This window comes from Magnolia sinica, chromosome 10 (assembly GCF_029962835.1).
Source record: "Magnolia sinica isolate HGM2019 chromosome 10, MsV1, whole genome shotgun sequence".
Lineage (NCBI taxonomy): Eukaryota > Viridiplantae > Streptophyta > Magnoliopsida > Magnoliales > Magnoliaceae > Magnolia > Magnolia sinica.
In genome coordinates this window covers 420,712-481,659 of record NC_080582.1, presented here as the reverse complement: position 1 = coordinate 481,659, position 60,948 = coordinate 420,712, and the positions used below count along the sequence as shown (strand labels likewise).

At 38.9% G+C, this 60,948-nt stretch overlaps 1 protein-coding gene across 1 annotated transcript; it reads left to right on the top strand.

Annotated features, from left to right (window-relative positions):
• Window positions 1–22,834: 22,834 nt before the first annotated feature.
• LOC131257672 (peroxisome biogenesis protein 5) lies at window positions 22,835–54,547 on the top strand. The gene is made up of 14 exons (XM_058258459.1): window positions 22,835–23,108; window positions 24,437–24,749; window positions 33,114–33,307; window positions 33,506–33,760; window positions 34,984–35,106; window positions 39,136–39,297; window positions 39,750–39,943; window positions 41,529–41,775; window positions 42,508–42,592; window positions 43,438–43,547; window positions 45,481–45,705; window positions 45,822–45,887; window positions 53,814–53,908; window positions 53,996–54,547. Exons 1-14 carry the CDS (start codon window positions 22,986–22,988, stop codon window positions 54,072–54,074), a joined length of 2,271 nt encoding a protein of 756 aa, XP_058114442.1. The 5' UTR covers window positions 22,835–22,985; the 3' UTR covers window positions 54,075–54,547.
• The last annotated feature ends 6,401 nt before the right edge of the window (window positions 54,548–60,948 follow it).

Here is a 60,948-nt window from a genome sequence, read left to right as displayed (position 1 = left end):
AACCCTACTCGTCTGGGTCGTTTTCAAACAGCGCCCATTCAAAAACGAAAAGCCCCTTCCCTCTCTCTCTCTCTCTCTCTCTCCCCCAGCGACCGGCCGGCCATCCCTCTTCTTCCCTCTCTCTCTCTCTCTCACTCCTCCCCTGTCCCCTGTCTGGCCGTCCCTCTTCTTCCCTCTCTCTCTCTCTCGTCCCTGTGGCCTGTCCGGTGCCCTGCACCGCTGGTCCGCTGCACGCAAAGGGTGGAGATACTCGTCCGTCGTCCCTGCCCTGCACGCTCGTCCCTGCCCTACTCATCCGTCGTCCTTGCCCTGCACGCTCGTCCCTGCCCTACTCGTCCGCAAAGAGTATGAGTCCCTAATCCTTATCCATACTTTCTTTTTCTTTTTATTATTGTATGCCTAATGTGATTCAAATCTGCCCAATTTTTTGCCATGAGAAAGGCCCACAATCTGTCCATTTTGGACAGCGAGGATGGCCTTAAATCTGTCCAATTTTTGGACTGTTAGACGGCCCACAAATTTGTCCAAAATATGGACCTTGGATGGCCTTAAATCTGGCCAATTTCTGCTCGTACTCGAACTCGCCTCGAAAACTTGGACTCGACTCGACTCGTTATCTACTCGTACTCGGCTTGTACTCGGGCGAGTAGAGTACGAGCAGGGAGTCCATGCTCGTTGGCCGAGTAGAGTCGAGTACGAGCACGACTCGGGCATTAAGAGCCGAGTACGAGTAGTGCGATACTCGGCTCGACTCGACTCGTGTACAGCTCTAGCTACGATGTCCACGTCGCCAACGTCTAGGTGTCTCATACACGTATTTTTACCTATGAATAATTTTGTAGGTAAAAGTCTCATTCACGTTTTTTACTTACGGAAATGGTTGTAGGTAAAAGTCTCAACTAAGTTTGAAATATAAGTTAAATATTCAATTTTTACCTACGAACCATTTCATAGAGAAAAGTCTCATACACTTAGGTAAAGTCTCATATACACACGGAAGAATTATATTTTCACCTATGAAATATTTTGTTGGGAAAAGTCTCATACACATTTTTTACCTACGAAAACTTTCGTAGGCAAAAGTCTCATCTACATTTGACTCTAAGATAAATATTATATTTTTTCCTACGAACCATTTCGTAGGTAAAAGTCATGAAAAATTATATTTTTACCAATGAAACCCTTTGTAGGTAAAAGTCTCATCTACGTTTGACTTTAAGTTAAATATTATATTTTTACCTACAAACCATTTCGTAGGTAAAAGTCTTAGCTACATAAATGGTCATAGGTAAAAGTCTCATATCCGTTTAGTTTTAAAGTGAAAAATTATATTTTTACCTATAAAACCTTTCGTAGGTAAAAGTCTCATCTATGTTTGAGTTTTAAGTTAAATATTATATTTTTACCTACGAACCATTCCGTAGGTAAAAGGCTAATGCATGTTTTGTACTTACGAAACCTTTCGAAGGTAAAAGTCGCAACTACGTTTGAAATTTAAGTTAAATATTATATTTTTACCTATGAACTACTTCATAGGTAACAGTCTCATACACGTTTTTTACCTATGAAACCTTCGAAAATCATTCTTGGTTGGTCAAAAAGTCCTTTTGTACAATTCTCCATTACATCTTTTTTCAGGAAAACTCCGTCTCGTTAGACTGACCCTTTCACAATTACTAATATTTATCCTCATGGGGTCGTCGAGATAGAGAATCCAAACAATGGTAATACTTTTAAAGTAAATGAACATCGATTGAAGCAATTTGTTGAGAAAATCGATTCATAGGATATGTCCCTACCTCTGACTAATCTTGTGTACTAGGATTGATCTCCTAGTCTGATGGTGGTATAATTAGGTTTATCGCTTTCATATGATTTAAGACTATGATAGTTTGTTTTCCTCTGTTTAGGATAGTTTGCTTATATTCTATTGAGTTTTGTTTTATGCTAACCCATTTTATATTGAGATCTGTGGAAAAGCTTTAACTTTCTTCCTTCTTCCAGGTACTATCTTTCAATCTATATTCCCTTTCTTTTCATTGCCTCATATGCATTTCATGCTCACTTCTTTTACATTGAGCACAATGTAGATTTTAGGTTGGGGATGAGGAATTAGGTCAACTAATCAATGCATTCTTAGTTTTGAGCAAAATTTTTTAAAAATTTTCAATGTTTCAAGTTGGAATCTGTTTGGAAACAAAAGTTTGTGTACTTAAGAATGCTTTGAGTAGGATAATAAATTGAAGATTGGATCTTGAATTGTTGGACTTTGATCACCCGAGTAAACCATCACCTAAGATTCTTGAATGATTAAGATGAAACTTGTATATCATGTTAATTTAAATCACAAAACACGTTCAAGTTACTTCATTGGGATGTGGGATGCTAATGGTTAATATGTGAATCATTGATAAATGTTGAGAATCGAGCCTGAAGAATTTTATCCACCTTAAAAGATGAAAAACCAGTTAAAAAATAGGAGATCAACAAAAAGGCTATGAAAAGAATGAAAAATGACAACATCTATGAGGAGAATGAAAACGGTCTCTGAAAAGGATGAATTGTTCGAAAAAGAATGAATAAGAGTAGCCGTCAATATAAAATCAAAAAACTAGAAAAAGAAGAAAAAGGGAGATATATTCAGAATCAATAGTTGAGTTTTTGACTAATTTTGATATGATGAACATGGCTAACATACTGAAATAATAGTATTCCCATGAGAAGTAAGTTAACATTCACTGGAAAAACTTGGAATATGAACTTATGCTCCGAGTTAAATGATAAAGAACTTATTTGATTGATTACTTATGTGATTTGGCTCTATGTTTTTAAAATCTCACTTTTCTTATTCCCACTCATACTTGAGTGCACAAAAATTGTTTTCTCTAAAGAGGTTTTGAACATTAAGGATTGAAGATTTATTTCATGCATACTTTGCTCGGGACTAGCAAAATATTGGTTGGGCGGGATTGTGTTGAGGGTCAAATATTGCATATTATCCCCCATTTATATCTTGGTTTTATGAACATGATAATGCTTAATCTTATGTTTTATACATGTTTGTATTGCAAGGTGAACGAGAGCTTGGATTGAAAAAATGCTAAAAGCATAGATTTAATGCTTAAGAATCACCAAGGTAAAAGATGGGATATTAGGAGACTAAGAATGAAGAATTTTTATGTCAAAGATCCGAGGAAACCAAGTATAAAAGATGAAGAAAAGATCGGCAAAAGCACAAGTTAAACAAATAGAAAAACAAGACAGTTCGGTGCCACATAAAGTGCACAAAAATCTAAAGAAGAAAACCACCGAAGTCAATTTTGGTAGCAACTTGGGTAGCACATTTTGCTACCTAAGTACGCTGCACATACAATTTCAGATGCAAAAAATTTTAGATATGACTTCGGTGCTAACGAAGGCAACTTTGGTGCTACCAAAATCGCGCAGAGTTGTTGCGCAAGGCCATAGCGGATTGCGTAAATTGAGGCCTTTCGCAACTGGTTTTCAGAAATTTCAAGTTTGTGCATAAGTGGGGGATGAACAACTATAAATACAAGTAAGTCCCTAGGACGTTCCCAGGAGCATCTAGGGTTTGAGGAGTAGAGCAAAAGCGTGGAGAGCCACCGCCAAGAGTCTTTCTTCTTCTTTCTTAGTTGGTTTTTATGGTTTATTTGAGAGACTTTAGTTCAATCATGTCTATGGTTGGCTAAACCTTTTAGCTAGGGCTAAGAGGTGAAGTTTGTAGCATGATTGAGATGTTTACTTTGCTTTGATTTATGTTTATGTTTGAATTTCATTGAATTCTAATTGATTCTAATGAATATTTTTAGTTTTTAATGGTTTATTATGACTCAAATTATAATAAGTCTGCAATAGCTTTAAATATCTTCTTTTCTATTTAATATTGTGGATTTGGTAAATCCCATTATTTGCCATCGTCTCCTGGGAATGGTTGGGTAATGGAATCCCTTTCAATTCACCACAATTTTCCTCCAATGAGGCTAGATCAATGAGAAGTTCAGAGATTTGACCGTCTCTTCTTCCAACTAGATAGGATTGGACACTAATTCTAGTTGGATATCTTGAATTAAGCAAGGTAGCATCTCAATTGCTACAAGTGGATCCATGGGACCCTAGTTCCCACCTTTAAATTTACAAAGTTTCAATTACCTTATTCAAAATGACTTTCTCAAATATTTCAGATTTAGGTTTACTTCTTCTAGTTGTAGTTCTAATTACTTTCAGAAATGAACTAGATTAGTACCTGTGGATTCGACCTCGGTCTCACCGAGATTATTACTACATCGCGATCCTACACTTAGGGTTATGAAAAAACTCCTATTTATAGTTGTGAATCCCCCTCTTACGCACCGACTTAGAATTTCCACAAATCGCCTCAAATTACGAAATCCGCGTCGGCCTTGCATTACAACTCTGCGTGATTTCGATAGCACTACAAGAAAAGCCACTTTTACCAATGCAAATTTTCGTCGCTAAAAGTCTTCTTTTTCGTAGGTAAAAACTTTTACCAACGAAAATTTTCATCGGTAATTTCATCGCTAAAAGATCGAGGGGAAAAAAATTTTACCAACGCAGTTAAGACTTTTGTCGACGAAGTTTTTTGTCGATAAAACCTTTTACCAACGCTTTTTTTCGTAGGCAAAAATATTAACAAAACTTTTCCCTATGATTATTTTCATAGCTAAAAATATTTACAAAACTTTCACCTATGATATTTTCGTAGCTAAAAATATTTACACAACTTTTACTTACGAATATTTTCGTAGGAAAAGTATTACAAAACTTTTAGCTACTTTCGTAGGTAAAAAGTATTACCGACGATGATCATAACATATGCCTTCGAGTAGATTCGTAGCTAAAAACTTTTACCTACAAATTGTTTCGTAGGTAAAAATATTTTACAAAACATATACCTACGAATATTTTCGTAGGTAAAAATATTTACAAAACGTTTACCTGCGAATTTTTTCATAGGTAAAAATATTTACAAAACTTTTAACTACGAATAATTTAAAGTAGTTAAAAATATTTATAAAAGTTCTACCTATAAATATTTACGTAACTTTATTCGTAGGTAAAAACGTGGATGAGACTTTTCCTATAAAAATTTTCGTAGGGAAAAAACGTGGATGTTTCTACTTTTACCTATGAAAATTTTCGTTGGTAAAAGTATCTTTTTTTACCAATATTCCAACACAAAATTCCAGATATACACCTGTTACAATATATTTCATCATATTCTTCTTGATATACACCTGTTATGTAATATATTTCATCATATTCACATTCATTCATGCTAATGGGCTTAGCTCGTAGAAACTGAGATATTACACAACATCCTCGGGTTGCAGATCATACAATTCATGTGTTCCCGATACTGGCTAACAAGTAATGAGACTTCATGACTTACCTGTACCAGCTGCGCCCATGCTTGGTTTATTTCCACGTCCCCTACCACTGCCTCGGCCGCCTCCAAATCGGCCACCACTATCTCTACGACCTCTAACACCGCCGCTCCTGCCACCACCTTCACGGTTGTCACTTCTTGGCTCAAGGCGTAGTCCCCAAGTTCCGAACCGTTAAGTTCCAAGGCCTTGGAGAAACTATCACCATCTGTGAAATCAAGGTAAGCTGACCTGCAAACAACGGTGAGGCAAAAGTCACCTAACAAGCAACAACCAAACAGATATGGAAAATCTCCAAATTATTTGCTAAAAAAAAAAGATTAAAAGAATATGAGTAGGTATGTCAGAAGTGGCAATATTGAAAGAAATGTCATCTTCCCATTCAACACAGCAGTAGTACACATGGGGCCAATCAACACATTTCTTGGGCCGGCTTCTACAAAGCACACAACTACACTTAGCATACATCTATACACATTGGCAAAACAAAATGCAAGAGCCTTTTTTTTGAAAGGTGTAATAAAATACAATAGCTTTTCTCAAAAGATGTCAGACGCCATTATCGCGGCTCCAACGCCGTGACTTGCGCACCGAACCGATACCCAGGTCAGGAGATGTGGGCCTGCATTCATTCCGGAAAAACGCCACGCGTTGCGATTATCGAGGGAATCTCTACCACGTCCCATCAATCAATCAATCAATCAATTAATCAAGTACACTTCATACCTCAAGTACAAGCCAAGTACATGCAACTCATCTTTCTCTTTTCCATAAGTCAACTCTCTCTCTCTCTCCCTACCCATCCCTCTTTTACCAATTTTCAAACCAAACCATACCTTCCATCACCTCTCCTTATATCACCCATCACTCCATCACCTCTTATCACCCATCACTTCTCTCTCTCTCTCTCTCATTTCTCAAATCTCCCAAACAACAAATAATTTCACACGTCCAACCCCTCTCTCCCAAACCACAAGTGTGGTCCACCTTCTCATCTTCCATCTACACCCTCTCATCTTTCATCCACACCATCAATCTCCCATCAACCTCCATCAAAAATCAATCAATCAATCAAGTACACTCCATACCTCAAGTACAAGTCAAGTACATGCAACCCATCTCTCTCTTTTCCATAAGTTAACTCTCTCTCTCCCTACCTATCCCTCTTTTACCAATTTTCAAACCAAACCATACCTCCCATCACCTCTCCTTACATCACCCATCACTCCATCACCTCTTATCACCCATCACTTCTCTCATCTCACCCTCTCTCTCATTTCTCAAATCTCCCAAACAACAAAAATTGCACACGTCCTACCCCTCTCTCCCAAACCACAAGTGTGGTCCACCTTCTCATCTTCCATCTACACCCTCTTATCTTTCATCCACACCATCAATCTCCCATCAACCTCCATCAAAAGGCAAGCTAAGGAGCATTGGAGTTTAAGGGACCAAGAAGATGGAAGATAAGGTGGGTGATCTTTGAGTTTTCACCATTGATTTCATGATTTGAGGGCCCACTTGTTGGTGGGACCCATTTTGATGTATGTGATTTAATCAAGAGGGGCCCATAGTGGCGGGGTCCCTCTATCTCACCGTACATTTCTCTCTCTCTCTCTCTCTCTCTTTGTGATGGTGTGGATCCCACCAATATGTGTTATATCTACCCCGTCCATCTACATCAGACGGTGTGGCCCACCCTATTGCAGGTGATGATCCACACCATCCACTATTTGGATGGGCCCAATACATCCTTCTTTCTATATGTTATATTTTATATAATATAATATGTATTGTATATATATAATCTAAGATAAATAATATATGAATATCAGTAGGTGGGCCACGTCCACGTGGGACCCACCAACATGATGTGTTTATGGATGTCGTCCAGCGTCCCTGGACACTGGACGTTGGCGAATAGGGAAGTGTAAACTGACATGGGAGTGTACTACCGTGCTAGCCAAAGAGAAGGGAGAGGTGGGTCACTCATGCAGGCCCCATCTTGATGTTTTTATACAATCCAAGAAGACCATCCTATTTCCCAGATCATTTTAGGCGTTGAGCCGAAAAATGATCTCAATTCAAATTTATGGTGAGCCATAGCATAACAAACAAGTTTCCTACCATTGAAATATACTCTGATGTTGCTGTACATCAAAAAACCATTCAATATTGGTCTCGATAGGTTTGTATCGAGCCACAGGGGCCAATGGTTGGTGTGGATCTTGCTGATGCGGGCCCCGCCTATGAAAAACTGCAGAAAAATAATAATTTCAAACAAAAAAAAACAGTAGCAGCAACTGTTGCCGCTGATAGAAGGGCAGGCAGCACCTGCGCCGACGGATGGGACCTACCGGGCCTCATGGCTCCACTGTGGGCCCCACGTGATGCGTTTCAACATCAACACCTTACATTTGATGGGTCCCCTTTGTCAATGGGACATCTCCAAAAATTAGCCGTAAACGGAACTCAGGCGGGCCATATCATCTAAAATCATGTGAAGACATGCCTAAAACATATAAAATCATCTGGTGGGGCCTACCTGAGTTTTGGATGTTGCTGAAACTTGGTCTGGACCATCAGCTAGGTGGGACTCACATAATGGGTGGGCTGGATTTGTGAACCACATCACGGTGGGCCCTAGTTCACGTGACCTCATGAATAGATTGGATGGCAATAAATATTACCATGAGCCCATAGTCCACGTGACCCGTGAACGGTTTGGATGGCAAAAAAATATCACTATGGGCCTTACCCCCTAGTCCACGTGACCCGTGAACAGCTTGGATGGCAAACAAACATCACTGTGGGCCTTACCCTCCTCTGGTCCACGTGACCTTATGAATAGATTGAATGATAAATAAATATTACAGTGAACCCTACCCTGGATGACGTGACCTTATGAACAGTTGGTTGGAAAATAAACATTTTGTTAGGCCCTAGATTGCTTGGAAAATAAACATTATGGTAAGCCCCACATGGGACCCACTTATGTATGTATTAAAAACCACACCCTCCATTAGAGTGGGCTCCATCATGATGCATGTGTTTCATCCAACTGTCCAACCATTTTGGAGATAATTTAAGGCCCATTGTTGAGGCCTACCTTGACTTGTATGAGGCCCATATTATGAGGCCCATTGTGAAGTATGTAAGGCTCATGTGATTAGGCCCAACTTGATGTATTTATGGCCTGCCCACTAAGGCCCACTTGAGATATATGAGCCCATGGTTTGAGGCCCATTTGGTGTATTTGGGCCCTTGGGTCAAGGCCCAACAAGATCTATATAAGGCCCATTACAACGTGATTTTACCATGGTTCATGTGTTGACTATTGTAGTGGGCTATGCCTTGAGAACAATGTTGGTTTGATGTCCACATTGTAAGGATGATGTTGGTTAGATGTTCGCATTATCACTCTCCCTAAGGCCCACTAATAGGCCCATACTTGTAGTAAGTAGGCCGTCTAGGCCCATCTCCATTATACACAGAGCTCATCTCTTTATACATGTTTAGTATAGATCCATGATTCATGATCATTCGTATCATATGTATGCCTGATATGAGGAGTAACCGATCATAGCATATGCCTTCAGGCAGACTGTTTATGGGCTCCCTGATAGGCGGAGTTGCCCCATATAAGTGCATGGTACACGCAGGACTGTTGCATGACTGATAGTGTGACTCATGCACTTGCATTTGTGTGATTGTAGTTACTGTATGCCCTAGTGACATCAGGGCCATAACCTCCACAGACACATCGTGGATGGCAGGATTGGATACCGAAAATATTTGGTTCTAGCATACAGGCGCCATAGATGTCCCTGGATGAAAATTCCTAAACCCGATGGTATCAGAGGATGACTCCAACGTAGAGGTCTGTTATAGACAAGCTGGATAGGTATTGGTAGGCTATTGGCTAGGCAGATAGTGAGGTTTCTTACGCCCAGTTGGATGCACACCTAAGGAAGGCGTAGTGTCATTTGGAGTGTACTAAACCCCGGTGATTATCCACTGAGAACTAAATTGATATATGATGCTCCAGAGATGAGATGGATTGATAGGTGGATTGGTATGCTAGAGTTGGATCTTGCACATAACATTAGCTATGTAGGCCTTGTATCATATGGCAATGGTGTAGCCGATAACATTCATGCCTTACATCGCATAGCCTTGGTAGGGCTGATTGCATTCATGGACTCATCAGCATGATTCTGCATTACTTTGATATTGCATTCTAAGCACGCTCATATTGCGCACACACTTACACCACCCTCTAAGCTTTCTATAAGCTTATGCACGATTGATGCGTGCAGGTGACGCCAGGTCGCAGCCGTAGCATAGCAGCAGCAGGAGTGTGCGGTCGAGCCTTTGGAGTTTTGTTATTCGCATTATCTTGTATTTCCCTTCAGACGCATTGTACTTAAAGTTTTTGATCATAGTGGATTTTGTGATGGTGTTCTTGTGTTTATTGTTCGTGGGTTATGCTTTTGGTTATGCTCATTACGAATCAAATGATATTAGAAATCCTCCTTGTGGGATCCCAGGATCGGAACCTGGTAAATAGGTACCGGGAGCCGAGAGTGGGGTTCTACGGAGGCTGTCGGCGCCGGATTCGGCAATCGGGAATTTTACATGAGGCCAATCAGCACATTTCTCGGGCTGGCATCTATTGAGCACACAACTACACTTAGCATACATCTATACACATTGGCAAAACAAAATGCAAGAGCCTTTTTTTTGAAAGGTGTAATAAAATACAATAGCTTTTCTCAAAAGATGTCAGAACAAAATCACGAGCATACCTACGCACATTTGACATTTAGCAAAACAATTAGCTTGGTCTAATTAAAATACCATCATCCTGAATAGCGTGGTCTAATTAGAATACGATGCAACATGTATGTATCTTGGAGCTGAGCAAGCTACAAACATAGACTGTTGAATAGTTTGAAAAAGAAAAGAAAAGATATGAAAATCATCATCCTAAATAAAACCATAGTGAAGGTAAAGGACATTCTGTTAGCAATATAAAGATGGAAATGGGCATGAAGCTTCAAAACATTCTGTTGATTCTCCCTTGCTAATGGAAAATCAGTAACCTGCATTGCCAAAAAAACATGAAAGAACAGCACCGAGAAATCCCTTTTAGAAAGAAGAAGAAAACACATGCACGCATGCAACTAGCTCAGGCAAGTAGTTAGTATATGACAGACCATTCCTTCCATCTACAACATAAGTTGGCCACCCCATTGTTGCTTCAGCTTTGCTAAAAGGCTTTGTTCATGGTCAACATTCATGCTCCTGTCAAACAACAAAAGATAATCCAGAAACCTTCCTTGACTAAGGAAATCATTTACCATAATCTAAATCATTGAAAAGTCTTTCAGGAGGGACAACCTTTTGCATTTTGACAGTTAAAAAGTTCAAACGTTCATATTTCACAATTCTCCGCTTATTCTTTAGTAATTCATATGCCTGAAACAGATTTAGCAAACCATATTATCTTTGATTTTTTTACCTTCATTACAGTTTCTTCCTTCCACATATCAAATCCCTTGAAGAAGTACCTAATACATGCAATAAAAAAAAATAAAAATCAATGTACAAATAAGCCCAATTCAAATTAATGAAAGCCAAAATAAAAATAAAAAGTCAACGAACTGTCAACCTGAAACATATTCGAACAGCCTTGGGTCAGCTTTGATGGGAGTAAGGCCCAACCTATTGGCTAGGACTTTATCTTGGACCACGATGTGTTGTCTACACCAACCATTCAATGCAACAAAAAACAACTGAGCCAACCATCTCAAAAGATGGTTATAAACAAAAAGGAAAAGTCATGTGCTATACAACTGCTTTTCTCTGTAAACATCAGCAGGTTCATTCCCAAGTACGTGCTATACAACTGCTTTTCTCTGCACATATTGAATACAATTAGTAAGATTTACCAATACTAATATGATAGATGCCTGCTTTACAACTGGTATACAAATATCTTACCGAAGTTGATGCTTTATTTCTAAGCATATTCCTTTACAACTAATCTCACCTTGTATTTATGTTATTTCTTCTTTAAAAAATCACTCACACCCAATCGTTTTCCTCCCAATGGGAAGCTCCACCAGCTCGTACGTTTCATTCTTGTACAGGGAGTTCATCTCACCATGCATGGCCATCATCCACTTCTTAACATCAATGTCATCTAACGCTTCCTAGAAGGTATGTAGATGGATTCCCCTCATCCATAATGAAGGAAAACACAACATTTGAGTCATTCCTCTATCTCAACGGTACTCTGCAATTTCTCGGTAGATTTCTCCTAGAAGGTGGTGCAACCACCTCTTCTTGTACCTCTTCTTGTAGCTTAGCTTCTTCAGATGTTTCACCTCTATTTGTCTCAACGTTAACAACCATTTTTCCTATTTCCTCGTGTTCATCTTTCCGATACATAGAACCTTCATCAAACTTAATGTCACAACTAAATATGATTTTTCATAAAATTCGGTCGTATAGTTTGTATCACTCCATCACCGTAACTGACAAATATTGTTGAGCAATGCCAACACCCCTTTCCTGACGGCCCGTCCGACTGCTAAAAGCCGTCAGGGAAGGTCAATGTTTGGAGTTTTTAGCCATCGGTGTTGCCCTATTTTCTTAAAGCGAAGAATGAGACGTGGGAGCTGGTGGAGATTTCCGTTGGCTGTAAAACAATCAAGTATAAGTGAATCTTTAAGAAGAAGTATGATAGGTACAAGGTAAGGTTGATAGCAAAGGGATACACTCAGAGAGGTGTTGACTTCACTGAGATATTCGTGCTCGTAGTGAAACAAATATCTATTAGATTCGTATTGGCGCTGGTTGCCCAATTCAATCTCGAGCTGAAACAGATATATGTGAAAACTATTTTCCTGCATAGGGAATTGGAAGAGCAGATTTACATGAAGCAACCATTAAATTTTAAAATACAAGAGATAGATAACAAGGTTTGTATGATGAAGAGATCGTTGTACAATATAGAACAGTTGTCTAGGCAGTGGTATAAGAAATTTAATTCTTTCATGATGAGTCAAGGGTTTACTAGAAGTGAATATAATCATTGTGTTTATTACAAGACAATGATGAGAAGTTCATTATCTTGGTATTGTATATTAGTGACATATTTATCGCTAGTCATAGCATGTCTGATATTGACATACCATCGAAAGAATTGAAGATCCCAACAAGTGTCCAGCGAATAATTGAGAAAAATCTAGAATTAATCGAATCGACTAGGGTATTGATCTTATCGAAAACTTCATGTTTAGATAAATTAAAGGCACCAACAATGGGTGGAACATGACTCTATTACATTATAATAGAAATCTCCTGGTGATGGACGCAATTTGACTGATGACCCTAACACGAGCTAGCTAGAGTTGTGGTTCCACACCACCAAAATTGAGATTTTGCGACAGACTTCATTGGTCGCAAAAAAGGCTTAGGTTAACGATGGACTTGGTATGTCACTAACGAAAATTGTCCATCACACCCATCTTAATAGAAATTATGGCAGTTTGGTGGCAGGATTTAGTGATAGACCAAAATTCATTGCTAAAATGAGATCTACGACGGATTTGGTCCATTGAACATTTGCGACGTATTTGGTCCATCGTGACTTAAGAGACGGATTTCGATCCATCACAAATTATGGCCCAAAAAAACGTACATTTAGCGACGGATTTTATTTGCTTTTGCGACGGTTCTCGGTTCGTCATAAATCGACTTTTGCCCCCATGATTTATACATTTTTTTTTGGTAAAATACAGGGGGAAATTGTATTTTATTCTAGTCTAAAAAGTGTTTTCCAATAGAATTTCAGTGGTTTAATTATATCTAAGATTATTTTGTACCAATTGATTGATTACATTAGTTTCTTTTGTTTATATATCAATTGAGTGGAAATTATTAATTGTTTTTCTCTTTAAAACTGGTATTAAAATGCTTTGCAATATCACATGAAAAATCGCACTCTACATCCTTAGTATTTTATTAGAAATCGAGACTTTAGAAAATGAAGTTTGAAAAAAATTGAGATTAAAAAAAAATAATCAAGATTTAGTTAAATAATTCACATTTTTAAAAAGAAAATTGAGAAGATTAAAAAAAAATTATGACTTTTTTAAATAGTTGAGAAGTTTTTAAAAAACAATTAATAATGTTTGAGAAAACTTGAGATTTTGAAAAAAAAACTGCTATTAATTTAATAAAAATATAGATTTTTAAAAAAAATTAAGTTTGAATAAAGTTGATAATTTTAAAAGAAAAATAGATTTCGAAAAAAAAAATGATATTTTGAAAAAGAAAATTGAAAAGATTAAAAATATTTGTGAAAATTTTCACAACTTTAAAAAATTATTTATTTTTTGAAAAAGAAATTGAGATTTTGTATTTTGAAAAAAAAAAAGAAAAGTTTGATAAGAATTGACAAGTTTTTTTAAAAAATATATTTTAAATAAGAAAATGGACAAGCTCAAGAGAATAGAAATTTTGAAGAAAATTTTGATAAAAAAATTGACATTTTGAAAAGGAAAATTGAGAAGTTCAAAAAAAAAAATTTGTGATTTTGAAAAAATTGAAAATGTTTGAGGAAAAAAAAAGGAGAGATTTTGAAAAATAAAAAATAGTGATTAAAAAAAAACACAAATATTTTGATAAAAATTTGTCATTTTGAAAAAGAAAATTGAAAAGTTGAAAAAAAATGGTGCTTTTGATATAAAATAATAATAATAATAATTTGGAATGTTGAAAATTTTGAGAAGTTTGAATAAATTGAAATATTTACAATTTAGGAAAAAATTGTAATGTCGAAAAAAAAAATAGAATTTATATTTTGAAATTTTTTTAAAAAGTTTAATTAAAAAAATGACATTTTGTTAAAAAAAAATTTTAAAAGACATTTGGAAAAAAGAAAATTAAGTCGTTAAAAAATTTGATAATGATTTAAAAACACTGAGATTTTGACAAAAAAATTTAACGTTTTGAAAAAGAAAAGTGATAAGTTTAAAAAAAATTGTGATTTTGTAAAAAAAAAAAAAAAAAGTTTTGAAGTTAGGCAAAAAAAAAATGACTATGTTTGAAAATTTTTGAGATTACAAAAAAAACAAGATTTTGAAAAAAGAAATTGAAAAGTTTTAAAAATTTTGGATTTTGAAAAACAAAGTTATATGGTTTGAAAAAAAATAAAATAATAATGTTTCAAAAAAATTGAGATTTTGAGAAGAACCGATATTTAAAATAAAATTTAAAAAAAAAAAAAAAAAATAACAAACTAAGATGTTGAAAAAGTGATATTATAGCCCAAGTTTAATAGAAGTGTAATTACAAGAAATACTTATAATGATGGGATTTATCAAATTCTATGATAAGGCCATCCTAAAATTGATTTGAACCGCCAAATATGTTTGGAATGTGCTAATTAGGATAGATCACAAAATTCGGTCCAATCTAACATGAAACAAATCAGATCATTCAAAAATACATCAATTTGGCTCATACAATTATTTATTACTATTTCTATTAGTTTGGCCTATTTGTGCTTAGGTTCATAAATTTTGGGATCATTTCCTAAATATATGATGGTAAAACATATGGACGGTGTTGATTTATATATTAAAAAATACATTAAAGTGGGCCCTACATGGTTACGTAACACCCACTAAGGGAGAGTGGATTAGGTACGACCCCGACCTCACCCAACACAGTGCAAGCCTAACCATGTTGCCCACCTTGATGATGTGTTGTATATCCATGTCCTCCATCTGTTTCTCCAACCCATTTGTGGGTGAAGTATAAAAAATTATGTAGATTTAAATCTTGAGTGGAACACACCACTAGAATGAGTGGTAATATAGTGCCTCATCATAAATAAAAAATAAAATTACAAAGGGTATGCCGTAAGGTTTTAGTATTGTTTATTTGAAATTCAACTTATTCGTAATGTTAAGAATTTCTGGATGAAGGGAAATTGCAAAGATTAAATTAATCTAAAACTTTTATGGCTTGCAAGAGGTTTTTAATGGTTATTCATCATTGTTTTAATCGGTATGGCTCACTTGAAATTTGGGTCTTTTTATAATTTGGAATCACATCCTAAAATATAATAGAAAAACATATGGATGATGTGGATATATATATAAATAAAGAAAACATATGAAACCTTCTTAATTAAGGCCGGTCATGATGCTAAATAGGTTAAAAACTGAGGCTAAAGCCTTTAGCCTCAGTTTTGCCTCGGTTATCCAAACCGGGGTTGAAACCTCGGTGGCTAAAGGCTTTAGCCTCAATTTTAGCAACCGAGGCTAAATTGACTTTTATAGCCTCGGTTCTTCAAGTGAGGCTAAAAACCTTTTTAGCTTCAATTTTCTCGAAATGAGGCCAAATCAAAATTTTAGCCTCCATTATTTTCAACTGAGACTAAATCCAAATTTTAACCTCAATTGCCTCCAACCGAAGCTAAATCTATTTTTAACCTCGGTTCTCAACAACCGAGGCTAAAGCCTTTAGCCACGGGAGTTGTAGTCTCAGTTTAGGTAACTAAGGCAAAACTGAGACTAAAGATAGATTTAGCCTTTGTTGACATCAATTGAGGCTAAAATCAATTTCTAACATCATTTATCAATAATTGAGCCTAAATCATTTATTTTAACCCATTCATAAACCTATGCATATTCAGTGACCATTGATCAAATGGCTTACATTTTTGTTCTCATAAGGTAACAACTCATGGAGAAAAACATGAGAATCACACCGACTTTTCAAATTGAAATTTTAGTTTCTATTTGGAATAGAAATCTGGGGAAAAAAAAAAGAATTCAACAACTGAAGCTTTGATCAACCGTCATCACTGGATTCTAATTCAGATTGCTAGATCTTGACTGCAACAACTGAAGCCTCTGGTCCATCTCAGAGAAATCAGCCAACATGATGGAGCTGTAGTTGGGAGAGATCTGGTGCGTCATCGGCAGTGGAAGCTTTCCTCTGCCAACGGCCATAATCACAGGATCGATGAATTCAACATCAACATAGCTGCTATTTCCAGCAACTTGTTGTTGCAGATTCAAATTAGCTAACTACCAAGGAACGATACTGTGCAGCTGAACCTGCCACAAGAAGGAATATAAGCATCCACAACAATCAGAAAAAAGATCTTACCAGCAAGAAAATAAAAAAGGAAAATAAAAAATAGATGGTAGCAAAACTGCAAGAATTTGAGCCAGTAGATCAATGGTAGACAGGGTACATTTCAACATTGCGGTCTCAAATTTAAAGAAAACATATGAAACCTTCTTAATTAAGGCCGGTCATGATGTTCATTTGAGATCTAACCTCTTCATAAAGTTCACTAGGGCAATTCACACTATTCCTTGTAATGTGGTTCACTTGAGCATTGGGAATACTTGAATCAGCCCAAGTGAGGGTACGTTGAAAATAAAATATTACACACTCAATTACTTATAAATCACAATTTACACTCTATCACTTATAAATCACAATTTATTTATTTTTTTTACTCTTTTCAATGTGGGACTAAAGAAAATATGGTATTTTCCCTTTAAAATTTTAAAATTATTTTTTTTAAAGAAAAACAAAATCTTCAAAACATTTATTTTTAAAACCAAAATTTTAACAATTCAAACACCATATAGACTTAGGGAGGTTTCCCATATAATGTGGGGCCACTAGACGAATGTTCAGGAGATAGTAGAAACACGGTACCTAGATGTATATATGAACGCGGGCCCTCAACCAACTGTATTCTGTATATTTGACCCGTTAGCCCTGTTAAAGCTACTACCTGGACTAAGATTTGGAAACCCAAGGTCTCCACGTGTGAGGGATCCAGGCCGCTCATCATGTGGGCCTCGACAGGATTAAAACACGAGGCCGATTCAGTTATCAGGTGGTCTTGTTCCATATGGACCGATGTTCAAAATCCTTCTTAACGGTCCCATTTTTTAACATGTGTGGCCCACCTGGTGACTCAGAGACATGGCTTTGGAGGGGTGCGGCTTCGGTGGATCCTTGGATCCACTGAGATGGATCCTGATTGTGAGGCCCACCGTGATGCATGTGCCTTACATCCATGTCGTCCATTCATTTTGACAGATCATTTTAGCATATGATCCAAAAAAATGAAGTAAATCCAAATCTTCTAGTGGACCACACCACAGGGAATAGTGGTCATTGATCATTAAAAACTTATCATCGGCTATAAAAGTTTTGGATGGCAAATAAACATTCTGGTCCTAAGATGATTTTAATGGTGGGTATTTAATCCCTTTTTCTTATGCATTTGTCTACCTAGTTTAGAGTTGCTTCATTTTTAGGATGATGCCCTAAAATGAGCTGTCAAAATGAATGGACTGCATGGATGTAAGGCACATACATCATGGTCCCACAATTAAGGATCAACCATGGTGGGACACAAATGGAGCCGAGTTGGGTCTTATGGGGTAGGGTGAGGTGAAGCCCCTTAGGGCCTGTTTGGCCGGACCGATCCCACGGTATTAGGAGGGATGAGATCGCGATATCTTGGGATATGCATGACGAGCCAAATAGACCCGGTGAACTTGTCCCAAGATATAAGCAATCCCAGGGATGTTAAAACAATCCACTGACATCACCATCATTACCTTTAAATTGATCCCATCCCTTGGTTAGACAGATTGAAAGGTAAAATCCCGGGATATGCCGGACGTGCCAAATAGACCCAATGAACTTGTCCTGAGATATAGCAATCCCATGGATCTTAAACCAATCCACTGACACCACCATCATTACCTTAAAATCCATCCCATCCCTCCTAATCCCATGGGATTTGCAAGCCGAACAGGCCCAAATCCACTCAAATCCTCCCAAATCCATAGTGCCAAATGACTCTTAAAACTCTTCATTTCTTTTCTTATTCATAAACTTTATGCGCGGTTGCCACATATCTGAAATCTACTAACCGTTTCTCTACTAAAGTTATCTTACCAAGTTTTGTGGGCCCCACGATGATGTATGTGTTATATCCACACCATCCATCCATTTTGAGATATCATTTTAGGGCATGAGCCAAAGAATGAGACAGACAAAAAGCTGTAGTGGACCCCACCATAGAAAACAATGGGGAGAGTGATTCCCCCAGTTGAAACTATCCTAAGGCCCACCATAATGTTTATTTGAAATCCAACCTGTTCAAACATGAAATAAAGGAAAAAACAAATATCAACTTGATCTAAAACTTTTGTGGCCTTTAGAAGTTTTTAATTGTGGGCGTGTCACAGTTCCACTATTTCATTGAAGCTTTGAATTTAACTCATTATGGATATTGCCCTGGAATGATCTCTCCAATTGGATGGAAAGTGTGAATACAAAACATATCTCATGGTAGGGCCCATGGAACTTAGTGATGTGACTTGAGTAGCGAGTCACGCTACTCAACATGTCAGTAGCTAATCCAGGCCCCTTGGGCCATATGAATTTTTTTATTGGTGGGCATTCAATAACCATTATTTTATGTAATGTGGTCTACCTGCTATTTGGACATATTACATTTATGGGACCATGAGGTAAAATGAGCCAGGGAAACTGATATAAGGTGTGGTATACACACATATATTAAGATGGGCCCAACAGTCCAACGCCTCCCCCACCATGTTGCCCAAGGTTGGCGCACGTCATATGAGAACAGGGTGCGAGCTTTCGCATTTCTAATTATTTGAGGAGAAACTGATCACGTGGGTGCGAATTGGATTGATGTGACCTAAGAACCAGTGATCTGTGGAGCCGGGGACCTGACTATAGGGCTCACCTTAATGTATTCATTATATATCCATGAGGTCGATATGTTTTGCCAGCTTATTTTAGAGCATGGTTAAAAAAGAAAGGAGATAAATTTCAGGTGAGCCATATCATTCGAAACAATAGTTATTGGCCATTGAAACCCTTGTGTGGACCATGGAAGTTTTGGATCAAATTGATATTAATTTTTTCTTTCATTCAGGCCTGTGTGGCCTTATCTATAGTTTGGATGGTCAACAAACGTTACCGTGGGCCATAGAAAGGTTTCAATGATCAGCATTCAACTACCACGGTTTCTTGTAAGTATGGTTCACTTTGAAATTTGTATACCATGCTTTAAAATAAATGGGCAGTGTGGATATAAAATGAATACATCAAAGAGGGCCTGCGAGGATTCTCAGCCACATAGTTATGAATTAAAAGCCAAGTTGCATCCATGCCTTAACATAGGGCTCACCAAGATGCATGCATTATATATCTATGCCCTTCATCTGTTTTATTAGCTTATTTTAAGGTGTGGTTCCAAAAATAAGGAACATAAAATTTTCCAGTAGACTGCACCATTAGAAATAGTGGTCATTGAACGCCGGCCTTTAAAAGCTTCTGATGGTCCATAATGTTTATTTACCATCCAACCTGTTGATAACATCAAACAGACCTCAATGTGAGGAATTAAATAACAAATATCAGCTTGATCCAAACTTTGTAGCCCATGAAAGGTTTTCAATGGTTAATAACCATGATTTCATGTGGTACGGTGAGCTTGAAATTTGTATTTCTTTATTATTTGTACAATGCCTTAAAATAAGGCTGGCAAAACAGAGAGGACGATGTTGATATACCATGCATGCATCATGATCTATATATTTTATCAATGATATCTATTCATTTTAAAATATAAATTTATTAAATTATCAAAAAAAAAAAAAAAACAAAGTAGGCAGACCGAAGGGGCAAATGTCCCACACCACATGAAATAGTGTGATTGAATTCTAAACCTTTCTAAAATGCATTTGGATGTTTAAAGTAAGAAGACTTGTACGAAGGGAAACTTAAATATCGGATACTTATGCAACCCTTAAGGAGTTTTCAACGGTAAACTTTCAGTCCCCGCTACTTTCATGTGATGTGATTGGTGGATCCGGTGGATCCCTGATGGTGGAGCCCATCATAATGTACATGCCTTACACCCAGACCGTCCACGTTTTGACAGCTTATTTTAGGGCATGATTTAAAACTTAGGTGGACCACACCTCAGAACAGTAGTGATTTACCGTAAAAAAAACTTTTGTGGGCCACAAAACATTTGGGCGGTCTCTTCATTCGGGTCCTTGTTGCCTTGTCAATAGGTTGATGGAAAATAAATATTCCGTTGGCCCCTAACATGTTTTTAACAGTGGGTATTCAATCCCTATTATTTCTGTGGTGTGGTCCACCTAAGATTTGGATCTGCTTCATTATTCTAACATAACCTAAAATAAGCCTTCAAAACAGATTAACGGCGTGGATATATTGTGTGGGCCCTACCGTCAGCTATCCCCACTTGCGCCCGTCTCTAGCTTGGTATTGGTGGGGACCGCGCCATTTCCTTCCGAACGGGACGCCGATTGCGTCCTACGCAGGGCTCTGTGGGGTCCACCGTGATGTAAGTGTTTTATCCACGCCGTTCATCGTTTTTATCGAATCATTTTAACGCATGCGAACAAAAATGAGGCAGGTACGGGGCTTAAGGGCACCACAAAGTTGGGATTGAACTTCCACCATTAAAAACTTCTTGGGAGCTGGAGAAGCTTTGGATCAAGCTGATATTTGTTTTTTCACTTCATCCACGTCTACAAGACCTTATGAATCGGTTGGATGGTAAAAAAAACAACACGGTGACCCTTAGAAAGGATTCAACAGTGAGTGTCATTATCACTGCAGCTTCCTTTGGTGTGGTCCACTGGAGCTTCGTACATGTTTCATTTTTATAATTCTATGTTAAAATGATCTGATAAAAACGATGAACGGCATGGATAAAATAGTCACATCACGGTGGCCCCATCGAGCCCTGCCCGGGACGCAATCCACGTCCTACCAAACGTGCTACTTCCCGTAGAAAATCGGGCGTCTTTACGTGGCCACATATACAGTCATATGGTCGGTTCTCCAATTGTTCCAACGTTGTGGCCCACCTGATGATCGGAGTAGCCTTATTTTCAAGAAGATTGATCTTTATATCTGAGCCGCCAATTTCCATGGCACAGATGTCCCACGTACGTATCAATTAGTGGGAAAGATGGTATTGTAGCACAAGCTGCAATTAGTTCTCTTTCTTTTATTCACCCAACTGCGAAGATACCTGGCCCTCTCTAGATGAATGGTGTGGATCAATAGATGGTGGGCCACACATGAGTTACGTCATTTTATGGAGAAGTGTGCACTTTATGCACTAGAGGCTTCCGTTATCCTGACCGTAACCCCACCTGGATGTATGTCTTATATCCATACAGCCTATCCGTTTTGCGAGAATATTTTAGGACATGAAACCAAAAATACAGCGAATCCATATCTCAGGTGGACCACACAATAGGAAACAGTGGTGATTGAATCCGCTATTAAAAACTTTCTGTGGGCCAATGAAGTTTTGTATCAAGTTAATGTTTGTGTGGTCCCATCATCTCGTTATATGTGATCTTGGATGGTATATAAACATTCCGGTGGCACACAGGAAGCTTTTAATGGTGGGCATTCAGCTACCACCATTTGCTGTGGTGTGGTCCACCTGAGATTTGGACATGCCTCATTTTAGGGGACCTGTCAAAACAGATGAACGGCGTGGATATAAGGAAAATACATCAGATTGGCTCCACAGTTTCACTTCATCCACGTTTACACGACCTTATTAATAGGTTGGATGATAAGAAAACATCACGGTGACCCTTAGAAAGGTTTCAACGGTGGGTGTTAGTATCACTGCAGCGTCCTCCGGTGTGGTCCACTGGAGGTGTGTACCTGCTTTAATTTTAGATACCTAACTTAAAATGATATGATAAAAGCGATGAAAGGCGTGGATTAAACACTCACATCATGGTGGGCCCGACAGAACCCTGCCCGGACGGATTAGGGTCCGGGCGGGGGTAGGACGCAATCCGCGTCCACTTGTGATACCGTTCCAGCTTTCCTACAAACATGCCCCTTTGTAGAAAATCAGTACCGTCAAAACCATTATCCCAACCATGAAGATTCACGTGGTATAAATAATCAGACTGATCCGATTATTGGGTGGGCCACAGTGGTATTAATCAATGGGAAACCGACGGTTTGACTATAAATACTGGATTGACCCACTAAGAGAACAGATCGCACTGATTTTTGAGAAACATGATCTTCATGGAGAAGGACATTATTTTGACGGTAGTGATGGAAATCTGGTGGTAGAGATGGTCCTGTAGATGATCGGCTGTTGCCCGCGTTTTCTCCTCAAGAACGAAGGGGGTTCGCAATACGCACCGACGGTTGGGAAGAACGACTACGGACGACTCTCTTATCAGCGATAGAAGATAACACGCTCAGGCACCGTTCTTCACATCCCTATAAATCTCTCTCTCTCTGCAATCGTCACTGCTCATCAGCAGTACCTCGAAAAAAGCAGAAGATCCCAAGAAAAGAAACAGAAAGGATTAAAAAAAGGAAAAAAGAAAAAATCCAACCGTCGATCGAGAGAGAGAGAGAGAGAGAGAGAGAGAAATGGCGATGCGAGACCTCGTGACTGGAGGAGCTGCTTGTGCCGTACCAGGCGCTCCATCTTCTTCTTCAAATCCCCTTGGCACCCTCGCAAACGCCCTAATCGGCTCCTCTACCAAGACCCAGGTTCCTTTCTTTCTCCGAATTCTACAATACCCTTTCTTGGAAATCTTCTCTCTGCTATCGTCTTTGGGTGGTTTTCGGGTCTGGGTTTGTGTTTTTCCGCAGAATTCGATAATACTCATTTGACAAATCTTCTTGTGGAATTCATTTTGGTGAGTTTTTTTTCCGCAGAATTCTGTTTATAACCTTCCAAGAAATCTTGTCCTAGACGTGAACTTGATTGAAGACTCAGTTGCTAGTTTGGTAGAATCATGACATACCATTTTTAGAATCTTCATCTAGAGGTATCTTGGTTGGTTCTTGGGTTGGGTTTTAAGTTCTTTTCCGCAGAATTCAAATATGCCCTTTTAGAAAATCCCCCCTTTTAGCTCTTTTTGGTTGGTTTTGGGATTTGGATTAAAGACCCAGGTGTGCTTTTCACAGAATTCAATCAAGGACCACTTGATAAATCTTTCTTGTTGAACTGATTTTTGTTGGTTTTGATGCCTATGTTTAAGACCCAGCTGAGATTTTTGTAGATTTTTAAAAAAAAAATTCTTCTTCTTCTTCTTCTTTGAAAAACGCTTCCCTTTTGAACTCATTTTGATTTATTTTCGAGTCTGGGTTGAGCCCCAGTTGCAATTTCTGCAGAATCTTGACCTTCCCATTTCTTTTGAAAAGCTTCTTTTTGAACTAGCATGCAGAGTTCTATGATTCCAATTTGAGAAATCTTATCTTAGAGTTCAGTCTGGCTTTTTTAATTCCCAAATAGAATATTTTCCAAATTTTGAAATAGTATTTTTAGGAAGCCTCTTCTTTCTTTTAGCTTGTTTTGGCCAATTATGAGTTCTTGGTTAAAGACATTGGGATGATTCACATCAAATGTTCTCATGGAACTTAATTGAATGTATCAAGAATCCATGGAGCAACGTATTGAATGTCTTGTAGCATAGTGACCGAGAGCTCAATGAGTTACATTCTACCATGGTATCTTGTTCTCAAGCAATTTGTAATTGAATAAAATATGTAGATGAATGATAGGAAAAGCAATAATCTCACTCTCTAATTGGGTTGTTTGTCATAACATTCACACTTCAGTATGAAAAAGGAGAAACAAAAGGCTTTGTGGAAGTAGGTAATTGTGATCAAGCCATGCTAAAAGTGGTCTGTAATTTATACTCCTACTGATTCAGCGGTAATCAGAATTAAAATTTCTCTTGACATCTGTCAGGCAATGCCTCATATCTTCTCTTCCTAGTTATTTTATTTTGCCGAGATCACTTCTTTCTTATCATTTCTTCTATCTTTTATCCATCATTTCTGTACCTGATCTTTATTCACTGTCTAAACAGGAAAGATTGAATGAACTTCCTGGAACGACGCTTACGGGTCCTGATGGTTCTCATGACTATAGGACTGAAGGTCCTTTGACAACACTTCCGGGATCTGAGACCGAGCATCAACAGTTTCAGCATCCAAATGCCCAAAACTCAGAATTCCTCCACAGCTTCAGACTTCATGAAGGTCTTGCAGATGCTTGGAAAGAGATTCATGGCCCCACAATCCCTCCCCATGTTCATGGCAGTGAGAGTCAAGTACAGTTTGCTGAGTTTGAGCAGCTCTACAACAATGGTGTTAGGTCTCAACTTCAACCCACTTTGGATGGTAGGTTCAAAGATGCTGTTGGTATTTATTGTGTCCTTTTCTTACATGATTATGCTGTGCATTAGTGTTCCTTCTTTGTTTCTCGTCTGGCAACATTAGCAAACTTGTTTGGCTATAAATGGGTGTACCATTGGAAATTCCTGATGCCAGTTTTTCTGCCATAACCTTTGAATGTCTGCCTGTGCTTTTTTAAAATTTTTTTTTTTTTGTCTGTCTGTAATAACTAAATTAGGGAAATATAAAAAATGCGAAAAAATACCAGGCTCATATAGTGGTTCTTCAGGAATCAAAGTTGTAGGTGGCAGATCAGAGGTTGGTGAACTCACTTTCGAAAAGAAAATGAAAAGAGTGGATAGCGTTAAATGCTGATGGCTCAGCTGGCAGAATCCTAGTCCTTTGGAATTCTAAATTGTGGTGTATGGAAGACAGCTGGGAGGGGCAGTTTTCTCTATCGTTGTTACTTAAAGATGTATCATCAGGTTTTAGGTGGGTCTTTACTCCAATATATGGGCCAAATAGGTTGGGTCTTTGGCACGCTTTATGGTTAGAACTCCATTTGTTGAAGTAAATGGCAGATGCCATGGGTAGTGGGAGGCGACTTCAATGTTGTGATATTCTCTTTTGAAAAATCAAATTGCAGCCATATTATTAGAAGCATGAGAGTTTTCTTTGAATGGATACTAAAAAACAAGATGGTTGACCTTCCAATGGGGAAAGTTAAATTTACGTGGTCTAACTAGAAGGCTAGGGTAGTCAAATTGAAGTTGGATTGGTTTTTTGCTTTCGGAAAATTGGGTTGAAAAGTTCCCTTTAGTTTACCAAAGTTCTCTAGTTCCACACTCGGGAGCGCCAGAAGTGTTGGCTGTCGACATCTCGTCATATAACCTTGCTTCGGACTACTCGAACCTATCCACTTTTGACCTCAACCAATCCTTAGGTTCAGACCCTACTTCCGAACCTTTTCTCCATCGAAAAGCTCGAGAAGCCTCTGCGTCTTTAGTGGGAGAATTCTCTCGTCTAGGAGACTCCCCTTCCCCGATCCTTCCCATGGTGGCTTGGAAGATCACCCCGCCTTTGTGTCAATTGGGCCTGGGCTCTTCTCGACCCCCCGATCCACATTGGTGGGTTACCCATGATTCCCTCCTCCTCGGTGCGATGCCACTGACGTGGGAGGAAGAAGAACCACTCTCTTTCAAGAGGAAAGTGTAAAAGGCTTCATTGAAGTAGAACCCTTGCAGATTCGGGTAGGAAATATTTCAGAAGAAATAAAGCACACTCTATCGACGAGGGCAGACGTTGACTCTCAGAGGGTCGACTCGATTGACATCATTCAGGGGAAAAATGGATCAAAAATGCCATTGGACGCGTGGGACGATCTTTAGGGCTATCGTTCGGGGACTGCCTAGAAGATTACATTGCCCTTTTCCATTGTGTCGAGACCCGAGGATGACCGTTAGCAGGAACAAGATCCCCTAAACAGCGCCCCTCTAGATCTTGTAGCAACAGGGAACTTCACAGCCTCACCTCTTCTCTCAATACATCCAATGGTATCAAATCGGAATAGGGATTGCAGGTAAAAGGGGCAGTTCGGTTTCTCTATGAAGATCCTCTCGTGGAATGTTAGAGGAGTCGGGTCGAAGCAGAAAAGAATACTCCTCAAAGACACATGCGGGCGAAACAATCCAGATGTGATTTTTTTTTTCCAGGAGACGAAGGTTCAAAAGTTTTCTGATCAGCTGATGGGCTCTCTCTGGAAGGCCCAAGATGCAAAATGGGCAATGTTGGATGCATCTGGTAGTCCGGGAGGTATCCTAGTAGCGTGGAAATCATTTGTTTGATCCCTGGGGAAACAACTCCTATGATCTCCTCAGTCTAATTACCTCAGTCTATGGTCCTATATCTGAAGACAACAGACACGACTTCTAGGTGGAACTTAGTGCTACAAGGGGCAGATTCGACGGGCCTTGGTGCTTATGTGGGGATTTCAATATTACAAGATATGCTGAAGAAAAATCCCACGGTACTAAGGTTTCTCCAGCAATGCGGAATTTTTCTTCTTGGATCAACGACCAGGAGCTAGTGGACCTTCCCCTACTAGGCTCTAGATTCACCTGGACCAACGGGAGGTTGAAACTGACTCTCTCCAAACTGGACAAATTTTTGGTATCCACTGATTGGATAGAGTCATTTCCTTTAGTGTCCTAGTTGGTCCTTCCGAGAACCGCATCAGATCACTACCCGGTGATCCTCACAACCGAAGATCAGAGCTGGGGCCCAAAACCCTTCAGGTTCGAAATTTCATGGCTGAAGATAGCAGGTTTCCCGCAACTTAGTTGAGCAGCAAACTAAAACTCCTGAAGGAGAAGATTAAACAGTGGAGAGCGAAGGATTGGTGTATAAGGGCGAGAAAAATGGATTCGCTATTGTTAGACCTACACAGAATTGATATTAGTGTGGAAGGAGGTTCCATGTCAACAGAATAGTTGACAAATAGAATCTAGATTATTCAAAATATTTCAACTAGAGTGTTAGAAGATGAAATTACTTAGAAGCAACGCTCGGGATCTAAATGGATCAGAGAGGGGGACAAAAACACAAAGTTCTTCCATAGTGTAGCCAGTGCACATCTTAGATAGAACATGATCAATAGCATAGAGGTGAACGACATACGCATTGAAGATAAAGATCAAATTGCGAAAGAGGCAGTTAGTTTTTTTAGCAACTTGCTCCAGGGAGAAGACTGTAATAGGCCTGGTCTAGATCTCCTGCAGGTAGACAGGTTACCGGGAGTTGACATAAAAAATCTCGAGGTCCCCTTCTCGCCAGAAGAAGTCAAGGTAGCGGTGGATGACTTGGGAGGAGACAAGGCTCTTGGGCCTGATGGCTTCCCAATCCTATTCTTTCAGATGTTCCGGGAAGAACTTCGTAGTGATGTTATGGACTTCTTCAACGAATTCTACGAAAGAGGGTGTCTCTCTAAAGGGCTTGGAGCCTCTTTCATTGCATTAATCCCCAAATTTCCGGGTGTGGCTTGCTTCAAAGACTTTAGACCGATAAGTCTGATTGGAGGCCCATACAAGATCCTCGCTAAAGTTATGGCATCTCACTTAAAGAAGGTGGTAGGGAATGTGATATCTAGAAACTAGAGCGCTTTCATTCCGGGCAGACAAATCATCGACAATACCTTAATAACGTATGAATGTTTAGATTCCAGCCACAGATCTAGATCAAAGGGTATCCTATGCAAGCTTGACCTTGAGAAGGCATACGACTATGCGGATTAGGCGTTCCTTTAGTATATGTTATCTCGTATGGGTTTCGGTGAGAAATGGAAAGGGTGGATAGGAGAGTGCGTGGGGTTGGCACACTTCTCTGTTCTTCTAAACGACTCCCCAAAAGCTTTTTTCAAAAGCTCTAAGTGGTTATGACAAGGGGACCTGTTATCGCCTTTCCTTTTCCTTATAGTCGGGGAGGCTCTGGATAGAAAAGAGTTTTGGGGATTTTGTCATTGTCGGCTTTATTGAACCTCCTGTTATACTTTATGTCCTTATTCAGATGTCCCGCCTCGGTCCTGGATATCCTGGAAAAATCTAGACGTGACTTTCTTTGGCATTGGAAAGAGGAGAAAAAGAAATTCCACTTGGTAGAATGGAAGGAGGCGTGCAAGCACATTCAAGGAGCTGGGATAAAAGTTCTGAAGACAATGAAGAGGGCTCTTTTAGGCAAGTGGGTTTGGAGGCTAGGGACTGAAAAGGGGAGTTTATGGAACAAGTTAATCAAAAGCAAGTATGGTAGTTCAACGGGAGGTTGGTGGACCAAGGACTCTTCTTCTTATAGGGCCTTGGCCCTTTGGAAGGGTGTCCTAGCCATGAAAAAGGAGGTCCTCAAAGGCATCAGTTTCGACATTGGAAATGGAGAAAACGTTCGTTTTTGGGAAGATATATGGGTGGGAGAAGTAGCTCTTAAAGTGGACTTTCCAAACATATTCCGCATTGCTTCAAACCAAGCCATATCAGTAGCAAAGTGTCTTTCTTTATCCGGCGGGAATTTGGAATGGAATCTAGAATGCAGAAGAAATTTACAGGATTGGGAGATTGCAGAGTATGCGACCCTCCTTGATCGAATTTTAAAAAGTAAGCCAGATCTTTTGTCTGAAGATAAGTTAATTTGGAGGGTTGATAAATTTGGTTTATTTTCGGTTAAGTCATTGTACAAAACTCTGGATAGAAATCCCTTCCTTGATGAACAAACAATGACAAATCAGATTTGGTACTACTCGGTTCCTCCTAAGATAGCTTTTTTCGGGTGGCTGGTTGGAAAGAATGAGGTGCTTACGGTCGACAATTGAGGAAGAGGGGGATGATCCTTACTAATGTGTGTCTATGCTGCATGGTCGAAGAAGAGACGGCTGATCATTTGTTCATTCATTGTTCACATATTAATCAGATTTGGCCAGAAATATTAAGCCCCTTCGAAATTAAATGGTGCTCTCCCGACACAACAGGTTGGCTGTTAAAGGCGTGGCATGGTGTCAGCCTAGGAAAGCGAAGAACTCTAATTTGGAGAATAGCCCTTTTGGCTGTTTGGTGGACTATTTAGGAAGAAAGAAATGGAAGATGTTTTAGAAACAATTCAAAATCGGTGGAGTCCTTAGTGCGCAGAGCAAAACAATTTATCTTAGAATGGGCTACTAATGTAGATAACGTTAAGGGCTGTAATTTTCTTTTCCTTGGAGCTTAGGTGGTTTGCTTCCTTAGCGGCCCCACTCTTCTGTGTATCTTTCTCTTCTTTTAATATAATTTTTGTGACTCTTCAAAAAAAAATAAAAAAAATGTTGAGGATCTGACCATTGCTTGATCATATTGGAGACAGAAGAACAAGATTGGGGGGCGCATCCATTTAGGTTCGAGCTTGTGTGGTTAGAAGTGGAGGACTTCTCGAACAAAGTGAAGGAATGGTGGCTTTCCTTCTCAGTTTAGGGAGGAGCTAGTTTCTCTCTTTTTCAGAAATCGAAGATACTTAAAAGGAGAGAGAAATGTTTGGAAAAGAGTGTTGGGGATTTTGGAGAGGAATCTTCGAAAATTTTACAAGAAATTCAAAAGGCTTGATGTCCTAAAACGAGGTGAGCTCTCGGATGAAGAAAGGGCATCGAAGACCTATCAAGGGCATCGAAAGAGCCGTTATCTGCCCATTTTCTGTCCAACGACATTCAGTTCTTAGGCATTTGTATGGGTTTTTGGTGCAATAGAAGCTTAGGATGTTCTATGATCATATCCGTCATCCCAAGCCTCTAAACCATTGAGTTATAAGTCATATTCTTTGAGATTAACATTCTAATGAAGATTCCAACGTCCACCTTGAAGATGAGCTTAAACTCCACCACTTTATGGAAATTAGACTCAACCTCTATAGGCATACCTAGTATTTTAAATATCGACGATATTAGCCAATATATCCCACGATATATCTTGTATCCCACCTGTGCGATGCGAAACGCACAGGTAATGTCAATATATGCCACCTATTCGTTCCAGTGAGCGTTTTCAAATTTTGATCCATGTTTTTGCCATAAATCACGTTAAACCAGTGTCAAATGGTTATAAATCTATGATTCTTCATGTTTTCCATGAAAAATCATTGGAACTTCTATTTCGAGATTTGGGGGAGATGGGTTTCTCAATTTCTCACAAATCGGTTGCAATCTTTGTATCCAAACACAAAATTAAACTTGTATGTAACTTGATCTAATGATTCTTCTTTTGCTTTTGAATTTATTGCTTGGGTTTCCATACATGTCTTCTTATGTTTATAAATTATATGAATAGACTTTAAATATACTTGCATGAGTTCAATTGGAAAACGTATATATTAGGACTTATGTGCACCTTTTTTTTTTTTTCCTGTAATTTTTTGATTTCTAAGTGTGTATTGATGTCTTTTTCAACTATCCCTGAAGTTTCATTGAAAAATTCAACCAATTTTCCAATGTTTCCATGTTTCCCAACATCAATGATAAATTATGCGATACAACCGATATATCCCATGTGATAACCAATATGTATTCGTATCCCAAGGGTGCAATACATTACGCGATAATGCTATTTAAAACATTGGGCATACCATTGTCTAAATCCTCTAGAAGACCCATCTAGGTGAATCCTCTAGGAAATACAACTTCGCATTAGTTATAGGAGATTCAATCAACCTCCCACCGTAAAGGAGTACTACATGCCTGGCGAAGCATCTATATCATGATCAGGGGAGAAAAAGTGAGCTGATTGAAGCACGGGAGAGCATTGATCAAGCTACCTAAGACGACCTTACAAAAGGGGCTCAATTTAACAAGTAAGTTGTCAAGTGTAGGTGTCCATATACTCTTTTTCCTTGTAAAGGATTGAGTGTAAGAGTTTGTGACCCAAACTCGACTAGGTTGTTGTGTAGGACCTTGGTTCTTGTGTATGGCCTAAATGCAAGTTTTTATGTAGGACCTGAATCTTATGTAGGGCCTAAATTCAAGTTCTTGTGTAGGACTTTGGATCTTGTATATGGCTTAAATCAAGTCCTTGTATAGGCCGCCAGGCACGAGTGTTTGCAGGTTAATGTCCGTGTCCGTGGGAGCCTCCGACAGGAGTAAACGTGGGTCCTTGGATTAGGACCGCGATTGTTGGTTAGCCTATAGAAAACCAACTAAAGTCTCTTGCGGGGGCCTCTGATGGGAGTGTACATCAATAAGTTCTTGTATAGGACCGAGGTTTGTAGCGAGCCTATAGAAAACCACACGGTCTCTTGCGGGTGCCCTCGTGTAGGATTGTAAGGGTTAAAGGTTAAAGGTTAACCTGATTTAAAACCCCTGACAGTGAAATTTGGTACACATGGGTTGAGTGCGTTTGCCGGGAGTTGAGTGGGGAAATCGAATCACTATATATGCTTGTATTTGGGATTGTATTTGCACACCTATTTAATTATGCTTATGTGATTGAATGTTTAATTATTTACATGCATGATTAGATGAATACCAGGAGTTGATAGTTAGTTGAAAACACAATAGTGTACATGTGTTTGTTGTCGAGCTTAGTCACACAGCTTATCTATGGCGCTATGGTGCTCCTCCAAAGGTGGCCACTTTGGCTCGGTTAGCAGGGAGAAACAAAGTGCTCATGGTCGATAATTTGTGCAAGAGAAGTATGATTCTTTTGAAGGTGTCTAATGTGTTTTCAAGATGAGGAATTGGTGGATCATCTTTTTTATTCATTGCGAGTTTGCCAAGAAAGTGTGGGATGGTTTTCTTGTTAAATTTGGAATTTAGTGGGTTATGTTGGATTCTATTTTATTTATTTTTTCTTTGTTTTGGTCATGCAATGGAGGGGGCAAATGGAAGATTAGATAAGAAAATTTGACAGCTGTCTTTTGGATGGGATTTGGGTTCAATGGTGGGAAAGGAACAATTAGTGTTTTAGAAATAAAAAAGGAGGTTCTTTGGAGGCTTGTAAGGTGGCTATAGAGCTAGTAAAGGAATGGGCGATAGAATCAAGAGCAGTTGGGGTGGATCAGTTTTCTAAAAATTGGGCAGATTTGTGTTTTGTTCTCCTTTTCTTTTCTTTTCTTTTTTTTTTTCTTTTTTTTTTTTTTTTTTTCTTCCTGTCTTTCTCTGTAATTCTTTAGGCTTATGGCCTCTTTGAAATAAATTCGTCATAGTTCCAAAAAAAAAGATAACTAAATTATGATTTTATTAAGATGTTAATAATTGTGTCTTAATTCTCTTTACACCAAGTCACTTATGGTTATCTTGTTTGGAGTCTGAACCATTATGTTGATTATTAGAATACAACTTAAATCTGTAAAAAAGTAGTTGACATTGCACTGGCTTTGTATCGAGATAGAACTCCGTCAAACTTCACTGAATAATATATAGAAATTAAGAATCCTTCATTTATTGGAGGGATGGGTATGTCTATTGGACCCTTCAAAAAGTCAGATTACCAGAGTTGACATGGATAGGGTATTCCCCTTGATGAAGACTTGAATCCAGGTTTATTGGGATTCTGAACTTTGTAGTTAATTAATTATCATTTATTTAGAATACGTTGTGAATTGTGGCGGCTGGGCAACAAATTGAACTTGTGTTATGTTAGACATATTTTAACACGATTATAATTATGAGCAGTGACCAATTCTTGCCATGCCCATATCTTGAGAATTGGGATTTTGAGGATCTACCGAACCTGTTCCTTGCTGTACTTGATACCCGTGCCAGTACTCGGGTAACAATAACATAGTAAACTATATTTGGTAAATGCGACAGATTGTTTTTTAAGCCTTGGAAATAGTCCTCATGATTTTACACCTTTATCTTCAATCTTGCAGGGCCACCACAGAGAGTTCTGTCTAGTTTCTTGCATGCCTTTGTTGGCAGTAGCCAAGGTGGTATTCCATTTCGACCAGTGGCGCTTCCAGCTTTGGGATTGTCTGAAGGTGACAAACAATGTATACGTGATCGTAGCAGCGTCATGGCACGCCACTTTTTTGCAGATAAGAGTGAAGATTTTATCAATGCACAGGTTTGACACCCATCATGTCTATTCTTCAATTCTAACGTTTCTATGCACGGTGTGAGCAGCTCTCGATTTACCCTTGTTTCCTCGTTTTATTCTTACCTTTTTTGCCTTGTTGACAGCTACCTTGTGTGCATCCATTGTTTAGCATATAACCAGACTTCATTGTGATATTAGTATACTTATTTCCACTTGCTTTCTTAGGTAAATGCATTGCTGCATTCCTTGGATATTGATAATGATCTTCGGATGAAAGGGCATCTACCTGGAAGATTCCCAGAGTTGGAAGAATATTGGACTGAGTCCCAAGGTGCTTCAAGATCTGTGGCTACTCGTGTTGCAGATAGATGGGTTGGTGAATATAATAGCATGCAGGGAGCACATGGCAACCCTGAGTCCTGGGCTGACTCATTTGAACGACAACATGGTGCTAATGGTTGGGCATCTGAATTTGACCAGGTCAGAAAACTTTTTTCTTTTGATTTAATATCTAACCTGTTTGTGAGGAATGAATTGTTTTTTCCTCTCTGATTGGGATTCTGACAACATGGGGCCTACTGCTTCAAGTTAACATGTCATTTGTCTTGTTGTCAACGAGTGTTTGAGACCTGACTGGTTTTGTTTTTGCTCTGATCCAGGAATTTCAAAGTCCATCTTTTGTATATATATAGTTTTATTTTTTATCTTCCTCGATTTTGACTTCGGTTACCTAGTCTGGTGATTCTTGGCAGCACTGTGTCCATGGTTCCTTTTTTTTTTTTTCCCAATTAGCTTCAGGCAAAACACTGAAATTGATATTTCTTGGCAGTAAAAGTTAATCTTTTAATATGCGTAGAGCAGTTCCAAAGATGTTTCGTAAGGCCCTGTTTGGATTTGTGAAAAGCATGGGAAAGGAAATATTATTTCTTGGCAAAACCTCATTTCCGTGAAACTGTGGGAAAGGAAACATTATTTATCTTGTCTGTATTATAACAAAATTTTCCTAAAAGTTTGGGACCTATTTCTAAAATTGTTGTTTGGCGAAACAAAAAATTTTCTTGGAAAAATTTCCTATTTACTAGCACATCATAGCTTGCACATGGGATCCTAGTTACTAGCACATTCTAGTTAATAGCTTGTTTGAACATGCTTATTCTTGAAAAAATGAATCATATATATATATATATATATATATATATATATATTTCTGGTTTTAAATTAAAAAATAGAAGTATCGTGTAGGTAGAATGCTACGTAACATGCTACCGCTATTTAAAACACTAGTTTTGATTTCTTAACCTTCAATATTAGGGGCAGAGGTACTTGTCCTCTCAAAGGCATCCCTTTTTTACCTGTTTAATTTTTTACCCTTGATAAATGTCACTTCATCCAAGTTCAATTAATCAACCCTAATTATCAAAAAAGAAAAAAAAAGGTCAATCCCGACATTGAGTTTTTCATTCTTATTCATCTAGGAAAATGCTATTTACATGCATTCCGGTTGATAAGTTCTCTTTCCTTTGTATTTCTGTTTGTAGAATAGCACAACTTGGGTATTGGATACCCACAACTAGAAAGAATGGGTGTATTAAGCAGTCAGAGTGGGTGTATATAGTGGCTTCCATTCATCTGTACTGCGCTAATTTCCTCTCTTGCATGGATTATAAGGTGCATAGCTTGATGTTTGTTGTGCTCGTTTACAGGAACAATCTCAGATGGCATCAATTGGTCAAATGGGAGGTGCAAATGTTGCCAACATTGCAGCAATGGAACAGACTCGGATGCTCGCGCATACGTTAGCTCAGAATAGTGACCCCAAATTTCAGGTTTATTTCAATCATTCAGGCCTTTCTTATGTTTTTGTCCTGAAGTTTGTTGCATCTATTTTATTTAATTTTTCATTTGTTTAGCATATAATGCTATGAAGTATGTCGGGGTGTTTGGTTTCAAGTTTACCTTTGTAAACCTGAGAAATAAGTAACAATTATTTACCTACCTATTTCGCACAACATTCCCCATGCAGATATTGACCGCTTTACTTTTTGAAAATAGTTGTCATGGAAACCAAGAAGAGGTGCCTAAAAAAGTGGGGCCCACCGTGATGTATGTGGCTTATCCACGCCGTCCATCTATTCTGCCAGCTGATTTTAAGGTATCTGCCAAAAAACATGGCAGATCCAACACTCAAGTGGATCACTCCACAAAATATCAGCTTGATCCAAAACTTCTAAGGCCCCCAACAAGTTTTCAATGGTAGGTGTGTGTATGATGTGGACATTCGACCATTTAGAGTGTACCAGAGGAGGAGATCGGCCTCGCCTTCACTTGGGCTCGATGACTTGTACATGGGTTCGGGTGGGCTGCACTAAGGCCTTGAAGACCCCACATGCATGATTGTGCATCTTTGAAGACTTTACACTAGGAAGATGCATGTGGGCTACTTATTTGAGGAGTCTTGACCATTGGATTGTGTGGATCCTTCGATCGTACGGTTGGATCATTGTGATCCTTGATCACTGTGACCATGTGTGTTTGGATTAGTATATTTTATGTTTTTGTTGATTATTCATAACTTAGGATTAGTAGGTTTATGTTTTATGGCGTTATAGGATAAGTGAGACATTTTTATTTAAGTGAGGTTTTTTTTTTAAAGAAATCTTTCCGGAGAGTGTCTTTTAAAGAAAAAAAAAAAAACTTTTACGAGATTATAAAGGGGGGACGTCCAGCCCTAAACCTTAGAAAATAGAACGAAAAGCTCTCTTTTGCTTAGAAAATCATATTCTTTCATGTGAAGTGAGATCCTCTTGTGAAAAGAGATTATTTTGGTTTGAATCTAAGGGTGTGAAACCTATTATCTTATTCTTTTCTCTCATCATCTACAATTGAGGTATTTTCTTTTACTTTCTCATTCTCCATCTCTTTCAATCCCTCATTACTTCTCTCTACCTCTTCTTCTTTTATTCTCAACCAAAACCCATCTCTATCACATCCAAAACCCACTTAAACCTAACCTATTCACACCATACGATCATATGGACCAAACCCTAGACCGTAGGTCCGTATGGGTGTGACTGTATGACTGTCCATACGGCCAACCCTCCGTCTCTCTCTTTTTTCCCTCTTAATCCTTGCTCCTTTCCCCCTTTAAGATCCCTAATCCTAAGCCTAAAATCCTAACCCAATTTTCTAGTTCTCAAAACCGTACTTCCCCACAAACCCTAATTCCTAAATCTCCAAATCCCTATTCCTAAATCCCTAAATTCCTAACATTTAATCTCCAAAACTGAAAACCTAAACTTATTCCCCCAATTTCCTAGCCCTTAATTGTGCCAAATCTGCGCATTGAACTTGAACTATGCCTATCCTAAGTGTGAGAGTTCCAACCTCTCATGGGACCTAATGTTTTCATGCATATGATTCATTCTTGTGTGAGATTGTGATTTTATCAAAAATCTGAATTTTATTGCCTTTTTGGTACTCTTTAGATCATGGTTGGACAGCATGTTATTATATTTGATTTACTGTGATTAACCTGTTAACAATCTCCCACATCCAAGTAGTTAAATCAGACTTCCTGCATCTGTGTATGACCATATGAACAGGTTAGATGACAAATAAACATCAATGTGGGACCTAGGAAGGAAACCACTGTGAATGGTGGATGTTTCAGGACAACTGTTTACTATGGTGTAGTCCACTTGAGCTTTGGATCTGCCTTGGTTTTGAGCTCATGCCTTAAAATGTTCTGGGAAGACAAATGGATGGCATGGATAAGTCACATAGACCACGGTGGAGCCCACATATTTAAGTCAGTCCCTTTCCAACTGGTTTTTGAGGTGAAAATACTCACCAAATATCAAACATGCATAAGGAGTAATAATGATGCATTTACCAGTATTTACTGAGGATTTGAAAAATCAAACATCCCTGTAGTGTGTTAGTGAGGAAATAGAGGACATAGCTTCCTGTATATAATAGTCATCAGTGATTCTGTGCACGTAGAATAAATGAGGACACATGCATCAGTGTCTATGACTCCATGCACATATAGGTGCTAAAAATATGGCCTTTTCCATGTAGCCGTTAATGACTTGCATGAACCTTATGTTGCGGTTTGTTGCCTCTAATGCCTCCAACTACCTCTCCTGTTTCCTAGGCTTCTACACTTGTTAACCTTCCGAAACATGAGGGAGGGAGGGTCAATCATGCCGATCCAACCATCAAGCAGGCCACTTTGTGAATTTCAAGGTTTTTGGGTGGTTATCCATTGTTTTCTATCATGTGGGATGTGGCTCACATAATGATTGGATCAGCATGATTTTTGGGCCCTATTTTTATGATGGAGTAACCTTGTTGGATGGATTGCATGCCTCACATACTTCATGGTGGATCTCACACCCTGCTGGTTGCATGCTTTTGTTTTTCATCTAAAACTAGTTGTGTGTGAGATCGTCATGCCCACAAATCAACTAAGGTGAATGAGAAACCATCCGAGAATGAAGCAAGCTGTCTGAGAATTTGACGATTGTTTTCATCCCCCTCTTCAAGAAAAAGTGGAATGGATGTGATTTTCTTATCTTAGTAGATTTACTCTTCTTATATGACATGTCACAAAAATTAGTTTTGATACAACGTGTTTTGGTATGAGAAACTTGACTTGGAAATTAGTCTTCCAATTTCTGAGTTCCACTCTGCCAAATTTCTGGCTTCATGACTTGTGTCAGTCATCACATATTCCAATCTTTTAGAAAATTGGTTTTCTAATGGTACTTGATACACACACACACACACACACACACACACACACACACCATTAGAATCAATTTTGAAACTTGACTTGGAAATTAGTCTTCCAATTCCTGAGTTCAACTCTGCCAAATTTCTGGCTTCATGACTTGTGTCAGTCATCACATATTCCAATCTTTTAGAAAATTGGTTTTCTATTGGTACTTGGGAGGATGGAGCCTTGTCGACTTGCCCGAGTTTGGAACTTGATGCCTAGTGTATTTTAGTTCACTTGCCCGAACAGTACCAATTAGGTAATAAGATGAGGGAAAGTGTACTTAGATGGCTTGTTCACATGAAATGGAGGTACTAAGGAAAGACCCAATGACCTGTGATCCAATTCAAGGTTTGGCTCTTGATAGAGTGGAATGGCAGAAAATGATTCATGTAGCCGATCCCAATTAATTGGGATAAGGCTTAGATGATGATGATGGTGATGACAGCGGTGACGATGATGATGCTGTACATACCCTTCAAGTTTCTATTGCATTAAATTGTTAAATATGCATTTCGATTTAAATTGGTCTTATAATTCTCAAAAAATATTTAATATATGTTCTGCCCTTGAAATGAACATCCTTGTTAAAGGGAATACATCAAATGAAAACTGACCATGTGCAGGCAGTGGCAACACAACTACTGGTGCCATACCATCTTTACTGTCAACATGCCACTTTCTTAGGACATATGTACCATGAAAATGGTAGGATCCACCAAAAAGATCACCTGGTATGGCTGCTCTGCCCATCAAATGGGCCATATAGTTGGAATCAATAGACAAGGCCCACATACTGAGTAGATGTGCCTGATTTTTGAGAACGGTGATCTTCTGGGTGGGATGTACCGTTTTCACAGGACAGATGTCCTACCCAAATGTCATGTTAGTTAGAAGGATGGTACCACAATTCAAGTTGCGGTGACATTGCCTGTAGGTGATCAGTCCTCATATCAAATATGATCAGAAGCTTCAGCTCTATATGCCATTAGTTACTAAACAACCATTAGGCTTGACAGGATATTCTATAACATTTATTTAGTGCCAATGTGTTTCTTTATTTCTTGATGCACAGAACTCCAAGTTCCTTCAATTCGTCTCAAAGATGAGTCGCGGCGAGCTTATTATAGATGATAATCAAGTCAAACCAGCAGTTCGCTCTGTTGATTGGGTTGATGAATATGCCCAGCAGTACAATGGGCCAAATTCTTGGGCTGACCAGTTTGCACGTGAAGAGGCAAGTTGCTTTTTTATTTTTAATTACTATTATTGTTTTATTATCATTTTACTCTTGAGATATGATTTCAAGGTTTAAAGGCTTGATTGAAAGAACCGATGGTCAATGTTAGTCCATTTAGATTGATAGCTCATGGTGATGTCTCTTTGCTTAAAGTAGTGGAATTTTGTCCTGTCCAAGTGGTTTGTCTTGAAGATAATTCCTATTTGTTCTGGATATTACATTGGTTTTCAGGTGTTCCACTGGAAGCCCTTCTTTTCCCTTTATTTTCCTTTGCACGATTTCATTTCTAAAATTGAATTTAGTTAGCAATTTCAAATTGCATGAATCATGGATCCAACCCACCTGTTTTTAGTCATAAGTTCCTTTTACCTGATTTGGGTTCTCTTTCAGCTTTCAAAAAGAACCGATGCATGGCTGAATGAGTTTACTAATGAGCGGTTCTCTTTCAGCTTTCAAATAGAACCGATGCATGGGCGAATGAGTTTGCTAATGCGCACCAACATCCTGAAGCCGTTGATGACCAGTGGGTCAATGAGTTCTCCAAGTTGAATGTTCAGGACTGGGCGGAAGAATTTGGGCAGCAGGTCAAAGAAGGTGCATTGGGGGAGAGTTCAGCTGATGATTGGTTTAACTCATATGATAAGTATGTTCAATTGACTGTCAAAAATTATATCCTTGATATGTTTCTTGATTCAACCACTTTTGCCTCACAAGGACTTCAATATATGATGATCATCATAGCGTTATCCCAACTAATTGGGGTTTGCTGCATGAGTCCTTTCATGCTATTCCACTCTATCAAGGGCCATAACTTCAGTTAGACTAGAAGTCATCGTGTCTTTTCTTACCGCTTCCATGCACATTGTCTTGGGCCTTTCCCTACCCCTTTTAGAACTTTCAACTTGTAGCAACTCACTCTTAAATGACACAGTTCTTGGTCTCCCTTGCATATGACCAAACCATCTAAGTCTGCTTCCCCTCATCTTATTACCCATTGGAGTACTTCTAAATTCCCTTGATTGCATAAATTTCTAATTCTATCCATGTCTTGCCACTCATCCATCTTAACATCCTCATTGCAGATGCACTCATCCTATTAACATGTCATACCTTAACTGCCCAATATTTTGTCCCATAAAGCATGGCTGGTTGTATAGCCATCCTACAAAATTTTCCTTTTAGTTTGAGTGGTAGACGACAATCAAATAAAACTCCGGAGGCACATCTCCATTTAGTTCACCCCACTTGGATTCAATGGGCAACATTCTTCTCAATCTCTCCTTCTCATGAATTATTAACCTAGTATATCGAAAGTGGTCATTTTGGGAAACTTCTTGGTCAGCAATCATAACTAATTCCTTGTTCCCACTCATATTGTTACTAAATTTGCACTTCACGTACTCCATTTTAGTGTGACTATTTTTTAATCCTTTAGATTCTAAAGCACCCCTCCATAAATCTAGCTTTGTGTTTATGCCCTCCCTTGTCATTTCAATCAAAACTATGTCATTTGCAAACAACATGCACCAAGGTATCTCTTCCTGCAATGCCTTGTTAACTCATCCATAACCAATGTGAAAAGGTATGGGCTTAATGCCGACTCCATTGCAAGCCTGTAGTAATTGGGAACTTGCTTGTCTCTCCACTAGTTGTCCTCACATTTCTTACTGGAGCATGGACTTCTGTATGTCTGTCACAATTCAATTCTACTGTAGCATGTGATGTGGCTATGATAATGCCGAGTTTCTCTGCTCCTTGAATACTTTCTGCACACTTGGAAAGCCTCTTGTAGAAACCATCTATTTAATTCTTATTAAGGATGATTAGGGAAAGACGCTTTTCTCTGAAGAGAGGCCTTCAATTCAACTTGAATTCAAGTTGTTTTTCTTTTGATTTCAAATTGGTGTTTTCTTTCTACCTGTGGGCATTCCCTACTTTGAAACAACTGTTAGAGTAGCCTGCACACTCAGGCAATATCAGATTGGGTCCACAACTTGGAGGAGTTTGGACAATGTTATAAGACAACTTCCCCACCCCTACCTGTTTTCCCTGCCCCACACCCCAACATCCTCATGCGCACACATGCATGCTCAATCAAAATGAAGTGAATCTGTTCATTTTCCGATTGTTCTTCTCAACACATCATTTTCTCTCTTGGAGTTTGTGTTGTCAGTTAATGTGATACGCATCTCTATATTTTGCTTGTATTCCAATATGCTGTGTCATAGGTTCGTAGATGAGCAAGTAATGATTGCGAAGGAACGGGATACTTCAAGATCGGTCTATCTCTTTTCTGATATGAACCCTTATGTTGGTCATCCGAATCCATTGAAAGAAGGCCAGGAACTCTTTCGTAAAGGGCTTCTAAGTGAAGCTGTGCTGGCTTTAGAGGCTGAGGTACTGAAGAATCCAGACAATGCTGAAGGTTGGAGGTTGCTTGGAATAACACATGCAGAAAATGATGATGATCAACAGGTGATTTCTTTTTCCCGGCATTTTCAGCATCAAATTCAGGGAAGTTCTTTAATTTTCTGTGGAATTTCAATGCAGATATTTGTGTGCAAGCTATGTATGTTCTCTTACCACACTTTTTTCTGTTGAACACCATTCTTAGGATTGTGACAGACCAATATGTTAAATCCAGCCATTGTGATGCTTGGTGCAACTATGTATTCTAAATCTTGCATAGAGAATAGAACTTTCAAAATCTTGGTTCATGATAACTCTAGAAATGGTACTGAATGGTCCGATTTCGTTTGCATGTCTGTGTGCATGTGCATGCTCATTTTGTTTCCTTTCCTATGCTTCAAAGTTGCTCATGGGTGCATTTTTTCTCTAGTTATTTTGCCTTGCCTTGTGTTGTTGTTTTTCTTAGACTATCAGTCGTCCTAGAATTACGGGAATTTTAGTAAAAGAGCAACTATTGTCTATTGAGATGCTCCTTGTCTTTTGCAGCTGTAAGCCCTGCCATCATGAAATAGGTTACAGATTCATAAAGTTGTCCATAGTGGTGTGTATTATTCATGGTCATCTTTATAGGAATGGCGAAATGAAATCCTTGGCAACTTTTGTATTCTCCATTATATATTATCTTCTCAAAAAACGAAAAATTAAAAAAAAAAAAGAGGAGGAGTTTTGATGTTGTTGTCATTCAGCAAGGATATCGTTTTAGATGCATTCATCTGAAGAAATATGTTTCTATTGCAGGCTATTGCATCAATGATGCGGGCACACGAAGCAGACCCAACAAACCTGGAAGTGCTTCTTGCTCTTGGTGTGAGTCACACTAATGGTTAGTAACTGATTACCCATGTAGTTGCTGTGTGTAGAAGCTAGCAGACTGTGTTAAATATGGTCCATTTTACTGATGCTGGAGTCCTCTAAATTCCTGTTCACAATCATATGCCTGTCTATGGTGGTTGTTACATATTAAAATATCTTTGAGCTTTTCAGACGAATTTTTCTGCCACACTTTCTTTTCTAATGTTTTAGCTACATATTGCTATGCATTTGCTGAAAATTCTGTTCTGCAGTTTCTACAGTTAGAGACTGAATGGTGTGATATACATTAACAAAATGTCGTGCTTTTGTGGCGCACTGGTGCTAGTGTTACATTGAGTACTCAAAAGAACTTGCTGAATCAACTTGACTGAATATTGACTGATGTCCATAGCAGGTGCTAACTGGCTTTATAAAATCCAAAATACTAGATTGAGTACTCAAGCATCTAGTCTTTTGATGCAAAAGACTATACTCAGTGCTCAAGAATGTAGTCTTTTCAAAATAGTAAAGTACTAAAGACTAGATTGAGTACTCAATAATGTCGTGTTCACTACAAGTTGAAAAATCAATTTAGAATGAGCTTTCATGATTGGAAGATCTCATTTAGTTCTTCACTGTTTTCCCCCCTTTTTTCTTTATTATTATTATTATTTTCACACAAATTGTGTCCGAGTCAAGTTTTTGAGTTTTTAAATCTTGGATGTGAGGTCCTAATTTCATAAACTTACAATGAATGTATGGTGTGTTCTTCAATGATATTCATCTATAAGTTGCTTTTTATGAAGATTTCATATTTCAAATTATGACTAGCATGAAATCAGTTGATTCACTTTGTGGCACTTTGCGACTCTGCAGAGTTGGAGCGATCAGCAGCATTGAAGTATCTTTATAGCTGGCTTCAGCATCACTCAAAGTATGGGGCACTTGCACCGCCAGAGCAGCCTGCTTCTCTATATCATGCTGATGTAAGGGACTCCAAAAGATAATTTCTTTTATAGTTTTAGCCATCCTGAGTCTCAAAAACATATTGGTTGTCTTGGAACTCAGTTTGGGCCCTGTAAAAGTATCTAGTCCAAACTCTTAATTTCTAAAGGAAAAAAAAAAAGAAAAAAGAAAAAAAAAAGAGAGGAGAGATTGGACATATGCTTCACCGTGTTGGTTGAACATGGACATGGGGTGTTCAACAAGGGAACTTAAGAAAAGCAGGCATACGGACATGTAGATATTAACTGTTATATGATAAAAGTATATAAATAGTGTACAGTTATTGGTTGATGAAAGAATAAAATGACGGACATGTAGATAACTGATACAGTCATACAAATAATATTCAATTTGTACCTAATGACAATAAAAAAGAAGAAGGTCAAGTTGAGGTATTTTCTATACTTGCAGGGAAACTCGTTTCCTCTTGCAAATGTGAGTGTTTCCTGCTGGCTGTAGAAAATTCCCAATCTTTGTGAGGTGGGGGTTACCTTGGTGCTAGTAGGTTTACCAACGGTTAAGACTTTCTTGGTTTCTTTGATCACCAAAGAAGAGGTCCTCCGGTACCAGTAGAAGATGGTTCAATGATTAGAGTGTGGAGGAAAGAGGAGAAGAGTGAGAGAGAAGAAGAGAAAGGAAGAGAGTTTGGGAAAGTGTTTGTGTTAGCCAACATGCCCTAACACAGAGCTGGGCACCTAGTCGAGTCGGACCGAGTTAGTGCTGATCCGACCCTACCCGGTTTTGAAATAGACCTGACTTGAAGTCAACCTAACTCGGTACCGAGTCCATCATGCCTGACCTGATCCGAGTCTGGCTCTGGCTTGGGCTAACCCGGACCGAGTTCGACCTGGTCACAGGAACCGAGTTGGGTCGAGTCAGCACTGAGTCGGGTCGGGTGCGGTGGGTAAGCATTTCTGGACCAAGGCCATGAATGGGCCCACCCACAGATGCCACTTGCGTGTGACACAAATCAAAGATTCAATGTCTCCTTTTCCCCAAACAAATGAGTAAAGAACTAGCAAACCTTATCTAATCAGTCAAATCTTCATCGTCCTCTGTCAAGGAAATCAGAAAAAGGAAATCCTCGTTTTATCAGTTAAAATAGCTAAAATGCAAAATGTGAAACTGCCAAACGTGTATCGTTGAAATGCAATCCTTAGAAATTGGAATTTCACCTTCTATCAAAATCAAATAGCTAAAATCATATCTGTTGAAATGTGATTCGAAGAAAATGGAATTTCACACTATACACTAACACTCTAGATCTTTGGAGTACCAATCCTCTGCTTGGAAAGTGTTGTGTTAGCCAACTTGTCCTTACACAATGCTTTATTAGAATAGAACATATAGTACACTGCAGGAGAAGAAGAAAGTGCGCACATGCACTTACATTAAAAGAGCTACTAAACACACACACACACACACACACACACACACACACACTCTAGCTCTCTAGAGTACCATCCTTTACTTTGCAGTTTGTATCAAAGGAGAAAGAGAAGTTGCATGGATGTCTAGAGGCAAGAGATTGGTCACCCACCAAACATCTTTCCAAAAGGATATGGATGCACAATTTGCCATAACCAAAATGCTTGTGGAATTTTGTTTTGCACTGAGGAAACCTTTCCAGACACATCCATTTTGAACAGGATTGATCCTTTTCTAAATATTATAGTAATTGTTGTAAAATGAGACATTCCATGCATCCGTTCTCCGCACTATTTCCTTCATAAGTTTCCCGGTCTGGCAACTATGGTTTTTCCTAACAGTTGTATTGATTTGTGCTAGACATGAATTTTCAAAATGGAATTTTTTTAAGAAGTGTAGAAGCGAGTGCGCTTGTCATCTAGGCCTATGGGTTTCTTTGGTATTGTGACTTCCGCTAGGATGCTGACTGTTGTTCCGGGTTTGCAGGTCGTTACATTATTCAATGAAGCTGCTCAAATGTCACCTAATGATGCTGATGTGCATATAGTACTTGGCGTCCTGTACAACTTATCTAGAGAATACGATAAAGCTATTCTATCCTTCCAAACAGCACTGAAGCTCAAGCCACGTGATTATTCTCTCTGGAATAAACTCGGAGCAACACAAGCAAACAGTGTTCAGAGTTCAGATGCAATATTGGCATATCAACAGGTAGTCTTTGCTTGAAGAACCCTAAACACCACCTATTTTATTGAGAAATATGCCTTATACCATTTTACTTGTCTTAATAAAGATTATTTTGTCTATCGTTTGTTTGTGATTCCCAGGCGCTAGATTTGAAACCCAATTACGTCCGTGCATGGGCAAATATGGGTATTAGTTTCGCCAACCAGGTTTGTTCCTACTATTGATCACGCAATGGATCTCTTCAATACGCAATAGAGAGAATTTTATAGCTGTTCCATACCGTGCCTACAATTTTATGATTCATTAGTTTTGAAACTTTCTGATATTTGTTTAAAAACTCAAAATCAATCTTAGAATTGGTTTTCCAAAACTGATTTCGGTTGAGACTAGGTACATGTATTTGCATAACAACATCCTAGGAATTTCTATAGATATTTAGATAGTTAGGTAAACTGTATTTATGGTTGGGATCCTCATTGCATAATAATTCACGTGAAGAGGCGGAAGAGGCAAAGAAGATTATCATAGGGGAAGGAGATAGGGCGAGAGGAAGGTAAAGAGGGGACGTGGGTTACAGTGGAGAAAAGACAAGGTAGAAAGGGGAGAGGCTCAACTCTTGGACCTCTCTCCAAAGTTTGATCCTGTTTGTTGAAAATTTTCCAGTGGGATGAACAAATTTCAATTTCAAAAGAGCGTTCATTCCCAGGGAGAGGGGCACATGCAAATACAGGGGGTTTGCTCTTGTTTGAGTTGAGGAGGTGGTGGAGATGAACGGTAGTATCTTTGAAGGATGGGTTGACAATGCAGAAGGCGAGATATAGGATCGGGACGAAAATTCAAGGGCTTGGAAGGAGTGGAGGAGGGAGGAGAGAAGTCTTGGCTATGTTTGGAGCTCTCGATCATGGGCAAAAGGAGGTGGGTTTGGCTAATGGTCTAGCAGAGTAGTGAACAAGGGCTAGCTACTTGGCAGCCGGTCTTTGATACGTCAAAGGCAGCTGGCACGGAGAGGGATTGGGGGGGAGATGTGTGGCCTGACAGCTGTCTCTCTGGCAGTTAGGCAGCAGAGTCTCGGATGATTCGGGTTATAGGTTCAAATGAGACCTGAGGGTCAGAAGTGAGGTTTGGGAAGACAAGTGAAGAGGTGAAAGGCTCGAAGACGAGGGGAAGCTACTTTTGATGCTTGTTCAGGAGTGGGGCACGAGGCATTTGCTGCTTATAATGAAACAGAGGAGCCCTTGCCATGTAGTGAGACGCATGGGAATCTCTCTACACGTGCGATCATATCCCCTTTGATAGCACATGTGACAGGTTTAAGTGGATGCATGTGTGAATGCTGTCCCTTTTTTAAGGGAGTGAGAGATTTTATATATCCAAGAAGAAGCTTAGTCGAGATCTGAGTCGGAAGGCTACAAGGAGCTTGCGTTGGTGCTGATGGAAGGGGGCAAAAATCTGATGGTTGTTGAACTTGGCATATTAGAGGCGATCACCATAGAGGAGCAAGAGGTTCTCAATAAGCGGAGGGGCGAGCTTTGTAGTGGCTATTATGTTTGAGGAAGAGAAAGTCCAAGCCATTCAGAGAAATGATATTCTGTGGGAAATTCTAGAGTCATTGCAAGTGGCCATCGAGAATTCAACAGGAAGAGTCGTAAACCATAGCAACCTCAGCACTGCTTGCTCGGGAGTAAATATTATTGCGAATAGATTCGTGGCAGTGGCTAGAGGGGAGAGGTGGATAAGAGAAGCTTTGGAGCACGTGGCAAAAATGATACGAGTCACTTTTGGGGACTATTACGATCTATTCCAGTTTGTAGAGCATCGTGGAAACCAGAAAGATAATCTCATGCCTTAGAGGAAGCCACAACTCACTTCAAAAGGGCAGTGAGAACTAGCCAGTCTCAATTCATTAGTGAATTATGAAATAGGTGGCGGCCATGGTGTACCATAATAGCCATTATGGTGACGGTGGCAATTGTTACGTGTTATGGGGTCATAAAGGCCACAATAGCCGTTACGGAAAAAAATAACTTGTAAACGGTTGTTATAGGCCAATAAAGGTTTCCTTCTAAAAAGTGAAAAAAAGGGTCGTAATGGCCATTAGGGCCCATACCGTAATTGCAAGGGTGGTGGCCGTTACGGGCATTGTTACTATTATGGAATACTGGAGGCATTGTGGCAGTAAAGCAAGGGGGCCAGATTGGTTTCCAGATGATCATTTTCAGCAGGAATGTTCACAGGTTGGGTGACTGGATAAAGAGAGGGCCGGTTGAAAAAGCGTATCGCAATCGAAGACCAAATCATTATGCTTCACGAGACCAAGCTAGCTAGTTGCAACAAGATGTTGGATTTGGTTTGGGGTTGCAAGTCTAAAGAGTGGTGGTTGTTGATGTGGTGGCGATTGTTGGAGGAATCGTGATTACATGGGATTCAAAGTTTTGGGTAAAAGAGGACTGGTGGGGAGGGAATTTATTCGTGTCGGTAGTTGTAGACGATGCATCAGGGGACTTTAGATGGTTATTTACAGTCCAAGTGAGGTAGCAAAGAGATAGGAGTTTAGGGCCGAGCTTAATGAGTTGTGGGAGAGAAGCAAGCTACCATGGCGTGTGGGGGTTATTTTAACGTGATGAGATTCACCTTTGAAAAATTGAGCGAGGGCCAAATCACGCGCAACATGAAAGATTTCTCAAATAACCTTGCATGATCCTGTTGACTTTCCAATGGGGGCAGTTAAGTATACTTGGTTGAATGGCTAGGCAAATCCTATCTAGGCAGTGTTTTAAATAGCAAATGGCGTGTAGCGTAGCGTTCACCCCTCTGAAGTGTGAGACGTAAGCTACATAGCGTGTTACTTATATTATTTTTACTAAAAGCATTGAAAAATTAACTAATTTTATTGAAAATAAAAAATGTAACAAATCATTGAAAGCATTAATTGATTTTAATGTAGTAGACTGATTAATAATAAAATTTAACAATATTTCATGATATTTGGTGCAACTAAACTCAACCTAAAATAATATAAGGTAATGATTAAGAGTAAATGTAAAGAAAGCAATGAAATTGATTTAATACTGTTACTTAAATTATTTTTACTAAATGCATTGAAAAATTAACTAATTTTATTGAAAAAAATGTAACAAATCATTGAAAGCATTAATTGATTTTAATGTTGTAGTGAAAAATAAATTGTAATGTGAGCTATATAACGTGTAATGTAGTCCATGTAGTGTGTAGCGTATGTAAATCATCATGTAGCATAGGCTACACGTGACTTAAGCTGTTTTATGAGCTATGTAGCATTAAGGCTAAGCTACCCTACGTAGTGTAAGCTACACGCTATTTAAACACTGGTTGGAGGTGGGAGGGGTTTTTGGGGTTATTGAAAGAGTGGCGGTCTTTTGAAGTGGAAGGTTATGCGGGTATTCAAGCTATGCCAAAAGTTGAGGTTGTTACAAAGCAACATTATGATGCGGACATCAGTGGTGCACCCTTTAAAGTGTACCAGAGGAGAAGGCATCACCAACAGAGTACCGGAGCGGAGGAGTTAATGTGGATGGACGCTAGGCCCATTGGACCCATATTCTGACGCACTACGAATGCAGGAGCGGCATGACCGCACCCTGACCACAGACCCATGGGTCAAATTCACACCCTACAACACGGGTGTTTTAGTTTGTAGACTTTTTTTTTCTTGTTTCAAGGGCTTTATTGCATTTTTTTTATTTTTTTTATTTATCTTTTTGTTATTTTTCTTGTTTTTAGGAGCTTTAGTGCACTTTTATTTTTTTATGGCTTATATATACGTCGTGAGAAACCTTATTTCATTTATTATTGAATGAATAGAAATTTGTATCTTTTCTTTATTTTTTTCAAGAGATTAGGGTTTCAAGATTGGCCCTTTGGTGTTGAGGATTCCACCCTGATTTCAGGTTTCTTTCTTTCTAGATCTTCGATGTGCAGGAAAAGGTAAGAATCATCTTCCTTTTCTTTTGACGACAATGGACCTGTACTTTCTTCATCTCGAACCATTCATTCTTCACTCCTTTCATTCCTCTCTGATATCCCCCTTATAGTTTGAATGGAAAAGAGGGATGATTAGTCAGTAGAATCGGTTCTAAACTTACCGTGTACTGACTTATGTTAGATTTGGGATATCCTTGTATCCCTAGGTCTTCCCTTTTTAACTGTTTACGTGATTTTATGCTAAGGGGCACGATCCTGACGGAATGACCTCATCTTTGTGTAGAGATTTACCTAATCCCTTTGATTGGAAATAGTTAGTTAATTGGAGTATTTATTTGATCATTCTTTTACCTGATTATACATGCATCTAGGGTTAGGTCATCACATGTCCCTGCATCACATTAACCAAGGGAAAAAGGAGGTCTTGGGAAATTGGGAGGCGCAAATAGGATTCATCCTTGAGGGTATCTAGGAAATGAATATAAAGGAGGAAGGGATTTATCAGAGGAAGATAACGCCTTAAGGTCAAAGCATAATCCGAGATTATGCGATCAGGTTGAGGGAGGAGGAAATCAAGTAGCATCAACGATCAATGGCATTTTAACTTTGGGGGGAGGGGGGACAAAAATAAGAATTTCCTTCACAACATTGTAAGTGTGCGTAGGCTAGAATTAATAGGATTGGTAGTTTGGTTGTGGAAGGGAGAAGAATGGAAAATAAAGACCAATTGTGTGAAGCGGTTGTGCAATTCTACTAAAGCATGTTAATCCGGAAGGATGGGTAAGACTGACATTGGATAGTTTGTAAGTCAAGAGCTTAAGTTGTTGTGGATTCGTTAGGTGGTGACAAAGCACCAGGGCCATATGGTTTTCCATTAGTGTTCTTTCAGGTGCTCTGGGGCATAGTGAAAAGAAATATTATGGGATTTATGGCATAATTTTATGAAAGCGTTGGTTGTTGGTTGATATAGGGGTGTCCTTTATTGTAATTATCCTGAAGGTTACCGGTTTAGAAAGTTTAAAGGACTTCCGACCATTAAGTTTGATAGGGTAGTGTTGGATAGTGTGATATCCAAGAGCCAGTGTGCGTTTGTTTCAGGAAGATAGATTCTAGATTACGCTCTCATTGCTCATGACTGTATTGATTTCTTCTATGACCACGTTTAAACTGGATATCAAAAAGGCTTATGACCATGTGGATTGGGCTTTTTTGGATTACATGATTGGTCATTTGGGATGCGGCCATAAATGGAGAGGGTGGATGGGGGAGTGTATTCAGTTAGCTAGATTCTTGGTTCTAGTCAATGGGTTTCCCATAAGTTTTTTGAAGAGCTCCAGAGGCATTTGGCAGGGAGATCATCTCTCTACTTTCCTATTTATGGTAGTGGTGGAGACATTGTGTAGAATGCTGGAAAGAGGATAGGATTTGGGTCTTATTTGTGGATTTATGGTAGATAGAAGTAACTCACCAATTTTGGATCTTAGTTCGCAGACAGCACCATTGTCTTTTGCGAAGCAAGGTTAGATATGGTGGATAAGCTAAGGATGGTGCTTAGGTGATTCAAAGTGGTGTCGGGTTTGAAAGTGAATATCGCTAAGAGCGAATAGCTTGGTATCCTGATGTCAGCCAAGGAGATGAGGCAAATGGCAGGGGTCTTTGGCTGTAGAGGGGGGTCTTTTATCTCTATGTATTTGAGCCTTCCCCTATACATTGGGAAACCGACACAACATCTTTCGGATAAGAATCTTCAAAAGATTTAAAAGGTAACTATCAGGTTGGAAAAGTAGATACCTACCGTTGGTAGTTAGGTTGACTATCATTAAAGCAGCCTTTTCAAATATGCCTCTTTATTTTATGTCCCTTTTCAAGTGCCCCAAATTGGTGCTAGTGTGATTGGAAAGGCTTCGAAGGAACTTTCCATTGCAAGTCTCGGAGGTAAAGAAGAATTCCATGTAGTTGGGCGGGACAAGGTTTGCAAGCCTTATGGGGGGGGCGGGCGCGGGGGCGGTAGTGTGTGTAATGTTAGGTGAATGTTAGTGGAGGTTTGGGACAGAGGAATACTCTATGAGGTGAGAAACCATAGCAGCAAAATATGGGTGTGAGGAGGAATGGACGACCAGGGACTCATTCTTATACAGAGAGCCAGGGATATGGAAAGGGGTATCGAGCATGAAAGACAAGTTTAATGAGGGGATTGGGTTTTCCCTAGATAATTCCGAATGCATGTATTATGTGCATAAGAGGATTCGGAGTCGGTGGATCATATGTTCAGGTATTGTCCATTTGCTCAAGTGGTTTGGCCTAGTTTTTTCAAAGGCTTCAATAGTTCGTGGGTGACGCCAGACATCCGTGAAGTGTTGCTTTCATCTTGGCATGGGGTGGGCCTTGGTAAGCAAGAGAAGGCGACTTGGAGGTTATCGTTCTTGGCGCGGCCTATGGAAGATTTTAAGGGAGATGTTTCGGCAATTTCAGTTCCTTAGCTTAAAAAGAAAAAATCTCTTTTCTTAAAAAGAAAAGAAATAAATAAATAATAAAATCTACACTATGATCATTTTGTTCAGGCTGTTTTTTTTTTTCTCTTTCTTTGCGACATGTGTTGGGCTTTGTAAGTCATAAGGAATATCTTGATGTTCCAAACTTGATGAAGCTTAGATTATTAATCACACTGCTAGATGCTACGATCTTGATAAATAACTTCCAAGATTGCTATGTAGGCCCAATATATGGATTTTGGGATAACAAACTAGAAGAAATTAAAGACCTCTTCTAACTTCATTAACTAAAGAAAACTCAAAAATCATGTCATGAGGCTGTATGTATGGCCCTGTAGGCCTTTATATAGAACTCGAATAAAGTTAGGAGTTTTACAGAATAAATCCTAAAATGAATTTGTACTGGCAAAAACATGTACCAAATTTAATTGGTAATGAAAGCCATCAATAAACTTATGAAACTAAAGAAAAGAGTCCAAATTACTTAAAATACCCTACTGTCTTTCAAGGTTTGTTCAATTGCACAAAGCAACACATCTTTCATATGGTTTGTATATTTACCTAAAAATTTAAATGGTTGGACTTGTGGTTCCCATAGTTCAAACATTTGCTATCGGATTGATCCGGTTGGATCTTTGGTGCCCATGATGCTGTTGATCTGATCTGAAACATTCATCAGGACCCTTGATCTGATACATTTGATCAGGTCAATTTGGACCCTTTCAATCTGGAGTTTTGGATGGTATGATCTTTGATATGGACCCTCAGATGGGTCTGATCTGCACTATGGATCCTTGGATGGGCCTGATTATTCATTCAGACAACTGTGGGTATAATCTGGTTCTCTAGATAAGATTGACAAACATGCATGTTTGATCATGAGTTGGCAATCCCAGATCAAAATCAGATGTTACCAGTACACTCTTGGAATCCCAGATCAAAAAAAAAAAAAACCAGTACACTCCAGCACATAAATTAAGTGAAAGATTTCTGTGGAATGTTAGGTAAGGTTGATGAACATGCATGTTTAGTTGTTCTTGACATTACCCATGCGTTTATCTTTGACATCTTTAGCTGACTCAAATCTTTCTTGCAAGTGTGGAGACAGCTTCATTGCTTCCTCTGCGCTTCTCCTTCAGATCAAATGGCCTTTAATATTTATCCTTTCATTCTTTAAAGGTTTAATGGTTGCCATTTTCTGCTGTTGTGTTGTAGTACTGGATTAACGGGCTAGCTTAACCCCATCTTACAAGGAATAGTCCATTCTTCTGGAAATTGATGTCTCAGACAAATCGGTGGGGCTTATTAGGATGAGTGAAATGATATCTACACCCACCCTGATTTGATCTGCTCACACCAATTTTCTGTATTAGGTTCTGGAATAGGACAGTTAATCAAAAAGCAAAAAATGACAGTTCATATAGGGAATTGGAGTATGCAATCAATGAGGCTAGGCGTACATTGTGGCTCCCTTCGAATAAAGCCTTTATATTTAGCCAGATACATTTTCCCATATCTTATTCTTTCACTAACGTAAATTCATAATATGAATTTGCTTTCCATATTATCATCAGATGTTCACATGTCAGTTTTTTTGTGGGTTTCCCTCTTTGACAATGGTAGTGATGTCCTTGTCTTCGGTAGTCTCATGTGTAAAAATATATCTATCTTGCATATCAGGGTCTATATGAAGAATCAATTCGGTACTACGTCAGAGCACTCACAATGAATCCCAAGGCAGATAACGCCTGGCAGTATTTGAGGATTTCTCTAAGGTACGTCATCAAAAGGTTCAATCTCTATCTCCCCATTTAAGAATTGGAAGCTTGCTATCTACATTCTTATGTTCGCTTTTGGTGCAGCTGCGCTTCTCGAGCTGACATGTTCGGAGCTTGTGAGTCAAGGAATCTTGACGTCCTCCAGAAAGAGTTCCCACTGTGATACAAAAGGGTTGGAATTTAGAGTTTTGCATGCATTCCTGGAGGCGTTCGGGTAACATGTGCTTCCCCATTGCCAAAGGGGTTATTCTTTTTGTCCGCATTTTGATTCAGGCAAGTGGTTTCCTGGGTTCCATTCAACCTCTTAGCACTGATTAATGAAGGCAAAGCATAAATCACAAAGTGGGTTTCCGGGGTTCATGGAGATGGTGTTTGGAAGGAGATTGTGTTCCTGACTTCCAACAGCAGGCGTGTGGAATAGATTCTTAACTTTCTTCTTCTTCTTCTTTTTTACTAAACCACAGCAAGAAAATATTAGTGGGGTGGGGTTTAGGTCAGCTGTTGGAAAGGAAATGGGACTCTGTTGCAAACAAGTGTCTGAGATAAGTGTCATTTGACGGCACAAGAAAAGCAATTGAAAAAATTGCTCTGTATAAATCTCTCCCCTTCAGATTAATAAAAAGAAAATATTGTCTCTATGCGTATACGTATACATGTATCACATACATACATACATACGTACACGCATGTGGGAGCACAGGCTAGTTGTATGTCCAACTAGTTAGTGTGTGGGGCCTACTACGTTGTTTATACGACATCTCACCCATCCAACAAGGTTGACCCACCATGAAAATGGGACATCCCACAAGTCAAAGTGAGGTGCACACCATAGAAAACCATGAACAATCACCCAAGAAGTCTTTTGGGACATTTTTAATGGTTGGATTGACCTGAATTTTGGGACATCTCATTTTCATTGTTCTTAGCCTAACGGGTCAGATGTCATACAAACACCATTCAGGGCCCGACATGCCAGCTGGTTGGATGCACTAGCGTTTCAGCATTTCTCATGTGTGTATGGAAAATGGTCTCCTGAAAGCAGTGCTGCAGGAGACCTTACGTGCAAGCAAAGTGGGGGGTGGTGAGCACCACCGTACGTGATGTGTATGTGAAATCTGCTCCGACCATAAGACATTATGCTATGTGAAATTCACTCCAACCATAAGACATTATGCTAAGTGCGTGTTTGTAATGTGTCCCAAAAATGTGGACATTAGTCTGCATGCCAATGTCCCCCAAATGAGAATGGGATGATAACGGAGGTGGGCCCGTTTTCATTGCAATTCTAACATTGTGGGTGCGGTGTATTCTGGTCTCCTATTTGGAGGATTGTATGATGTTTTTCAGTATGCGTGTGTTTAACTGGTTTGGGAATCCACACCATTGTGCTCTTCTGGCGCACTGGCAATGGACTGGGCCTCCGAAACCTCCTGGACTAGACAATATAAACCTTGATTTGTGGCCTACAGAGAGACGGTTAAGAAGAGAAGACCGTGGTTGACATTCAAGTGAAAAGGTTATATTGGATCTTCCTACGGTCTAACCCATCTTTATGGAGCGTCATACCCAAAATTCGATCAGATTGGGCCATCTTAACCATCAGAAATCAGCTGTTGAATTTGAACCATCAATGGCTTGTTGATGGAAATTTCTGTTTGAGACATGCTAGTGTTAGCGGTTTGGAATCATGGAGATGCCAATGGCTTGTTGATGGAAATTTCTGTATATGGGAATCAACCTGTATATGCGGGGAGCAAACCCCACTCCTTTTTAGTCAACAGTAATTGAGCAAGGATTTAAAATAAAAATAATGTGGATAACCCATAATCTATATAAATTATGATCTTTAAGACAATTACTGTTTAACTAAAATAAAAATCATTTTGAAGTAGCCTTAATATATATATATATATATATATATATATATATATATATATATATATATATATATATATATATATATATATATATAAGACAAGTGTACACCAGTCACCATCAGTTAAGAAGCAGTTCAAAAAATGCACAGAAATCAGCTGTTGAATTTGAACCATCAATGGCTTGTTGATGGAAATTTCTGTTTGAGACATGCTAGTGTTAGCGGTTTGGAATCATGGAGATGCCTTTGCCTTTTGAGCCCACCTCTCTCTCCTCCTTTTTAGTATAAGCAAGTGTGGTGGATCCAGGCTGTTCATTAGGTGGGGCCCACTGGGATGATTAGAACATTAAAAAAAAAAAAGGACAAACGTTGAATGTTGGCCGCATGATGAACAGATTTTGGGCAAGACCATGTTCACATTGAGCACATAAAAAATAATTATTTCAGCTGTTTTTTTTTTCCCCTTAAAAATAATTCTCTAAGAAATTATAATCAGGTAGCACTTTCATTTATCATTTATCATGTTTTATTTTTTATTTTTATTTCTTTCCTTATACTAACTGTGGAAGTTCAACATACAGTTGTGGCCCAGTTGAAGAGTGGAGGAGCTTGATTTCTAGGTTAGGTCCAACCGACAAATGGTTTGGATCGTTTCTAGGCGTGTTAGGTTGGCATATCTGCAGAGTGACCTAAAAAGAAAATGATTTCGTTAACCGAAAAAGGTAGGTTAGTGCTCATTTCCCAGGAAAATGATTCTTTTGCTGGAAAATGATTTCTCCACTACTACTGTCACTCAAACAACCCTATTTCGTTAAAAATAAAAAAACAATAATAATAATAAAAAGATTTTTAGCGGTCCACCAACTGCAACATATGGCCCATTATGGGATCCAGCTTATACAGAAAATTCCTTGTATTTTGGGACATAACTCAATGTCCACAGTCGTACGGGTGAAATCCAACGGCTCAAGTTACTCAACCCTTGAAGCCACACATACCGTTGTTAGGCTCTTATGCCATCTCTTATGCCTTGTATAGCATTAATGGACATGCTTGATTGGGCACTGATTCACCGTCAAATGTCAAATGCATGGCAATCTGAACGGTCCAAATCACACAGTTGTTATGGATGATACATAGCATGAAATCCAACTGATTATGCAATTTTAACCGCAGGATCAGACAATGCCCCTCATTTTGTACGATCTGGATGGCCATGGGTGCATGGAATCGTGTGAGATGGATGAATCACCACCTTTTAGAAATGGTTGTGAACTATTATTAAGGAAGTCATGATATCGTCCTGTGCTTTGTCGAACGCATTGTTTAGTGACAAATGGTCCCTACATGTGGGGCCCATATTTTGATGATGCAGACCGTCAATTCATTAGGACCGCATTGATGTTGCAGTCTTGCAGAACATCTATTTTTCAGGCATTTGATCCAAATGTTAGGATGTTCCAATCTGGCAGAGTTTCAAATGGCTCCTCATTGACCATCGGGTCCATCACATCAACGGTTTGGATTATCTACCCATGCCATCAATGCTTGTTTGGGAGGGTGGATTTGTAACCCTCTTGGATTCGGAACCCTCGGGATTTAGAAACCCCCTGGATTTGCAATCCTCCTGGTGTGTTTGGCACCTTGGAGTGTGAATCAAATTTAATCCAAAAGTACCGATCCTTAGCGTATTTATTGGAATTTGAATTTAATTACTAAATCAACTTTAATATCTCTAGTTAGTGAGATATGTAATTTTTGATACAATGGTTGTGATAAGCCCACTGAAATATATGCTTTGCCTGAAAATGATGAAATTCCAAGTCTCAGATGGGCCACAAGCATAGGATTATGTCTGAGTAACTAACCAATGATTTTTAATCATTGATTTACATGGATAATGTTTGGCCGGTGCTGGACAATGTTTAGATAGTGCTGATTTACATGGACAATGTTTGAACGATGCTGATCATCATTAGTGGGCCATGTGCCCAATAGAATTATAGTGTATAGTGACACCCCCTGTGAGGGAATTTGAAATCCCTGGATTTAAAACCCCCGGTTACCTTATGCTGCAAAACAAACAGGGGATTCGAAACCCCTCCAATCCACGGTGCCAGACGACCCCAACCGTTCCAACATGGCCAATAAATAAATGGCTGATAAGAAAAGGCAGCTCCCATTCAATGGGACTGAGGGCTAAAGATCAAAGGTCCTGCAATCAAGAAAGCATTGGGAGCATATCCCAAAAACTGTGGGGCCCATCAAATCAAAAGTATGGTATGTGTCCTGAAACATGGGACCCACATGTATCCAATGCGCATGCTCTCTGAAAAAATCATTCGGTTTGGATGGTTACGTGATGGGAGAGAGGTGTGGTACGATCGAGCATGTGCACTAAAATAAATACACTGCTGGCACTGCTCTTTCTTTACTTGTCATGCACGGCCCTGTCCAATCCATCCCCCCACGTGTATGCTTTCACCTTTCCTGCACTCCTACAACCCTATGTTATCCTACCCCACCAACCCAGTACACATCTCTCCATATAATAATACCATAACAAGAACAAAATCCAACCGTCCAAAGATACTCAGTCTCTTTCACACAACAGTATTCCTCTCTTTCTCTCTCTATGCATCTTCCCATCACACAGAGAGTCAGTAGAATCTCCTTTGGACAGTGTACCATATCAGCATTTTAGGTGCGGCCCCGGCCTCACCCAAGCCGGTGCGGTCCATGCTGTGGGGCCCACCCTGATGAATGTATTCTATATCCATTCTCTCCATCCGTTTTTCCATATCATTTTAGGGCATCATGGCAGAAATGAAGAACACCCTAATCTCAGGTGGACCATATTATAGGAAACAGTTGTGATTGAACACACTACCATTAAAAACTTCCTAGAGCCCACTGTAATGTTTTCATCAATTTTATTTTCCATCCAACCTGTTGATAAGGTCAGATAAACCTATATAAAGGGAAAAACGAAAAAGAAATATCAGCTTGATTCAAAACCTTCGTAGCTTGATCCAAAACCTTTGTGGCCCATTAATGGTCGACAACTGCTGCTCCTCATGTTATGGTCGACCTGAAAATCGAATTTTCTTCAGTTTGGGGTTCATGACGTAAACTGATCTGTTAAAACGGATAGATGGCGTGGATATAGATACATAGATGAAGGTCGCCCCCACAGTAAGGGCCGCACCTAATCCGCTCAGTGTACTAATTACCTTATCCACACTCCACGCTCGTCTCGGGAGCGGATTCTCTCAGGTCAGGGTAACACCGACTTCGGTTAGGCCGTGATCATAGCCCATCTTGATATATGTTCTGTGTATCCATGCTGTTCATCTGGTTTTTCAGCACCTCATTCTTTTTCTTTTTCTTTGTTTTGGATGCAATAGAACTGTATCTGGCTTCATTTTTCTTTTTAATTTCATGAATCAATGTTCTTTACTTAATTAGTTGTAGTTGTTTAATCCACAAACATGGTCGGAGTGATGCATGGTTTCTGGTTTTTTCTTTGTAAATTTATATTGATGTTCACTGTGGACCACTGCTATTCATTATGGACTGTTGATATTAACAGTGACCCTTTGAAATTCACTGTGGACCATTGATATTCATCTAAGGACTGCTGATATTTAGTTAAGGACCATTGATATTCAGTTTGGTCTTGGAATATCAGATGTCTTCAACTGAATATTAGTGGTCCTCAGCTGAATATTAATAAGTCCTCAACTGAATATCCGTGGTTCACATTGAATATCAACATCATCAATTGAATATCAACATCATCAATTGAATATCAACATTCCTCAACTGAATATTAGCGTCCTCAACCGAATATCAACGATTCACTTTAATAATATCCAAAGTCCTCACTAAATATCAACGGTCTATTGCTAATAGATGCGATCCACAATGAATTCCATTGTTAATATCAGCGGTCCTCTTTTAATATCCATAGTCCTCACTGAATATCAGCGGTCCACTGTTAATAACTATGATTCATGTTGTATTACCATGTAAAAAATAAATAAAAAATAAAAAATGGGACCCCTACACTCTTATCTCTTCCGCAAGCTCCTACCATTTATATAATAAAAAAATCCACAACAATTATAAAGGGAACCAGCACACCCTCCTTCCTTTCACAAACTCCCACCATTCATTATACACACACACACACACACACACACATACACACACACCCACAACAGCTATAAAGGGAACCACCACACCATTCCTTTCACAAACCCCCACCATTCATACCCAACTAGGCAAAAAATAAAAATAAACATAAAGGGAACAACCACACCTCTTATCTTTCACAAATTCTCACCATTCAAAATTCTTCCATTACAAAATTCATCAATTATGACATTCTTCTATTATAAAAATTAATCTATGACAACATTCTTATACAACCTCCTCCCTTTCACAAACTCCCACTATTCATACCAAAAAAATAATTATAAAGAGAACCATCACACCCTCATCTCTTTCACAAACTCTCATCATTTATTTTAAAAAATTAAATACAATTATAAAGGGAACCAAAGAATTAAAAAATAAAATAAAATAAAAAAATGAAAGAAACCAAAAAATATCATCCTCCCCTCACATGAAAAAACCAAGGGAGGAAGAAGGAAACAACCAAATAGCCCTCACGCGTTGAGGGCATTACATTTTGAACCCATTCACATTTTAACTAGGGCCCAATGGATTCTGTTGAAGTAAATCTATCATGTCCACATATAACGGGTTATAATTTCATATCATTGGCCTAGGTTTGATGACGAAACTCATCACAAATGGGCCATATGGGAGAAAATGGTTCAGAATTAACTCAAAACATTAGTGTAGTTGTGGGTCATATAGAACTTCAAACAGAAAATAGAGAAAAAAATTCTATTGTGGGTTCACGACTGTCTGATTAAAATGAATAAATCAAATTGGCCAAGGGGTGGGCCGAATTTCAGTTTTTTGTGAAGCTCATGTCCCTTTTAAGAAAACTTTTCCCCTTTCAAGATCAGATTCCGTACAAGGGGCAAATGTGGCAGATGGACATTTTCATCCTCCAAATTTTTTTATTTTTATTTTTTTTAAAAAAAAGTGATTTCAAGGGTGCAAAAACTTAAGTAAGAAAGGATGG

Coding starts and splice junctions, on each gene's coding strand:
- LOC131257672 (XM_058258459.1), top strand. CDS start 22,986: ATGGCGATGCGAGACCTCGTGACTGGAGGAGCTGCTTGTGCCGTACCA. Junction 41,776..42,507: donor AAAATGATGATGATCAACAG/GTGATTTCTTTT, acceptor TTTCTATTGCAG/GCTATTGCATCAATGATGCG. Junction 53,909..53,995: donor TATTTGAGGATTTCTCTAAG/GTACGTCATCAA, acceptor CTTTTGGTGCAG/CTGCGCTTCTCGAGCTGACA.